This window comes from Miniopterus natalensis, chromosome 11 (genome assembly GCF_054644295.1).
Source record: "Miniopterus natalensis isolate mMinNat1 chromosome 11, mMinNat1.hap1, whole genome shotgun sequence".
Lineage (NCBI taxonomy): Eukaryota > Metazoa > Chordata > Mammalia > Chiroptera > Miniopteridae > Miniopterus > Miniopterus natalensis.
In genome coordinates this window covers 27,130,457-27,202,545 of record NC_142091.1, presented here as the reverse complement: position 1 = coordinate 27,202,545, position 72,089 = coordinate 27,130,457, and positions in this window count along the sequence as shown.

Genomic DNA, 72,089 nt, shown 5'->3' with positions numbered 1-72,089 from the left:
ACATAAAAGCCATTTCCCCCACTCCGTGATACCAAGTGATGTCTTTAATCTTACCCATATTAAGTCCCACGGACAGAAGAAGGCCAATTAATAATGGTGAAGAAAGCCCCTTTCCCATGGACATTTCAATAATCTGAACCAAAGTGAGATTATTTGACTTTTTATATCCATATAATGATTGAGTGTTTAGAGTATAAAAACCTGTGGAATAAGCACCATGGTTTTTTTTGGGGAAAAAAAAAAATTGTCACATTTTAACTGTATGTTTATTCTATAATTAGTCTGTACTTCATCTAAAAGACTTTATCAGACTTTAGACAGTTAAATAAATTCAAATACTAAGCATTACTTTAATTTTGTTTATTTTCTCAGAGTAGATCCACATCAATAGCCAAAATGCCTTGGTTTCCTTTTTTAGTCCTCAGAGGCAGACAATGTGTCAATGATATAATGTTCTCAGTCTGCTAAATTTTATAACAAAAGGAATTAATTTTTCTAGTGTAAGGGGTATTAAAATGGATACACTAGGATTAAATATTTTATGGCTTTTGCCATCTTAGAGTGACAAAAATCTTCATTCCATATTTCCAGTTACTGAAGAGTCCTAGTGTCCAAGCCATATATTTCATCTATAAGGAATTAGTTGTTTTCCCCCAATCGTTCTATTAGGATTTTGAAACCAGGTCTAACAAATAAACAAAGTATGAAATAAAATTCCATTATTTAGGGGAAAATTAGTATGAAAAGACTGGAATTTACAGATGGGCAAGATATCTGATTGAATTTATAAGCAATGCAAATTGGCTGCAGATGGTGAGGAAACTGGTCCAGAACTTGGAGTTCATAACATTTTTTATTTTAGTTTTATGTCTTAAAGTCCATCTCCCAAGTTCTTAGATGAATTGGACTTCAGGACTTTTGTTTGCATTTTACAATTTTATAAAATGCATTTTTTTGTGCGTTTATTTTTTAATTCACAGAAAGTCTACTGTGTACATTATCGTCTCCTGGTGATTTGATGTAAGGCCGGTCTAGTGGTAATTAACTCCCTAAACATTTATTTGTCTGGGATACTTTTTATCTATCCTACATTTATGAAGGATAGGTTTTTCCAGGTATAGTTTTCTTGGTTAGGAATTTTGGATAAAGAGCACATCTCAATAGATGAAGGAAACGCATTTGACAAAATTCGAGATCCTTTCATGATAAAACTATCAACAAACTAAGGCTTGAAAGAATGTAACTCAACATAATAAAGGTTATATATGAAAAGCCCACAGCAAAGATCAGACTTAGTGGTAAAAAAACAAAGCCTTTTCCTTGAAGATCAAGAGCAAGGATGTCTGCTGTCGCCACTTCTGTTCAATAGAATATTGGCAGTTCAAAGCAGAAAAATTGGGCGAAAAAAGGAACAAAAGGCATCCGAATTATAAAATAACTAAAATGTTCCTGTTTGCAGACATGATCTTATATATATAAAACTGTAAATACTCCATTAAAAAAACTGTTCAAACTAACTAATGAGTTCAGTAAAGGTGCAGGATACAAGATCAAATACAAAAAATATACACTAATGATGCACTATCTGAAAAAAACATTAGAAAAACAATCTTACTTATCATAGCACCAAAAAGAATAAAATACTTAGAAACAAGTTTAAGGAAGTGAAAGGCATGTATACCGAAAACTATTTTAACATTGATAAAAGAAATTAAAGAAGATACTAACCAATGGAAAGATGTCTTTTGTTCATGGATAAAAGACTTAATGTTAAATTGTCCATTCTACCCAAAATGGTCTACAGATTCAATGCATTCCCTACCAAATCCCAATATCATTTTCACATAGGTGAAATTAAGTTCCTAGAAGTGTGAGTCCAAGTTTGTTTTCCAAAATGGGCGTTTAGTTCCAACAACTTGCACATTCGTCATAAAACACTTGGGAGTAATATTTGAAAATATTAATGAACTCCCATGATCACTTTTCCTCTGTTTCTCACAGATGAACCCAAAGACAGGAAGAAAACATTTCTCTTTCCATCACAAAAATGTTACAATATCCCTTGAATGTGTTCATTTGTTCCCACCTCCATGAAGAGAACATACTCACTTTCAGCAACTTGAAAAAAAATTCCTTAGGGCAGGACAGGTTGGGGAGGGGACAGGAAGGCTGCAATGGGAGTGTGTCTGCAGAGAGAAAACCAAAACAAAAATGGTAGTGAGAGCAAAACGGTGCTTGCTGATCACAGCTTTCAACAGCTTCATTTCAAAACCATTAGGGAAGACCGAGGATCGGATTGCTAAACACGTAAGGGACCCAACAGGCCTGTACAGCAAATGGAAACATCACGTTCCTTTTACTTTCTCTTTCACCATTTATTTTGGTGAAAGTCATTTTCTCCCTAGTGCAGTTTTCAATGGGAAACTCTTTGAAATTTCTGTCACAGCACAGCTTTGGATATAAATGACACAACCAGGAGATCCCCATTAATTTCTATCACATATTAGCCTCTGTGATTCAAGATAATTTAATTTTCCTTAGCAGTGGACTTAAAGAAGTATTCTTAATTTAAATGTTGCTTGAACGAAATAAAGTCACTTAAAATTTATTTCCACTCTTCCTAAAACAATTTCTGATGAATTTCTGTACCCCAAAAGGACAGCTAGGCAACTTGAATTTCTCAGTGATTTTTTATATATATTCAGAAGTAATCCCAGCATGGATGACATGGGGCCCAAAATGGCAATTAAAATATGCAAATGACAGTGTTACCTTGATTTTAATTCCCTGGGAAATTAAAGGGCCTTCCCACGCACGCAGCACTGTATTGTCGCTGCAACTGCTCGGAGCCTTAGCTTGTCTCACTCGTTGCCCACTGCTGCGTTTCCATTTTATTCCTTCAGTCGCCACACTCATGAACTCTGATTTCTCAGAAGCTCTGGTGAAAGTTCTACAAGTCCGTTCCCTTCTAATTTCCTCCTTTACTGCTCCCACCAAAGCCCACGAGCACTTTATCTAGAAAGCTTTCTACTCTCGTTCAGGTTCAACTCAGACTTTCAAAATGGTTAAATATTTTTGCTGACCAATCTCCCTACCACAATATATTCCTTTACCCCTTTTCCACAACTATTACTTTATAAACACCGTCTAAAGTAAAAATACATGTTTTATGCAAGTATATTTATTTCAAAATTCAATGAATCAAAAGAACACTGAGGCCAAAGTAGAAAACCTGGGTTTGAGGTTTGACTTTGCCACTCACTGAGGGCTTTGGATCTAATGATCAAAACCCTCTGAATTTCATCCTACCCACTGGAAGCCTAGAAATGATAATAACAGTGGTACGTATGTGAAAAGCATCCCACTGGTGTCAAATAAGGAGTATTTGATAGTGGTAGTGGGTGTGGAGGAGAAAAGTGGGAGAGAATCTCTTCTTATATCATTATATGAAATTAAAATAGTGAAATAATGGATTTTTGCATGTATATTTGTAAACTTTAAAATTAAAATTCTATCTGTCATCTATTCATCTACCTCCTACCTATTTATTCATCATCATCATCTATATATGTTTTTTAGGAGAATAATTATCAAGCATTTTCCCGTGAGCACTAGACTACTATTTAAATTTTACTCAATGCCACTTAACTTTCATCCAGTCTTCTTGTTCTCATTCCATGTTCATCAGGTGATTCTGTAGCTCATTTTGGCTTCTGAATGTCTTTATTTTAGACATAAATATTACAGGTTTTGTTGTGGTTGCATGATTCTGAGTAGCGTAGTAAGATCACATGCTGTGTTGCCTAGGACCTGACTCATCCTTGAGTCCAGCGTCTCCACGCTGTATATGCTCCAGCCCATTAGTCACCTTAGTTTCCAGCTCAGATATCAGCTCTACTGTCTCAGTATCTCAGTGCTTGTGTTCAAGTCACCCTCATTTTATTTAATAATGGTGTAAATATTTAATAATGGAGTAAATTTTATTTACTCAGCACAAGAGTATTGATGCTGAAAACTCTGAAATTTTATGCACTAGAAGGCTAGCAATTAGAAAACAAAAGGAAGAGTAGTGTGAACAATAAAAGTAAACTCCCAAGTAAACATGCACTTGACAAACTGTCTCATCACTTTCAGGGTTGAGCACTGGACAGTTATAGGGGGACAATGGGCTTCCAGAATGGCTAGATTTGGTTGGATGTCAGGAAAGAAAAGACAATGGAAACATGGTTGGATGTCAGGAAAGAAAAGACAATGGAAACATGCTCTCTCCTCTGGGTGGAAATAAGATCACTGGGTAATGGGCTCAGGATAAACACAATAATGTTTTCTTTTACATATTATCATGATAAACTCATGCTAATGGAAAAATGCCTATTTAGGGAATCAGTTTATGGTGGTGGATTGGAGGAACAGTGGACTAGGAGCAGAAGCTTGTTTATATTACTTGTGCGTTTGTGTTGGCGGGCATCTACATATCATACCAGAGCTGATTGTTGAGAACAACTTCGGATATCACATCAGCTACACAAGTGACGCGCGGTCAATGTGGCACCACACAGTTAAACAGTGTGTAACTAGGAACCGTGGGTCAAAGATATTTTGAGTTCAGATTCTGCTACTAAATGACATACGGCTTTACACAAATAAATCCCTCATGGATTTTCCACGTGGAAATGCCACACACATCACAACAATTGAATCTAGAAGAAGCACCTGTCTCTTTCAGAAGCCGTTACAGGAGGTGCCGTAAGGAACTCCAAAAAAGAAACCCTAACAAAACAAGGGAACAAAAATGGTCTTAATTCTGAAATTTTATAATTGTGAAAACTCAGCTAGTAGAAGATGTGCAGAGGGGGAGCTATACATGTGTGCGCCTGTGCATATGTGCATGTGTGTATGCATGCATGGAGCTCTACCGCAATGAGGGGAGCTATACATGTGTGCGCCTGTGCATATGTGCATGTGTGTATGCATGCATGGAGCTCTACCGCAATGAGGGGAGCTATACATGTGTGCGCCTGTGCATATGTGCATGTATATGCATGCATGGAGCTCTACCACAATGAGGGGAGCTATACATGTGTGCGCCTGTGCATATGTGCATGTGTGTATGCATGCATGGAGCTCTACCGCAATGAGGGGAGCTATACATGTGTGCGCCTGTGCATATGTGCATGTGTGTATGCATGCATGGAGCTCTACCGCAATGAGGGGAGCTATACATGTGTGCGCCTGTGCATATGTGCGTGTATATGCATGCATGGAGCTCTACCACAATGAGGGGAGCTATACATGTGTGCGCCTGTGCATATGTGCATGTGTGTATGCATGCATGGAGCTCTACCGCAATGAGGGGAGCTATACATGTGTGCGCCTGTGCATATGTGCATGTGTGTATGCATGCATGGAGCTCTACCGCAATGAATGTGGGATGGATAGTGTCTGAGAGACAAAGATTTAGGAGTCACCTGTGTAGCTTTTCCTTTCAACTGTACTTAGTTTAACCCAAGTTCAACAGTGATTTTGTTTTTTTTTAATTTTGTTGCCATGACATTATTATTTACATAACAGTGGCATTAGTATTTTCAAGAAAGTGGAGTGAGCGGCCAGTGCGGAGTGCAGCGTATTTGTTTTCAGAAGGCGGAGCACTTTTAGTGAGTCCAGAGAACAGACGCCCAGCGCCTCAGTTTTAACCGCGTCTGCCGCCTGTCCTCCGGAGCATAGGCCAGGCCCTGTTAAGTCCAGCACCAAACTGCAAGCAAGGATTATGTCACGAACTTTCAAAACGTAATAGGCACTGTGATGCAGTTTTCACTTGCGAACAGGTTCCTTTGAAAAGTAAAGGAGGCATGAAGACCCTTGCTGTTTAAGGTGTACTTCACATGTTTGCATGTTTAACCTGCAGCGTCTCTTCACACTGGAATACAGCTCTCACTTTACTACGGAGGCACGATTTTACAGAAAGGACCCACAAAGCCGACTATTGCCGTATCGGGTCTGCTTTGTCCTGCTGTTTGACATTCAGTCTTTTTCTCAATGAGCCACATTTATGAATTTTTATATTAATAAATCTGCCTCGGGTCGGTTGTGAGAATTAGGTGACAGGATGCAGGTAAGTGACCTGGAATGACGCGGCCCCGAGCAGGCACTCCTCGAACGCTGGCCTCTGCCGTTCACCTGGACCTCTCTGAACTTTCCAGAAGGTAGCACAAACCTTCTACTGTGGTCTTCCTAGAGGAAAGCACACAGTTCCTGGCCTTGCCTATGAAACATCATTAATAAACCCATTATTTTCTATTGGATTCATGTGGCAGTGTGCAAGCAGGTGGCAATAAAACATCCTCTGAAGAAGCACAAGGGACAGCAACGCTTTGGATTCAGCTCTGAAGTTTTGTTCCAGCAGGCCTTCTGAAAATAAGTGACAACAAAGCTCTTTTGAGTCAAACACAGGCTTTGAGAAGAGTAGAATCTGTAAGAATATTAGAGGAGAAAACTTGAGCTACAGCTTAAGTAGGAAAAAAAAGGGGGAAATAAAACTGCTTTACTTAAAGATATTTGACATCTGTTCCTCATGTCCTAAAAATTCACAGATGGAAGCAGAGCAGAATGATGGATGCCCAGGGCTGTGGGTGGGAAAAATAGGGAAATGTTGGCCAAAGGGTACAAATTTCCAGTTGTAAGATTAGTAAGTTTTGGGGATATAATATAGAGTATGGTGACTAGTTAAAAATATTGTATTATACCCTTAAGAGTTACTAAGAGAATAGATCTTAAATGTCTTATCACACCAAAAAAAGAAAAGGCAGTTATGTGACATCATGGAGGTGTTAGCTAAGCTTGTTGCGATCACTTCACAATATATATGTATATCAAATCATCGTCTTGTACACTTTAAACTTACACAATGTTGCATGTCAATTATATCTCAATAAAGCCATTAAAAAAGAAATTCACAGTTGGATTAGTTCTTATTAAATTATTCAAATTAGAAATACTTAGATATTTTATCGATGTGATGTCCAGGAATTTTGTGAGATGCAAAACTTATGAAATTCTTTACAACATACCTGTCTGTAATATTGTTTTATCAAATATCATGGACACTTAAAAATTCCCGGATGATTGTGTAAAGTACCTGGACACAATATGTGAGGATGGGAGAAAGAAGAGACAATCTTGATACCTAATATATATGGAAGTTAAGAGAAACAATCAGACTTACAATATCACCATGTATCTCTTAATTTTCAAAATTCCTATGTAAGTAGGTCTTATTATTACTCCCATTTATTGGATGAGGCCCTTGAGGCTCAGATAATTTCAATATTTTTATTAGGCCACATATATAAGTAGTGAAGCCTGGAATTGAAATAGTGTTTTCATTTTACTATCTTTGAACTTAGTCCATTAACAAAAGGTTAAATATTTTTAAAAGTTAACTTTATCACTCAGTGTCCTCTGTGATAGCTCCATTATCAACTTCGTGTTTGCAAAGAATCCTACAATTCCTCATGCAGAGAGGAAGAGACTAAAGCTATCCTCCGAGGTCTAAGCCTAGACTGACCATGGAAGATCTGGGCTGTATTTTTAAAAATATTTTATTTAATTTATTGGGGTGATATTTGTTAAGAAAATTATACAGGTTTCTGGTATACCATTCTACACTACATCATCTGTATATTGTGTCATGTGTTCACCACCCCAAGTCAAGTCACCTTCCATCACCATTTATCCCCCCATACCCTCTTCTACCTCCCACAACCCCCTTCCCTCTGGCAATCAGGGCTGTGTTTTTAAAGATGCAAAGGAGAAAAGGTGAGAAAGCATAACAGTTTCCCCTGTTGAAACCTTGACTCATAAGCTTTTGCATCCTTTATACCAGCTGTTATATCCAAAAAATTTTCATGTACTTTAGTGCTTATGTGATGGTTTTCCTGTATTTATCATATTCCATTTTCTGTTAAAGGAGCTTCTAATTAACTTCTAGTAACTAAACTGCCATCATTTTCTGTGGAGTCAGCCCTGTTTCTCCTGGACTATTTTTTAGAGCTAAGTCCTGCTTTGACATACAAGAATTTTACCATATCTTTATTATAGTATTTTTACATTATAATCTAGTTTCTTATATGTTTACATGTCTGCTTTTCTACTGTCTTCAGATCAACTTGAGAAATAATTCTGCAACACATACTACTTCTAAGGTACCATTTCATTGATATGAGAAAATAGTCATGACATGTTATATAAAACATACATAATTTAGAGAGGAAATAGTCTATAAAAATAAGCAAAATATTTTCAATTGTAAACCACTGAGTAGTGGAATTTGGGTGATGTTTTTCTTTTTGTTTATCTGTTTCTCTAAATTTTCATCACTGATCATTTTACTTGAATACTAACAGTGAGAGATAGTTGAGATGCTTAATAATTTTAGTCACTGATCAAATCTGTATGAAAAACCACATCTCATTAATTCAAAGCATAAGAAATAAACAGAAGCTTTGCTATATGTTAGAACAGTGGAGAATAGGACTGATATCTAGGCAAGAAAAAATTAGGCCTTGCAAAAAGTTTAAAGACTAACAGGTTATTAAATCACTGAGATTAAATAACAGATTATTCAATTAGAGAAAAATTACTATTTACTAATTATATAAAAGATGGAGACATAATTTATGATGACTAGCTGTTCTGCATCCCTATGAAGGATAGAACTTTAAAAAGGAAGAAAGGAAGGAAAGAAGGGAGGGAGGGAGGGAGGGAGGGAGGGTGAAATTTAAACAGAGGGGATTGAAATAATATTCAAGGGAGCTTTTCTGACAGTGAATACTAAGTACTATACCAGACTACTAATGAAATGGGGAAATATTTATTAGGGCCTTATAAAACTAGCCTGAAATAATTTTCAAATCCGCATGTGTGCAGACAGGGGGATGCCTAGGCTGACTTTTAAAGGTCCTTTGCAATGCTTTGCTTTTATAATATGATGGATTTTGTAGGACTAACACCTATTTCTCATATGACACTAAGTGACTCATTCAAGACTTTCCAGAAGCCAGAAAACCCTATCTCCAGTCCTCTACTGACATACAGGTTTTATTTTCTAAATCTCCAAGGTGGAAAATAGATTTCTTAAATGTAGGCACTGGGATTTTAGCAATCCCTTAAAGATCCTACAGTTTGAATTCCCAACTCAGATCAAATTCATTTTATGCTCTACTAAATGCATACCATCTCGGACAAGCAATTTTTCCTGTTTAAAACCTAACCTTACCTCTTTCTGTCTTCCACATTGACTCCCCTACTGGCAAGCTCAGTTTTAGCCAAAGATGTATTTTAGCCCCTAGTTTCTTATTAACCTAGAACTTGACAATGAATGCACTGTCATTCATGGAAAAGAAAACTGAGATGAGTAATTAGACAGTTAGGATAATCTTTTTAATCTCAAATTCCCTTCACACTATCTATATATTGTTTGTTATTTTCTTGTGATGAAGTGATAACCAAGATTGAATTGTTGGTACTATTTCCCTCAGTTTTATTAACATTGTCTTGACTCACTAATGTACAATTTTGTTTTTTCTTATAATATGATTTCCCCTCTAACACAACATATTGCAAAAGGCTTAAGAGCCCTTACTCTTCCTGGCTCAATAATAACATTCTTTTGTTAACTGCCTCTGTTGTTTCAGGATCCTGTGAATGTAAAATGCATGGAAAAAAATCATTTTTTAAATGGGGTAAAGGGAACATTATAACATTTGTTTAGGGGGAAAAAATGCTTTGAATCTCTTTTCTCCATCTATCCAAACTTAGAGACAGCTATCTGTACCCCCTTGGTAGCTTACATCATTAAAAGAAAGTACTTTGCCACTTTTTTTCAAGGTGAGGTAGAAAAAGAGACAGAGGGACTATTTTCTTGAAAGCTAATTCAGAAATTCAAAAGTCCCTATTTTAATGAAAAACATTCCTTCGTATCCTTTATTCATTTAAGAACTAATCTATTAGGTGTCATTGTGCCTCTCTCATACCTAATTATTTCCTATATTCACAAAGCTTAGGCAGGAAATCATTTGACTAGACTAGCTGTCGTCAGAGCACTGATATTTCTGGAATAGAAAGGATTAAAAACATGTCAGGCACTGTGTTAGGCAATGAGGACACACCAGTGGGAAAACTCAAGGAGGCGTGAGTGAGATAATACAGAGAAGGAAATAGGAAACTATAATATAACGTGATAAGATTGGGGTACAATATAACTCTATGGACCATCTGAGAGAGATGAAAAAAACCTATATATAAGAAATGTTCTTAGAGGAGATAAAAGTATACTGAGACCTAAAAATGAGTAAGAGCCAATGATGCAAAAAAGGCACAAGGAAGGGGGAGGTGAGAGTGGACCTCCAGGAGCACAAGAGCGTGAAGGAAGGCTGCAGACGGTCAGGTGAGAGGCCTCAGAGCTGGCCTGGGCCAGCGGCACAGGTATTCCTGGGAACAGTGTGTTGGTGTGCAAATCCTCCAGCCCAGGTCTAATGAATCAGAAACCCTCCAGGGGAAGGCCAGCGATCTGTGTGGTCACAAGCCCTCCACGTGATTCTAATGCCAGCAAAAGGGTGAGCAGCCCTTTGTAAGAGGAACTGAAATGCAATTGGTAAAATGATACAGAATGCTCAGAAGTGGGTAAAGACTAGCCTTACAAAATGAGAGAGAATAACCAGAAAAACCATGGCCTTATCTAGCGCATGAGGACAGCGATGACCCATAGAACAGGGAGAAGGGGGGGAGTGACAGCCAGTCTCCTGGAGGGGCTTTCCCTGATCACCTGATCTAACGCAGCCCATTGGCCACTTTTTGTCACAAGTTTTGTTTGCATCACAGCACTTATCACTACCTGTACTTTCTTATTTGTTTGTCAGGGTCTGTTATCTTTCACCTAAATAGAAGGTCCTCGGAGCCAGAGTGCCTTGTTCTATATTGAATTTCCAGTGCTCAGATTTTATTAAAACAGGGGAGGGGCACCTTTTTTCTGCCAAAGACTATTAGCATATTTATAACATCGTTTGCAGGCCATACAAAATTACTAACCTAAAAATTAGCTATGAATAAAGCTCTTAGATTTGTTGAATTCAAGCCCCACCTGCGGTTGCGTTGACGGGGCCAGACCAAATGATTTTGGCCCTGCAGACCCGAAGTTCCCTGCCCCTGGTAGAACATGGCTTTGTATATAGTAGACACTCAATAAATATTTGTTGAATGAATGAATCAATGCATAAGTCACTAGGGATGTAGAGGTAAGAAAGAAAGACCCAGGTCCTGATTTCATGGAGCTATCTTTCTGGTTTACATGAGTAAATTTGCATTTAGATAGCATTTAGATTGCTGCAGGGTGACCTGGAAAACTGGAGGCAGGAAAACTAATTTGGATGCTGTTGTCATCAATGTCAGAGGTAATGGTGACCTCTAACAGAGAAATGCCAACGGGAGTGAAAAGAAACAGATAAATGTAAAACACATTTAGAGATCCAATCAGATTTCTGTGATTGATAAAATGTAAGGGGAAGGAGTCAAGGTGTGAAGGATTCAATTCTGGGGTAAGCCACTGAGAGACAGAGACACTGGAGAGAGACGGAGCAGAGGAGAGGGGCAGGCAGGTTGCAAATATTGTATGGGACATACTTATATTAAATCTGAAATTCAAATTTAACACGTCCTGTATTTTTATTTGATATTTACATATAGCACAAAATTAAATAGAAGCTTGTTTGTGAAATGATATATAAGAACACAAACTCCTTAATGGACAAATCTAAATGATAAACTGAATGCTGAAAACATTAAATTCAGATTACTCAATGATTTCATTCACTAACAAAAACATGTATTACTCAGTATTTAAAAGCAATTGCTTCCATGTACATGGAAGGTAGATGAAGAGAAATTGAGAGATTTTGCCAAGTACTCTATTGTCTCAGTGTAGAGAGTGCTAGAATTCTTGGCTTAAATATCCTCCTTCAAAAAACAGATTTTTGTTAAAGTGTGATCCTTAAGAGGAACAAAGTTGAGGCAGAGGAAATAGATTGATGCTATTGTGACTGTGGTGTTACAAAGCCTTATATTCCAATCATAATTCACAGCTCAAAAAAACCTATTTTCATTCATTTGACTTTATTTATTTTCATTTGAACAAATGAGGGACATAAAATTCTTTGAGATCACATTTTCAAAAAGTGGAAGAGATAACACTCATCCAGTGCTTCTACCAGCAAGATCAGAATTCAATTTCAAGGTAAGGTTTAAGGGAAAACAGTATCATCAATGTAATAATATGTGTGCACACAAAAGTGTGCTTTCCCCGTGAAACTAGATGGGTATTTGAATGCAATCACTGAAACAGCTGTACAGCAAGGCAGCTGTGGTTAAAAGGATTCACAGGCCCTGCCATCGTGGCTCAGTGGTTGAGCATCGACCTATGATCCAGGAGATCCCTGTTTAATTCCCTGTCGGTACATGCCCGAGTTGTGGGCTGGATCCTCAGTAGGGGGCCTGCAGGAGGCAGCCGATCAATGACTCTCTCATCATTGATGTCTCTCTCTCTCCCTCTCCCTTCCTCTCTCTGAAATCAATAAAGATATAGTTTAAAAAAAATAAAAAATGCTTCACAGAATTGCTTCTAAGAAAGACACCGAAGGGGGGGTACTCAGGGTAGAATAATTTTTTTTCTCCAGCTGCTCAGCGGTGGTGGGACACCATAAACCTACCAGAGAAGGAAGCAGTAGCTGTGAACTTGAACATCTGAAGCAAAGTTAATGCCAGTAGAAGCTGCCATTGCTGAAAGCTGCCAGGGACAGAGCAGTTGCTGGAAATGATCATAAGAGGCATCCTCACAGGCTGGAGAAGCTGAGGAAAACTGGTGGAGAACCTCCTCTGCAGCAGAAGGCACCCACGAGAGCAGGCGGGGCTGCGGGCAGAGGACGCCAAGCTGCCTACCGTCTCTGCCGTATCATCAGCCTGCTGAGAGCGTCAGCTTTGAGGAGAAAGAATGGTCCTCTCTGACTGTCAGAGTAAATGCGGAGCTCACCATGAACGAATGAGAGTAACTACTACCCACAGTGGGATGAAGGAAATTTGAGGACTTGTATTTCCAGCAGAGGGTTCCAGAAAGTTCAGAACGCAGGGCCTCAGGAAACAGGGACGGAGCCTTACATCGTGTAGGCCCCCGAAGCACACCTCTGCAGGCCCTGAGAACTTGGGCTCTCTTTTCTCCAGTAATAAATGAACAGGTAGGTGAGACTAGCTTGCTTCCAAACATTCTGAAAAGCCTTAAAGATTCTCCAAGTGCCCCAGGAGTCAGTCTCCAGGCGGGAACGGAGGGGAGAACACACAGGTCAAAGCCTGCCCCATCTTCTGAAGTCAGATCAGCCTTTCCATAGCCATGTGGGGATTCTGCATATGCATTTGTTTGAAGTTTATTTCCTGAGGCTATAACATTTGAAAATATCAAGACTGGGTCACCTCAGACTTTTTTCCTTGAAAATCTGCGATCACCAGCAGGAATGTTACTCTGCTCTGTTTCTAAAATGCTCCAAGCTCAGAATGCCAGTCCATTCTACCGTATTTCATCTCTCCCTCTCTTCGCTGCTCCCCCCACCCCTTGCTTTCCTTCCCTCTCTCTTTCTTTCTTCCTGCTCGCCTCCCATTATTTCTCCATTTTGCATTTGCTTGGCATTTGTCTGTCATTCCCAAATCCACCTCAGGTTTGTAGGGAAGGCTCCAGCTGGAAAAATGAGCTTCCTGTTCAGGCCCGTCCTGTTTCTAATCTGCTGCTGTTGTAAGAAAATTCCCATCAGGGATTTCTTTACTTCCTATTGCTTTGCCTTTTTCTGCTATAAACCCCACAAATATTAATCTCTCCTGGTCCCCATTTTCCCTTACTGCCTAACTTTTCTTTTTTTTTTTTGGTCTAAAATGCCTGCCAGTACTTTTCACACTTCATCATGTCTCCGGGAGAACTGGCCCTAGGTCAAAGCCAGAGGCTGCAACTTGACAAAATGTGCTGCAAGGTGGTTTTCCCTCCACACTGTCTGCAGCTGTCATCTTCTCTCAGGTCCCCAAGCTGCAAATTAGCTGGAGTCAGCATGGGGTCATGGAATTTTGTAATGCCCAGTCATTAAAGAAAATGAAGGCTGCGGCTTTTTTTTCTTTTTTCTTAACTCCATATCTAGGAAAATAATTAAGTCATAAATCTATATTCTTTATTGGTTTCTTTTGTTAGGATTTGATTCATAAAATCAGAAATTACAATTGAGAAGAGGAGTTGGAAAGTCCCTTTCCTGAAGGAAAATAATTACAAATAATGCTTTAGCTATAAGAATTGTATATTGTCTTTTAAAGGAAAAGTTATTTGCTGTACCAGTATTGTTTAATATTTCAATTTTCCTTTGGGAAACTGTGGTGGCTCCAGGGCAGAGAGAAATATGAACTCTCTTTATTTAGAGGAAAAGCAATCTAAGTTTTTCTAACCTACTTTTAGCTAAAATAGATAAATAAAAACACATTTTTTTCTATTCTAGACACTATGTTCTATTAGCATCCAATATGGAATCAATGCAGAGACCAAAAATATTGAGGAACTGCACTTGGTTTTACAGAATTATGTGGAATAAACTTTAGAAACTGCTGGGATTATAATATAATTGGCATCCCATTTCCTTTTTGAGTAAAAATGGAAATGCTGTTTAGTTCAAAGTCTGTAACAGTCAAGGCTGTGTGGTTAAGTATTCTGTTTTATTGAACTTTGCCATAATTAGCTACCCTTGAGATAAGTTTGCCATATGTTTTTACAGTGGGACTTGAGTTTTACATATAGAAATATTGAAAGTTTACAAATATGTATTGAGTTGTTACTGTGAGCTAAGAAATGTACTAGGTACTTGGAATGTTATAGACAATAGAGATATCATCCAATACTCTAAAGTATTAAGATATTAAATGAGTAATTATAAAAATGTGCTCTAAGTTAAATCTTCTGAATTTTATATTTTTTGTAGTGCCTGAAAAAATAAAAAAATAAAATAAAATTGTGTTTATTAGCGTTTATCCATGGAAAAGTAAATACTTCTATAAGGTGTCCCCAAAAAATGTGTGCACAAGCTTTGAAAAATTATAAAGGCAGTGTTTATTAAAATGCATTTCATTTTCAAAATTGAGCCATCAGCTGTTAAAGTGTGTATACATTTTTGTGGCACCCTATCTATTCTGAATGATGACCTAGACCATATCTAAAATAGAACAAATATCTAGGTCTTCAAATCCTAAAAATTATATGTAAAATCTAGTCTTACATATCATAAAAAGCATGAACAGTTAAACATCTTCTTGCATATTATTTTTGCTTTTATCTAGCCATCATTCAGGATGAGACTAGTAATGAAAGTCTCTTACAATGTAAAATTCAGTCAAAAATTGGATACTTCCCTCATTTCTGCTTATACATAGAAAAAATGTGTGTGACCTTCACTGAAAGCCACATGGCCGAAGGAAAATTACATGAAAGTTTTGCGCAGGGAAATGGATAGATGATAGATAGGTAGGTAGGTAGATGGATGGATATATAGGTGCACAGATAGGTAAAATACGAATGGACGAAAGAAAATGCACTTAGTGTGCTTTGTGCACTGAAAATACACTCTGTAGCTGTATAATCTTGGGAGTCAGACTAGGGCCTGTGTCCTTGGCTCTGTCTAGTAAGCTGACTGATGGTCAACCTATTAACATCTTTTGGTTTAATGCTACTCATCAGCAACATGGAAATAATAATATTATTTCTCGTAATGTTGTTATAAAGATTAAGTGTAAATGTATATTTGAAAGGAATGTTTAAAATATAAACTGTAATAAAAATACTTTGATACTTTTGCCCTCTTTATAGAGTCAGATTGCCATCAGGATTCCATGGTCTAAAAATTATCCAGCCAGTACTGAGACTAGTACAAGGCAAGAGCAAGTGGACAAGTGCCCTTATGTTACTATCCTTCATCTTACATAACTCTCATTATGTTAAGTGATAATCATCATTGACCACTACTTTCTGAGGTAGGTGACATATGACTTTGGAACACTGTAGGAATTTCAAAATCAAGTCAGGCTTGGAAAAACCTGTGGTCACTTAATAAATGAGGAGTAAGTGAATGAAGCATCTCTATGTCCACCCACTGCTTTGAGGAACTTTGAATATACAGCCAGTTGATTCTTCCGGTTAGACTCTTTTTAGGGAGAGAGAAGAGAGAGTTGTATTATAAAACTGTCCAAAGCATTCTAAATAAAAAGCAGAATGGTTTGGACATTGAAAGAAAGGCTGAAACACTATCAACTTAACCCACTGTGTCTAAGCTTGTCCAGGACACTGCTGAGATCACACCTGGTCCTTAGATCTTAGTAATAAAAAAAAAAAAATACAGCATCTGGTTTCATGAGTCTGAAAACAGAAGAGATTTATGGAGATATATAATTTTTACAATATCATATTTGTGAAAACTGGATTTCACTGTGTGTTTAACCCAATACTTTACTCTCCTGGGCTCTTCAGAGTAATGATAAGCATTGGATTACCAAACTTCCTTACCATTCTACAGCCTTTAAATTTCGTTTGATCTGTTTCATATAACAATGGGTAATATTTTATATACCTAGAATACTGGCACAAACATAAATTTTCAGGCTTATAAAATGAAATGTACATTAGGTCAGACAATGAGCTATCAGAAATAGTGCTTAGGCTTGACATCAAAAACATCTAGGAATGCAATGAAGACCCATACAGGGCTTAATTTGTGTTACAAGTGTAATCTTATGACAGAAATTGAGATTTGTTTACATATGCTTTATAGTACTTTTTTTCTCTTTATGTGTTTTCTTAAAACATTATCTCTTACAGGATAGAGGTCAGGTCTATGGTTTATAATGCTGGCATTAGGGAAGAAATAATTACCGAGCAGCAAATGCCAGCATGTGCATGCACTGCAATGTACATGCACAGATACACATGTAGATAGGTGACAAGAATAGTTTAAATGATGAAGCAGTAAAGAGTGAGCTATGAAAGTGTTAACAAAGTAAGAAAGACACATAGGAAAGTATGTTACTGTATCTATTGAGGATTTCAAGTCAGAAAAAAGCAGAATTTTAAAGGATAAATTTTTAAAATGTATAAAAATAAACATTATAAAATGACTTTAAATTCCAAAGTTAATTCTGCAATTGGATGTTAAGCTTCATATAGCAAGAAATCAAACATCTCTCATGAGGAAAATGTTTGCCTCTATGTGTCCAGAGACCCATTCAGTTATATATTTATTGAACACTTACTTTGTCCGAGTATGGTTCTAGAGGATACAACAGTAAATAAATTGAAGCTAAAGTTCTAGAACAAAAAATAGAGTCCCCACAATGTAAGCAATAAAATAAATTTTAAAAACACACAAAATTTTCAGATAAAAGATAAAGTATTTGAAATAAAATGGATGCTGTGGTACAATATTAAGAAGTTGAGGGTTAGAAACGGATTACAAGGGGGACAGAGAAGTTACTTGAGGAAGTGATATTTACCTGAGACCTGACTGATCAGAAACAATCAGCAATGATAAAGCCTGGGAGAAGGGCAAAGGTAAAAAACAAGATCAAAGACACTGAAGCAAAATAAATTGACATTTTTTAGGAAAACCAGAATGACCAATGTTGATAAAGTACAGAGAGCAAGTGAGTGGTCCAAGGTGATCCTGAAGATGGAAGGAGAGACTAGGTCTCACAGTGCCTGAGAAGACTCTGGCAAGGGCTTTAGATTTTGATTCTAACCCATCCAAAACATTACAGAGTTTCAGGCTAATAACATGATTTCATAGATTTTTTAATAAAATCATTTTAGTAACTGGACTGTAGAAGGGAGTGGAAGGAAGGAGGAGGCCTATTAGGGAGATGTTGGTGAGGAGATTAGTAATCTGGGCAGAGTTACTAATGATACGGACAAGGGTAGAATGACACAGATGGATGAATGAAAAACATATTTTGCAGACAGCAGTGACAGGCCAGCTGCTAAAGGGAGAGGGACTGGAGAAAAGAGAAACCAAGGATCATTTCCTGGTTTCGGTTGAGCACCTGGGTGGATGGCAGTGGGATTTGCTGATATGAGCACTAGGGGGAGGGAAAGAGTGATCAAGAGTTCTGTTTGAGGTATGTTAACTAAAAGACTCTCTGTTTCAAAATAGATGTTAGAAAAAATATGAGTAAAATACATCTTAAAAGATATATTTATATGGTAAGAACAGGGACTTACTTATTCGTCATATCTTATTTGGAAAATATGAAGTAATTTTCATATAATATTCATTTTTATACTTTTTTTTGTTTAGATGCTGATATTCATCTAGATTCCGAATCTACATGAATGGAGGAAATTCTTTACCTCAGACTTAGATTTCATGAGAACAAAATGAGCTTTTTCTAAGTCATCTTCTACTACTACATCTTCTGCTTCTACTACCACAACCAGGCAACTTAAAATCAGATATGAGTAAATCAAGTGCAATACTTAACTTTTTTGTGAATGGCAATAAGCATTATTTTTGGAGCATAATAGCATAGTGGGTAAGCAAATAATTTCTCATCTATGGCAACCTAAGCACACATTTTATGAGGTGTTCTTTTTTTTATTTGCTTAATCCCTTCATTTTTTTTACCCAGCCCAACAACCCCCTCCCCTCAGACAGTTATTAGTCTGTTCTTTTATCTATGAGCTTATTTCTCTTTTGTTTGTTAGTTTATTTTGTTCATTACATTCCACATATAAGTGAATTCATATGGTATCTGTCTTTCTCTGACTGGCTTATTTTGCTTAGCATAATGCTCTCCAGGTCCATCCACGCTGTCCCAAATGGTAAAAAATCCTTCATTTTTACCACCAAGTAATGTTCCATTGTGTAAATGTATCACGGCCTTTTTATCCCCTCATCTACTAAGGGGCACTTGGGCTGCTTCCAAAGCTTGGCTACTGTAAATAACGCTGCAGTGAACATAGGGGTGCGTAGATTCTTTGAATCAGTGTTTTGGGTTTCTTCAGATATATTCCCAGAAGTGGGATCACTGGGTCACAAGTCATTTCCATTTTTAATTTTTCGAGGAACCTCCATACTGCTCTCCACAGTGGCTGCACCAGTCTGCATTCCCACCAGCAGTGCAGGAGGGTCCCCTTTCTCCACACCCTCACCAGCCAACACTTTTTTGTTGATTTGTTGATGGCAGCCAGTCTGACAAGTGGAAAGTGTTATCTCCTGTGGTTTGTATTTGCATCTCTCTGATGATTAGTGACCTTGAGCATCTTTTCATTGTCTCTGGGCCGTCTGTATGTCCTCTTTGGAGAAGTGTCTATTCAGGTCCTTTGCCCATTTCTTAATTGGGTTGCTTTTTTTGGTGTTGAGTTATATAAGTTCTTTATAAATTTTGGATATTAACCCCTTATCAGATGTATCACTGGCAATGTATTCTCCCATTCAGAAGTAGGTATATATTTTAGACTTAAGAATAAGATTTCCTAAAATATAAATTGTACTTGGCATAAAGTTTCCTTATTTGAAATGTTGAGCAAACTTTTATGAAGAGCAGTTCATAAATATTTTAAAATGCCTATTCACAGTGAGTGCTTTTCATAATATTTTCACATTCAATGATTCAACTTCAAAAATGCGCTTGTTGTTAAATGGTTGCATGAAAATGATGCATTTTAACAGAATTTCTTATTTCACATGACAGATTTTTGTCAAGTGTTATTTTCCCTTTATTAAATTATTTTTCTTTCTGATTATATCCTCATGGGAAAATGCTAAGTAAATGCCTTTTTATCAGTTTGATACTTTCATATTTTCGAATCCAAAATCATAGAATCATTTTCAGCTCCTGCTTAATTCTGGAAATATATATGGCTAGATCTCACTCAGCCCACAGTGACACACAGTTTCACCTGCACTACAAAGACCCCTAAAGTTATAAAATCAGGAGCGAAGGTGACACTTTGATTCTTCCACTGATCTCAATACACTTTATTAAGTGTAATAGAAATACCAAGTCCCAATGGTTGAAAACAGCAGGCTTATAAAGGAAACATAAAGTAGCTATTTTTTTAAATAAGAGAATCCTCCTGGCTTAACGATCTTTACAAAATGTGTTATAGGTGAACACACACAACTTGCACTGTATATCTTAACTTTTTATGCGTAAGTTCAGGAAACTATTGCCCTCCTGAATAAGCAGTTGTATTGGAAAGTTAAATATAAACTATTTAATAAATTCAAACAAGTTATTTTCAGTGCTATTTTACTCTGAGTCTGTTTTGTGAAGGTAAATGAATCAGCACTACTACACTTAAAAGACTATGTCCTTCAACAGCGTGGTGACTGCTGGAGGGTGGGAGGGGGTGGAGTTGGAAGAGGGCTTGGGGATAAATGATGGTGGAAAAAATTAAATAATATAAAGAGTATGCCCTTACTTTATGAGTAGTAAATAGTTTTTCAAGATCCAGAAACTAATACATAATACATTCCATTATAACCTCTGGCTAATTTTTTTTCTCTCATGAAGATTTTAAATTTAGCTACCAATATTATTTTTCCTCAATCATAGATAATCAACATACTGTATGCCTATATCTATCAATCACTATATAGATGTTGATACAAAGTTAAAAATAAATAAAAATTTCAAACATGCCTGCAAGTTAAAATAAGAAAAATTCAATGTTACTATTTTAACTTAGATCCCTTCTGGTGGTTTCCTCACTGCAAGAAGTCTAACCCTGCTTTTGTTTAAGCTATTTCTTACCAAATTCTCATTTTGCAGACCACAACAACCACATAATGAGTTATCAAAACTTACATATGTGTCCATTCAATTTCAAGTATAATAACAAACAACTTCTAGCAAGCGGACAAAAATTAATTTGCTATGTTGGTTTTAAAAATATTTTCTAATAAGTAAGTGCCTTGAACACTGATAATTTTTCAAAATAAGCAAAGTAAGACTATATGGAAAATTTAGATAATCTCAGCATATAGAGATAATCACTATTAATATTACTCCTTTGTTGCATTACTCCTTAGTACAAATTAGATCAAAGTACAAATTCTGCTTTGTAACATACTCGTACTTATAACACTTACTGTAAAGTTTTTCATGTCATTAAATATTAACCTATAATAAATTGATTGGTTATAGTCTATTCCGTTTTATGGAAGAATAAGCCTTTAAATGCTATTCTAATGTTAGATACGTAGATTGCGTCTATATTTCAGTCTTTACACACTGCTGGAATGACTAGCCTTGTATGTACATCGTTGCCCATAATCCTGATTATTCCCCATCATTAATCTTAAAAGGTGGCCATAGGCTGTCAAACACTTAAGACTTTAAAAAAAAATTTTTTTTAATCCTCACCAGAGGATATTTTTTCCATTGCTTTTCAGAGAGAGCGGAAAGGAGAGAGGAGAGAGAGAAACATCGATGTGCGAGAGACACATGGATTGGTTGCATCTCCCATGCGCCCTGACTGGGCCAGGGATTGAGCCTGCAGCCAAGGTACCTGCCCTTGACCGGAATCAAACCCAAGACCCTTCAGTCTGCAGGCCAACGCTCTAACCACTGAGCAAACCACTAGGGTAAACACTTAAGACTTTTGAAACAGACTGTCAAGAGTGTCATATGGAAAATTCACGCCAATTTACTGTCCTGTCAGAAATGTATGGACGTTTCTATTTTTATTTTATTGTATTTAATAAATTAAGAACACTCAGGCAAACTAAAACACAGAAAAATTCAGTCAAAATTAAACAAATTCTTGCCCGGATGGCGTGGCTCAGTGGTTGAGCATCAACCTATGAACCAGATCAAGGTTTGATTCCCAGTCAGGGCGTGGGTTGTGGGCCGATCCCCAGTAGGAGATGTGCAGGAGACAGCCGATCAATGCCTCTCTCATCATTGATGATTCTATCTCTCCCTCTCCCTTCTTCTCTCTCAAATCAACACAAATATATTTTTTTAAAAAATGAATCAAGTCCTCTTCTCTCAAAGTGGCATATATTTGTAGCTTCACAGAAATGCAGCTCATCATTTTCTCTTGTGTTTATGAAATCAGACTGTGACCCTTGCATAAGAAGCACATATACAAATAATATTTTAACCTATTTCTTTAAATCTAGTAGCCCATAAGGTTTATTTTTGTGGTGGGTAACATGTTCTCAGTTTTGCGTGTCAGCAGGAGATATCAGATGTTATCCTTAGCTTGGGGAAATCAATTTCTTTTCTCCAGGGAATAATACTTTATAATGTGTGTATTTGTGGTCATCTTGCTTTTGTTAGATATTCTCTGATTCCATTTCTTAAAGATCCACAGTAGTAGAGCTTGCCAAGTTTGGCAGTAGACTGGCTTTAGGCCTGGAGTATAATGCAACATCAGTATAAAATCAACAATTTCTGATTTAGCAATCTGAAGATAATTTCAGTCTTCATGTTCATTTGCTGAGAAAGCTTAGAATTTAACAATTAGAGCCCAGCCGGGCGTGGCTCAGCGGTCGAGCGTCGACCTAGGATCCAGGCGATCAGGGTTCGATTCCCGGTCAGGGCACATGCCCAGGTTGCGGGCTGCAGCCAATCAATGACTCTCTCATCATTGATGTTTCTATCTCTCTCTCTCCCTCTCCTTTCCTCTCTTTGAAATCAATAAAGATATAGTAAAAAAGAATTTAGCAATTAGAGAACCAAAGTTTTTCTTCCTTCATAAACTTGGTGGCTAGAATGATTTACATTTAATAAAACATAAAAGCTGTAAGCAATTCTCGGGGTCATCTTCTCTAGTCTCTGGACAAATACAGACACCTTTTCAATATGTAGTCATCTGATTGATTGATTGTTTTGTTTGATTTATAGTAAAATAGCCCATTTCACTCTTAGGTAACACAGTTAAAAATTTCTTCCTTGCATTGTACCTAAACTTTCTTCCTTTTAATATCCACCCATGTCTTCCACATGACAGCATTTCAGACATTTGAAAGTACCTATATTATATTCTCTTTAGTCTTTCTTTTTAAACATACTATCTTAATTTTTCTCTATACCCTCTCACATGATATGTGTCCTCAGTTTTTTGTTTTTTTGTTTTACTATATCCCCTTCCTGTGAAAATGCCATATTTACTCACTGAGGCGTAGTTAATAGAGGTATAGGGATGAGATAACAGGATAACTGGACCTGTTGTGTTTTATGTTGAGTGGAGACTGTCTGGAGTTTGTCCTCAAACCCAAATATGGCAATTCAAACTAAAATGTATTCAATAGAGAGGTATGCACAATAATCCTGAATAAATAACCTGGATTCTCAGCATTGCCAATTAGTCAATTTGGGCCTTTGTAGCCTACATGGGTTGCTATGAAATACATACAGAAATAGCGAACATGATATTTAGACCATATCTCTATATAATTTAGAAATATTTGTCTCATGTTCCACAAGAGAAGATGATTAAACCCAGTTAGTAGGACTTCAGCAATCAATTCCTTCATTCAGTCTTAGCATTTCACTAAGGTAGGGAAGTAGATACCTAAGACATTAGGATCTCTAACCTGTGAACTGAAAAAGTTTAAAATTTACTGTCCTTTAAAAAAAGGGGGTGGTGGCGTACTTTTATCAGGGCAGTCACTTCTCATATCTATCCTGTTACCCTGATGCCAGGCAACACTTCCTAAAACCCTTCCCCAACCAGTGCATTTCTCCCTTGAAAGGGTACAATGGTCAATACCCACCATTTACTATTAGATGTTGGTGCAAATGATTGTCATGAATGGAATTAGGTAGCTACTCTTTTGACTTTAAAAACAGAGATTAACCTAGGTAGTCCTGGTGAGTTCAGTGTATTCACAAGGGTCCTTCATCGAGGAAGAGCGAGACAGAGGAGGAGAGTCAGTGAGAGGGAGATGTGGCTACTGAAGGAGTTCGGAGAGATACACATTGCTGGCTCTGAAGGGGCGGGAGGGACGGGCCACGGAATATGAGTGGCCTCTAGAAACTGGGAAAAGAAAATGAGTTCCTCTCTAGAGCCTCAACGAAAAATGCAAAAATGCAGGTACCGTGCTTTTATCCCAGGGACGCCGATGTCAGTCTTCCAAACTAGAAGACTAAAGGTAATACATTTGTGTTGCTTTAAGCCACCCAGTTTGAGATAATTTGATAAGGTAGTTGTATAAAACTAATACAGAGAAGAAAACTGATTAATTTTTTTAGTTACTGAATGAACCCAAAGGCTTTTCAACTTCTAATAATTACTCATATCAGACAGATTTTATTAAAATGCCTTGAACAAATTTATGTGTATATATATATGTGTGTGTGTATATACATGTATATATGCATGTATTATGTAAGTATATATGTGTATATGTAAATTATTCATAATCATCGCCTCCAGATACTCACATGGTGTCACATATACACATACATACATGAGAGCACACAAAAATATGTTGCTGAGGCTGCCTGAAGCTCCTGCAGGTGATCTTAAGTGGAAGTGGCATTTTAAGTTATATTGAAGTTTACCAAAGAAACTGAGTACTCCAGAAAAGCAAAGGGGGAAAGAACAAAGCCACAGAGGCATAAACCAGGAATTTCAGAGGTGAGGGAACTACTAAAACATATGTTGTAAGACATCAGGTATCAAGAGACAAAACTTGGAGAAAGATCGAGGCTAATCTGTGAACGGCCTATATTTCATACTAGAAAGCTGAAACGTAAACTTTGTTCCACAGACCATGACCTTTATTACTCAGGCTTGTAAACAGTTAGTGTCCTTATTGCAACAGAGGCATGCACTTTCCACACCATGGATTACGTGGCTTTGGACGCTCTGACTTTTGTCTTTTCCTAACCTTGACTACCATCCTCTAACCCTTAGTCATGGTTTCAGCCCCAGTGCTTAGTTTTTTGTTCCTCTGACAATGACAAGCTCTTTCCCACCAGGGGTCTTTGCATATACGGCTCCTTCTGCTCCAAATGTGCCGCAGCGCCACAGCCACCCCCTGCCTCTCGCGCGCGGTCCCGTGGCTGGCTCTTCCTCACGTTATTGGGCAGCTTTACCTGTCATTTCTTCTGAAAGGTATTCTCTGGCCACACCTGAGCTAATTTCCTATGTCCTTCTATTATTCTCAGTCTAAGCATATTTTTTCCCTTCACACATGCCATTTATTAACACTGATAATTTTATTATTTTTTTACTTGTTCAATTACGTTTTATATACTCCTCTTTCTCACAACCCCACAACAAAAATTAAATGAGAATAGGGGAAGTGGATATTTCCTTTCTTACTGTTGCAATCTCAACACCCTTAACAGTGCCTGGAAGATGTCAGTTAGTTAACAAATATCTATTGCATTAATTAATTAATCAGTCAATTATGGGTAATGAGATCAGATATTTAAGATAAATGCCGTGGTCAAGGTAAGAGGATTTAACATTTTTCTGGGCCAAATATGAAGGATTCAATGATGGCACTTGACTAGAGGAAAACAAAGGAAGGGCAGATTTGAGAAGGGACTAAGACTAGCATGACTGATAGATACAATGAAGGGGCCATGCGCAGAAAGAGCGCTACACTGAATGAGAGGATTCTACATCCTAAAATGAAATGTGATGTGTAGTGAGGCAGCAATACATTGGAGAAAAGATAATGTATTCAATTGTGTACATATTGAGGATTAAAATGTTTTTAGTCATCTAAGAAGTCAGTCAAACAGATATTTAGATTTACAAATCTGAAATTCGGGCCCAGGTCACAACTAAATAGTGGTTTGGAATTTTTCACCTCTAGGTGATTTGTTAAAATCATAAAAGTAGTTAAGAACCTTCCAGAAAGGAAATATGAGCTAAATATCAGAGTAAAGAGAAGTACTACAGTGCACATAGGGGGAGATAGAAAGAGAGTAACCTAAAAAGAAACATGAAAAGTTATGATTAGTAAAATACTGCTCTAAAGGTCAAGGGAGATGAGTGCTGAAAGAGGGAGAGAGTAGTCAACTATTAAATAAAAGCCAGATGGCTGGAAAGTTATCTGGAATACCCCTTTCCTTGAAAACCAAAGCAACCATATATTTTGTCTCCACCTATTCTTGGTTTAGATAGAGTCCTGCTGTTCAGTAACTATTTTCTTTCTTGGGGGTGGGGGACTGGGGTGAGGGGTAGGTTGGAGGCTGGGGCACAGAGACACAGGCTTAGTGGAAGGATGGAGACAAGCATTAGAATACTTGTTTTCTCTCGTGACCCTTACCAGGTTAGCTTAGCAGTGTTAAGTTGTAGGTAATATTATCATGATAGATATATGATAGGAATATGATAAAATATTTTATTATGTAAAATGATATCATGGCCAGTAATTCTGATGATTGCATACAGACATGAGATTCCTAAACATTTCTAATCTTGTAATTTTATGCAAATTTTAAGATCACTGAAGAGTAGCTTTTGCCATGTGCTTTGCTTCCTTGCCCTGTCTGACTGACCTCTGGCATTTTCTGTTTGGTGCCTTATTTGCATGCTTGGAGGTCAGTAGCTTCTCTCTAGTGCACGGCTTTGGTCTTACTGAGATAAATCTTGCCGATCTGCCAATGAAATAAACATTGCTCCCCGAAGATTTATAAATCAAGAAAAATATGTGAAAACAAAATAAACAAAACAAACTCTGCCACTATAACTAAAAATAAAGGGGGGAAAATCCTCCACTCTTTCCTCTTAATAGCCTAACCCCTTATATAGCTTTTGGGTAGGACACATGAGAAAATCTGAAGCACTTAATATATATTTTTAGTCTGATTGCTTAAAATAGACAAGTGCCTTAAGAGGGAGCTAGGGAACATTTTCTTTAGAATTCAAATGCCAAGCCTCAATTTCAGATTTTGCAATAACTGAAATGCTCTGATTGATATTAATTACCTGTACAGGGCAGCAGGTGAGTGGCATCAGCTGGGTTCAAGCTTTGACTGAGCTGCAGAAGTCCAATCCGTTATCCCAAGATAACAGATAGGCCCTTTCAAAGAACAAATTGACCCCTGGCCTGACGCTATCTCCTGGCCTGACTCATTCCTTACAGATTCGTGTTGCTGGAGTCATTATGAGTGACATATCACAGTCCAGGTCAAGAGGCTTTTGTCCAGTAACTCTCTTGGAAATTACTTAGGCGTTCTACTATTCCCAATTCACATATAAGCAGTTCATTTAGTATTATGTCAGAGCTTTCAGCTCCCTTTCCTTGGCTGACGATTATCATTATGTTTAACCTTAATCAGTATTTTAAATAACAACGCGACCTAGTGTACTTTTAAAAGGCATTTCCGAGAGTTTCTTTCTCCCTTTCCTTTGTACCGTTCCAGCACCTTGAGGGTTCATACACGGCCGTCTCTTCTCTAGCTGCCATTGCTTGAGCCTAGGTCTGGACTGCCACCCGGACTGGTGCCAGGGGCACTCTCCTCTGCACTGACACTGCCCCAGCACAGGCAAGGATTATTACCACGGCATCCTCACTGACTCCGAGGATTCCAGCCCTCGTCTCCAACCCATCCGACCAGTCACTTCTGTCCACCCTCCTCAAGGTACAGATTCCTTGGCAGCACTGCCTCCCTTAATGAAGAATTCCTAGTGCCACGCAGTACCTAGCGCGGTGGCTCATACACAGGGGACTCTCAAGCGCTGCTAGGTTCCACTGCTAATGATTAATGAATGATTGAAATAAAAATATCTAAATATATTGTAACATTAAAGTAGTTCGTCTTTACAATGCTGAAGTCTGGCTCCTGCAGATCTATTTTAACCATTTCAAGGCACAGAGTATCTCTATAAGAAATGTTGAGTATTATCTAATTTCTGCCAAAGTATAACAATTTTTATTACTTCATTGTCAAATGTTTGATGAGTGTTGGGGAAAACCACCCCATGGACAACGCAAAACCTCACCCACACCCTCTTTCCCCAAAAGCAGGAAATTTGCATTTCTTATATTTCTGTTGCTCGGTTCCCCATTAAATGTTTTCCTCAAAATGTGGAAATGTAAGCATATATCTCTAACGGAAAGCCAAATTTCTAAGAACCACCAAAGGAAAATTCCTTAGCTTTCACAAAGCCCATAGTAGGGGGAGAAAGGACCTTTAAAATTATGCCTCTGTAGAAAATTAAAGAAAAGTTCCTCATCTATAGGAAAAATCAATATTGTGATAGAGATACAGCACAGGATCCTACATGCAGACACGTAAATATGATAAATACAGATGTGACTTGGTGAATAATTTCATTTCTGCTCTAGACAACTACCCAATAAATATATTTTATATTAATATTTAAAAAAATCAAGATATTCAGTATTTCCCCAGATTCTTTGAACATCTTAGAGTTAGTACTGCTCCCCAGAATCATCCTAAATTATGCTTAATGAGTTATAAATGGGGAAGAGATAGAATTGAGTAGTTCCTAGATGCCTGGCTAAGTGCCTTACATAATTTAGTATTTTAATTCTTATGGAACTTTTCTGATTGGGCTATTATTGTCATCTTTATGATATCTGCAAGGAAACAGAGCCTAAGCAAGTTTGGTAGATTGCTAGAGGCTTCTCAAGCTAATAAGTGATGGTGCTAGGAATTAGAAAGTAGACCTAAGCAATTATGCTCACGTGGTCTAGAGTTTGTGCTTTATTAATTAATTAGTCAGGTACACTACCTGTTTAATCCTGAGGAATCAGGCCTGGTTGGCTAAATGAAATTAATAGAGGAGGACACTGTCAGAAAAACAATGAATATCTTTTAGAATAAATACATCCCTCGCAATATTTGATAGTTATATTTTTAAATTATTTACTGCTCATCCTGTATTTTACCTGGCAATTGTATATCAAAATGAATATGCCTGATAAATAGTTGGACATGAGCTCCAATGACTTGGGAAGAATTAAAATGGGAAATATAAAGTTGGGAGTCATGAATTGTTACTAAGTTTTACACGTGCATAGAGCTCCTGCTGTGGCCAGGCTGTTAGGTGCTATGGAAAAGTGATAGTTGAAATCCATGAACATATAAAATCCGTGAAACAAAACATATAATGAAAGCAAGAAGGCAGTTAGAGAAATACTGATTTTTGGAAAACATTTTTATTGGGTGAGACAGGATCACAGATTCAGAATGAGAGACATAAGGCTCAAAGTATAACCAGAGCTGATGCCATACAAAATCTAGGGAGCATGTTGGTAAAAGCCAAATGCCACATACAACTAATAAGAAAGAAAACCAAGAGAAGGTCATTACATTTGGAGTTTGTCTAGTAAGTAGACTGTTGCCTGACAACAGTAACTCATTACACAGCTGTGACCAAAATATTCCAACAACCTTAAGCACACTTATAACAACACTAAGTACTTTTTTTCTGTCCATAAATAAAACAACCATGGCATCCTCTCTCTAATTATACAGGTGGAGACCTATAAAAATCAAGGACACAGATCGAGTGATTTAAAAAATAATTATCCTGGGAACAAATATTTAAATTAAGATTTTTTTTTCTTTGTCTTTAATGCAGAAAAACAGACACTAAAAAGCCTTAGTAAAAGTTAAGGAAGGCATAGTGACTGTGAAGTGAAGAAACCTAAATCTGTGTTAGTGTTGTATTAACGCATTACAAGTTACCACAAACGGAGAGGGTTAAAACAACTCCCATTTATTATCTCATAGTTTCTGCAACTTATCACAAGACCTGTATAGCTGAACTCAGTTCTCTGCTCAGGGTCTCACAAGAAAGGAATCTGCCACCTGGGCCTTTTTCTGGAAGAATCTAATTGGAGCTCATTCAGGTTGTTGGCATAATTCGGTTCCTTGTGGTTATGGGACTGAGGTCCTCATTTCCTGACTGTTGGCAGGAGCTGCTCTCAGCTCCCACAGGTGTCTAACAATTCCTCACCAGGGGTCTTTTCAAAAAACTGCAGCCAACAACGCTGAATTGTCAGTCAAATCCCCTTCATGCTTTAATTTCCTTTGACTTCCTCTTCTGCTACCAACTAGTTAAAACTCTCTGTAAGGTCAACTGACTTGGGACTTGACTTATATCTGCAAAGTCCCTTCACAGCAGTACCGGGATCAATGTCTGATTGACTGACCAGGAAATGAGCTCTCTGGGGAGTGAGGGGATCTTTAGAATTTGCCTACCACGTTATCCATCCACATTTAATTATCTAAAATTAAAAGGCACCTTGCAACTGAAAGGGAAAGACTGCCAAGCACTCTGTTAGTACCTGAAAAGCATTATTTTGTGTAACTCTTATAATATCTCTAAGAGACAATTATCAGTGTTTTCAAATTTTAAAAAATCTGGCTCAAAATGATTCTATAATTTACTCACATCATATAGTTGTTCAGCGCTTTGACCACCCAAACCTTTGAGAGTTCCATAATACTACACATTCATAAAAATGCCAGTAGTTCTGAATTTACTTTCAAATTTCGAATTCTGAAACCATGACTAATAATAATGATATGGGAAGCAAATTATAGTCAAACTCAATTTTGAGATTCTTTATTCCTTTACACAGTGGTAACACTGGATAATACATAATACTGAGTTCCTATTATGCTAATTTTAACTTTAACTTCTCTGTTCTCAAGCAGAATATTAATTCCATGAACACAGGGGCTTCGTAATACAACACAGCCAGGTTAGACTCAGCTAGAAGATTCAAGGGTGGGGTGGGGTGTTAGTAATATGTTGTGAAAGGGGAGAGGATTTACCTTCTCTTCAGGAAAGTCATAGAGCTGTCATGAGAGATTAAAAAAACAAAACAAAAACATAAACCCCGAATCTGTATATTAATGAACCATGCATATTAAGTAAGTTAATTTCAGTATTCTTGTTTCCTGAGAAATTTATTTTAAGTGCAATAGTGGCTGACATGACTCACTAAGTAATATCTGGTTACACCAAACTTGAGACCCTCTCCAACCACAGAATGGAAAAAGACTGCATAATGTATCTACTGATACATGGTCTGTGATATAAATCAAGGAATGTAGGGAATAGTTGAAAAAGTAATCATTGCTCTTTTGAGTTATAAAAATATATATATAGTCTTGGATCTTTACTGGATTGGTTGTCACATAAATTCAGATCTTGGTAAATATGTTATATTTCCAGGAGATGGTTTTACCATTTTAATAAAATGCATAAAAACTATAACCTGTAATATACATGAACTGGTCCTTAATTAAATTATTATACAGTCATTATTTGTCTCAAGAATAAAGTCCAAAAGAAGATGCATTAAGAATCGCAATGTGCATTCTATGCCAATAAAAGTAAAAGAGTAATCCTTGTTATCATTAATACAGTAGCTAATAACTATGATTATGTACAATGTACCAGACACAAGACTAAAAATATCTATGTGTGTGTGTCTGTCTGTATCATATAAACCTCATGTCACCTTATGAGATCAGTGCTGTTCCCATTTTAAAGCTGAGGGAACTGAAGCTAAGAATATTTAAATAATTTGTTCAAGTTACATAGCTAGTAAACAGTGGGGATAATTTTAAACCCACAACTGATTTCTGTTAAAAAATGTCTAGTATTCCATCCTTTGCATAGCAAATGGTGCCCTTTCACAATTATTGTTCTTAGCGATAATTATAGCTCAGAAAAGAGAGTTTGAAAAACATACATACATGTGTACTCACATTACGCAGGGATGGGTATATTTCTGCATTTTTCTATTTTGTTTATTGCCTATATAAGACACTCTGTACTTATTTTAAGGTATGGAAAGTAGCTCTGCTATACAATAATTATTCTACTAGTAGTATAAATAAGAAATGTTGTTCAGTGAATTGGTATAAATAAGTCAGAGATGTGAAAGCAGTAACATTCTTCACAAACTGCTAAATGTAACATTAATAGCAGAATGTTCACTATTTACAAGGAGGAATATACTGATTCACTATTTAGCTCACCTCAGCAAACATTTATTGAGCACTTGCAGTGTCTTAGGCCCTGTGGAGGTACTCAAAGCTCAGTGGAATTATCTAGGAGGAGGTCAGAAATATTCATAAATTACTTTGCATACTTGGGAAAAGTAAAATAGAGGACTGAAGGAGCACTGGCTCCAGTTGAGTTTACTGGATGAGGCACAGCAAGGTGATGATTTGTAGGCTGATCTTGAAGGATTTCGAGAGTTGACAAAGACCATTTCAGGCAGAGGGCAAAGTCCACGCAAAGATGCAGAAGTGAGTTAAAAACAAGATGTTTATGGAACAATAAATAATTTAGTTTCCTTCTTTTATATGCAAGTCTGAGAGACACGATAAAGCTAAAAGAATCAGATGAGCGAACATTGGGGCTATCCTCAATATCAGAGTTTGACGGTTCTGCATATTCTTCTATACAATGGGAACACAGAAAACCCTTGCCCCGTGGGAAAGTTCGGTAATCAAGTTAACGTTTCACCAAGTTAAATCCAGATGTTATGTGGAGAGCAAATTGAAGAGAAATTGAGTATAAGATTAGGCAGGAGGTATTGAAAGTATCTTTTTTATTCACATGATCCACACATCTATCCATTTTCCCATTTGCACATGAGGAGATGCTTAAAGAGTTTATGTGAATACTTTTAAAAGCCACATGCTTGCATAACTAAGCAGTAGCACGTGTCAAATATTTAACAAAAAATGTATTATTGAGAACATTTTATCAGTTAAAACATTACAAAATTTATTATTTGCTAAATGTGGAACATGACCATTGTTGGGTTGGTGTGGAAAAATAGTAAAAATCTACTCAATAAAAATCAGTGTCCTACAAGGAAACACCATGAGAGACTTTGTTGTAAAACCTTCCATGTATGTAGTACATACAGCAGAAAGGATGTGTGTTATCTAGAATTGACTGAATTTTATCAAGGGTCTTGACCTGATTATTGTAACTTTTGAGTTTCTAACATTAACAGCAATTTGCTAAGCACCATCCATGTGTCTCAGTTGCATTAGTTCGTTGAGAAAACAGAAGCATAAAACACTTCACTGGATAGTAGCAAAGAGAAATTGACCTGTGAAATCTCATCCTAAAGCTATTGGACTCAGTCAAAAAAAAAGCTTGGGCTAACTGATTCTTAAATGCACAAGAACGTGGGCATTTTCCTTTATATTGCAAAACCCTTCAGTCCACTTGTGTTACATTCTAGCCATCAAAGGAAATCTTGAGACTTTCAACCCAAGAGTCATCGAAATCAGGTAAGAAAATGCATCTGTTGTTCTATCACCAGCCAGTCTTATGTAACTCATGGTCATAGGAATAACTTTGTGACTGGGAAATCTTCCAAAATTTCAGACTCCTCTTTGCCATTTCTTACTATGAACATTTACGAATATTCCAAAACTAGAAAACATTGCTTCACTGGGACTAAACAACAGAATTTTGGGATCTGTAAATTGTCTGATAAGAACACTTAGGAATGGGATATTTAAATACAATATAGTTTCTCTATTTCAATTATGATAATCTTTATATCCAAGGTAAGAGTCTATATCCAAGGTAAGAGTTCTTGTGTTTTCCTTAAGAAAGAGTGACCTCTTCATTTTACTTACAAGATACCTATACCTGCATACTTCAGGAGGATGATAGGAATACAGCCAAAAATATAGGCTTTAGAGATGCAACTCCTTCATTTACGCGTGAGTTTGATGTCTCTGCTTCCTCGAGTATGTTTTACATTCATTTATTTTGTTCCTTTGAATAGGGCAAACTTTCCTGTTTCATTAAATGCTTTGTGATTGTTGTTGTTGTTGTTGTTAAAACTGGGTATTTGAATCTTATAATGTGGTAACTATAGAAATCAGATTCTTGCCCTTCCCCAGGTTTTGCTGTTTATTATTATTGTTGCTGCTGCTGTTGTTATAGGGTGTATTTGAGCCAGGAATCAGTCTCAAGTTGAAGGTGAAGATGCCAGGTCTTTCTTGAGCCTGTCTCTTTCCCTGGACATGTGTGGTGTCCTTCTAAATTCCTCTCTATATATAATTGTGGGGTTTTTTTTTTTGTTGTTGTTAGTTTATTTTGTTCATTAGATTCCACATGGCACTTGTCTTTCTCTGACTGGCTTATTTCACTTAGCATAATATCCGCCAGATCCATCCATGCTGTCCCAAAAGGTAAGATTTACTTATTTTAATCGCCAAAATGTTCCATGGCTCTTTTATTCACTCAGCTGTTGATGGGCACTTGCACTACTTCCAAATCTTGACTATTGTAAATAACACTGTAATGAGCATAGGAGTGAATATATCCTGTGGAATCAGTGTTCCAGGTTTCCTCAGCTATATTTCCAGAAGTGGAATCACTGGGTCATAAAGCAGTTCCATTTTAAAATTTTTGAGGAACCTCCATACTGCTTTCCACAGTGGCTGCACAAGTCTGCATTCCCAACAGCAGGGCACGAGGGTTCCCTTTCTCCACACCCTCGCCAGCACATGTTGTTTGTTGATTTATTGATGACAGCCGTCCTAACAGTTGTGAGGTGGTATCTCGTTGTGGTTTTAATTTGTATTTCTCTCATGATTACTGACCTTGAGCATCTTTTCCTATGTCTATTGACCATCTGTACGTCTTCTTTGGATAAGTGTCTATTCAGGTCCTTTGCCCATTTTGTTTGATTTTTTGTGTTGAGTTGTTAAAATAAAATTTGGATATTAACCCCTTATCAGATGTATCATTGACGAATATGTTCTCTGATTCAGTAGGTTGTCTTTTCATTCTGCGGATGGCTTTCTGTGCTGTGCAAAAACTTTTTAGTTTGATGTAGTGCCATTTGTTTTATCTTTTCCTTTGTTTCCCTTCCTGTGGAGATAAGTCAGAAAAAATATTGGTACAAGAGATGTTCAAGATTTTACTGCCTATGTTTTCTTCTAGGATTTTTATGGTTTTGAGTCTAACATTTAATCCATTTTGAGTTTATTCTTGTGTATGGTATAAGAAAGTGGTCTAATTTCATTTTTTTGCACATATCTGTCCAATTTTCCCAACACCATTTATTGAACAGGCTATCATTATCCCATTGTATATTCTTGCCTCCTTTGTCAAATATTTTTAAATGCTTCCCCCATGAAAAAGTGAAGTTGCATTCAATCTTGTGGACACTGCCACAGCCAGTGGGGGCTGAAACCATGTGACCAGGCTGCATGCTAGCATCTTAGCAATCAGAAGCAGCAATCCACAGTCAGAACACAGGCTCCTGACCTTTGGAAGACAAATCTTCATTGTTCACCCCGGCTTCAACAAGCCATGCCAGGAACATGGTTGTCATCCCCACAGTTGCCTGCCGTGGGGCTGACGGTGGAGCACAGGCAGACACCATTGTACTAACAGATGAAATGGACTGAAATTAACAGCAAATTACCAGCTAAGCTTTCCTATGGAAGCTCCAGTTGCTCAGATAAACTCCAGAGTTTCAAAACAGTCACTTCAGACTATTCCTGCCAGGACAACTGTTGTCCAGGTGGGGAGATGGGTTCTTGGTGCCGCCTCCCCCACCATCTTCACTAACGTCACTTTCTGTATAAGTGTTTTTAATGTATTTTACTGTCTTCTGGTTGTTGTTGTTTTAAATTGAATATTCTTGTGGAGGTATCTGGAGCCAGCCTACTCTTCATTCTTGTATTACTCTTTGGCCAGGTTTTGTCTATACCCAAAAGAATAATTATTAATTGTTAAAATTAATTTTATGAGGAGATGTTGCAGCGTTACTATTCATGGGGCGATTCTCCTCGTAAAGTAGCATTCCCATTCAGTTATTTAAGCTTCTTTAATCGCATGATTTTAAAAATAACTATATTTTCAAAATTTGTCCTGTTTGTTTATTTTTTTTGGTCTTCTTGGGGTACTCCAATCTTGCATATTGGCTATCCAATGCCTATTTTTGTATTGTTTTTCTCTCTAATCATTTTTATTTTGCTTTATATAATTCTATTTCCCTTTGTTTATCTCATATGAAATCTCTATCTCCCTTCCACACTTTCTGTGATGTGTATTTTTCCTTGACATCCTTATATTTCATTTTTATTTCTAAGAGAGTTTTTTCCCCCTTTTCTTTCCTATGTAAGTGTCATCAGCTCCTGATTCACTTTCTCTTAGTCAGGCCATCACATCCAGGATGTCTGGTCTTCTTTTCACTTAAATTCTTATATTTACTTTTGTGTTATCCTTTTAGAGCTGCAATTGACAATTTACATTTATTGTCACTGATGTATATTTTCCTTCTCTTTATAGTAACATTTTGGTAAGTACTCTATATACAAAGGAAAGTATAAATATATCCATATGTGTGAAAGGTGCTGTTATTTCGCACGTTTTCTCTTCTCGGGATTTCTTTTTCGATGCTCTGGTCACAGACTAATTACTTACTAGGAACTGCGGCTCCCCTTCCCTGGGAAACTCGCCTGGCCCCGGAGGCTTTCTGCCTCTTGCCTGGAGCTCTGCTGGCCCCATCAGAGCCTGTATCTCCCATTTCCCAAGATGCCCCCAGCAATTTCTAAAGGGCTGTTTTTGTCTCTGCTTTGGGCACATAACAAATTTTCACATATTTTCTTTTCTTTACCTGCTCTCTCCCTTCCCACAATTGCACCCAGTCTGTCAATAGCCCTATTTAGAGTTTTCTTTTTTCTTGTAACACCCTGGGTCTCTTCTATTTCTCCTTCCCCATTTGGCGACAAGATTCACTGGCTCCTCTATTCTTCAGAACAATTACTCTGTGTCCCAAATCAGCTTCCCTAGTCCTCTAGGTGTTCAAGAAATCTCAAATTTCTGTCGCTAACAGAACCCTCCATATTACAAGGCGCTCAATGACATTTGGCATTACGCTGGCACACAGTACCCTAGTTCTGGGCAGTTAATGAGGTTTTGAAATGGACATGCATTTCCCTCCATAGGAGGAAAGATTTTTGTAGATATTAAGCATTTTATATTTTCTCCATATCTTTGTATTTTTAATCACAAGGTGGTAAAACAAAAATATAATTAGAATAAAAAAATTGATAGATTTGATAACAAAGATTTTTTTTTTAATCTTTAAAATACTGCAAACAGACTTCAAGAAACAGATCTACATAGGTACCTAAATACAGGGCTTTTTTAAAAGCAGACGACTTTTAACTAAACATTAGTTACAGTATAAAAAATTAAAAAGCAACCTGAAAATTCTGGAAGACTATTTCATGACATAGGGAAGAGCTTATGATACACTGTAACAAAAACACAAAAACAGTACTCTCATAATTTTATTAAATGTACACATATCTCCAGTTATGCATCAAAATTTTAATAGGGAAAATGAGCTGGGAATACACATGCTTTTTATTTTTCTTTATACTTTACTTTCTAAAAATTTTATAATAGAAATCTATTACTCTTAAAAATGCAAAAATAATATTAAGTTAAAAAAACTAAAATATAGCAACTAATTTTTTAAAATACTGTCCTTATATGCACTACTAAAAAATGACTGATATTGTGGGTAGAGTAAGAATACAAAGGCTATTTGGAGTCACTCTTTAACCTATTATTTAAAAGCATAAAAGGCTAGAGAAGAAACACTAATTTTCATATCCTGTGTATGTCTCATGCATAGTGAACATACATGTAGAAATATTTATAGAGATATGGAAATCATTATAGAGCATGCCTTTCTTTTATACCTGAGGCAGATACATGTTTCTCTTCCCGTTCTTGATACATTTGTATTTCCTTTCATTTATGTAATATCTTAGGATAGAACTAAATTGGGAGTTAGTTATTGCCCAAAGTCATATGCACCCATAGGTGTTGTAAAGAGAGACAGAGCAGGCATCCAATTGCAGATGCAAAGCAAAGCTACATAAAAGAGCAAAGCATCCGATTATGGTGTTCTCTGCAAAAGACTGAAGAGTAGATTCCGCCTGAACAAAGGCAACCTAAAGATGGTATAGAAAGAGCAATCTCATGAGTTCCACTGACTGCATTTTAAGGCTTTAAAGGGGAAGGTTACACAAGAACTTAACCAATTTAAGTTTAGAATCAAATAAAATGAGGGCGGTGTGTTACATTTTCTAAAGGGCTTGATGAACACTATTTTTCTCTTTATTTATGTGAAAGAAAATTTTAAACTCCAAACAGCACTTTCAGCATCTCTACAGGAGACTACTACACTTAGGAGCAGTGTTAAAGATGCTCATTGTAAAAACAAATTATAATCAATGCGAAAAGCTCAATAGAGTAAAAAATAAATAGGCGAAAAATATTTTAAAAATATTTTTAGATGATTTTTTTTAAGGAATCAGATTTCAGTAGAAATTTCTCAGTATGGACACTAAGCAAGCTTTTAATGGTCGTTGTGATAGGCAACAGTGATCCTAACTAAACAGGCTATGAAGATAAACCCCTCATCCCATAAAAAGTGCAAATTTCCTTGCACTATAACTATGACAGTGATTTTCAAGCTTTTTCATTTTGTGGCACATATAAACTAATTACTAAAATTCTGCAGCACACACACAATATATGTTTTGTTGATCTGACAAAAAAGTAGGTACAATTTTGATTGATTTACAAAAATAGTAATAATAATAATAGTAATTACCTACCCTTTTTGATCCAAAGGTGCTTTTTAAAAAACCAGGTGCCTACACTTGTACATAAAGATTTCTGGTACCAAGAATTAACCAATCAGACGCAACCTTACCATGTGACATGACCAATAAGATACAATTATTTATGGTTCGAGACAGAGCATTCACACTGGAGGGCTATTGTTGTGATGGCTCTTGTCATTTTTTCATTTGACAATCTAAGGGGAAAGAGGTCAGTACCCCTGACTAAACAGTAAGCTACTGCATGTTTTAAAAATTCTTGCAACACACCGGTTGAAAATCTCTGACTTATGATATACGGTACAGGCCGGCTTCCATGTACAGAGGTCAGTAGATTGAATATGAATGTAATTGCGATTATTAAGGAATGTAACGGCCGTTCCAAAGGAATATATTTCAAACAATACTATGGATGTTGCCTGTAGTGTATTCAGGTCAATTTCCTGCTGGTTTCTAGTTTCAGGACAATTTCCTAGAGGCTTCACATTTTTAGCACTTTCCAGACACCATTTCTTTAGGCAAGAAGAGAAATGGAAGGGGAAAATGGTACTTATTACAAGAGCAATCACAAATGCTCAGCTGCAATTGAAAGACCTAGCATGAAACGCGACTCTGTGATTGCATCAAAGTACAGTAAGATTTATGTGTTGTTGAGGCTTTTGGTTAAGTACTGGATGCAATAGCATGACATATTTTACTGTCTTATAAATTACATGATTTACCACGTGAGCTTTCTGTCAGCACAATACTCATTTATTGACTACAATGTCAGAAATGTCACATGAGGCAAAATGTCATCCACAATGAATAATGATTACATTTTTCTAAACTGTTACAAACATTAGCTTTTGGTTGAATAGTGATACTGCTGCTTCTCATAGCAGTTTCTGTCTTCACTTTCTAAATAGATAAATAAGGCCAATTTCATTTTTTCCCCTCTCTGCTGCAGCAGCTAAAATAATTGCTTTTTCACTCTTTCTACTTCTCAGGTGTTAACAAGAGGTTTCTATCTACTTTTAATGCATGTGGATTAGATTACTTTATACCCCTCATATATTGTAAGTGTTACTTACCAGCCAGAGAAGCTGGTGTGCTGGCCTCTTATCTTTATTACACTGAGAAAAGGCAGCATTTCATTAAAAAGGGGACACTGGGCTAATGAACAGGCAATCAGGGTTTTCCAGCCACTATTCCCAGTAACACTCTGCGCGTCCCTGACAAATGTCTGACTTTCCTCATACCTCATTTTTCTGTTCTGTGAAGTGAGTGCATTTAATAAACCAGCTCTAAGGCCCCCAACTGTCCTAAAATCTTTGATTCTAATTCAAATTTATTTGATTCTACTGCTTATCAATGGAGCAGATGAGGGAATATTAGGTTTTTGACTTTAGCTTGTCCTACAAGAATATTTTTATTGTCCAAAGTAAGTTTTCCTTTATGAGCAAAATCAAAGCCCTGATACATCCCTCTAGCCTTTCTGATCTCAGCTCCTAATCCACAAAGCAACAACAGCCACACAACCTAAGTATTTACCCAGCGTCACATCCTCGAACCAAGCGACTTATTCCCAAACTTGGCTATATATCAGTATCATCTAGAGGGCACTTAAAATAAGTTGATGTTAACCCAAGATGCAATGTCCAAGCCAACTTCCAGGCCTTGCCCTTACAGTTCTCTACCTGGGAAAGCCACATGACTTCGTTACTTCCTTCAGGTTTGATCACGTATCACCTTCTCAATGAGGCCTCCCGTTACTACAGTTTTTATTTTTTTATTACTTATTTATTTATTTTAAATTTATCTTTATTGTTGAAAGTATTACAGATGTCCCTTTTCCCCCCATTGGCCTCTTCTACCCTGCACCCACCCCGCCCAGGCCTTCACCACACTATTGTCAGTGTCCCTGGGTTATGCATATACATTCTTTGGTTAATCTCTCCCCACCGACCCGCCCAACTCTGCCCTGCCTCTGAAATTCATCAGTGTGTTCCATGCTTCTATGTCACTGGATCTATTGTGTTCATCAATTTATTTTGTTCTTTAGATTCCACTTATGAGTGAGATCACATGATCCTGAAACACCAATCAGAGAGAATATATGCACCCCTATGTCCACAGCAGCACAATTTGCAATAGCTAAGATCTGGAAACAGCCCAAGTGCCCATTGGTAGGTGAGTGGATGAAAAAGCTGTGGGACATTCACACCGTGGAATACTACGCAGCTGTGAAGAAGAAGGATCTCGTACCCTTTGGGACAGCATGGAGGGACCTGGAGACTATTATGCTAAGCGAAATAAGCCAGGCAGAGAAAGACAAACATCACATGAGCTCACTAGTTTTTAAAATTGACCTTCTACATGCACATCACCCCCCATCGCAATGTCTTGCTTTATATTTCTCTGTAGTACAGTGGTCCCTCGGTTTTTGAATGTGATCCATTCCGGGAGACCTTCTGAGTTGTGAAACCCTGGAAAACCGAGGGATCCACAGCTGACAGCTGGGCCTCAGGATCCTGCCCTCAGCGGGAGCCGCGGGGTGTGTTCCACTCCCGAGGAGGGTTCGAGAACTGAAGCACTTCCTTCTGGGTTTACGGCCTTCGTAAACGGAGTTCATCAACGGGGACGTTCGAAAACCGAGGCACCACTGTATTTATCACAATGCAGCCTACCAAGTATTTTCTTTTTGCCTGTGTCCAGCTATAGTAGATGATGTCGGAGCCTTGCCCATACGTCCTCAGCGTCACCCGCTCCCGCCATGCCTACAGAATCCTACCGCAGGCACCTGCAGCTAATGCCCCAAGGTTTCCTTTCAGCCCCATGGGGCCAGCAGTACTGGAGAATAAGTACCCCAGCAACTTTGGGTGGGATGACACTGAATCATAATCTATACTGTCTTCTAGAGTTCCAACATGGAACTGAGCCTCAGCTTCCCTCAGACACCCACACCAGGCTTCCTTACAATCCCCCCTCACCCCCCAATTCTCCTACAGAAGCCTCCTGAGATTATCTCCCAAATAACCTACTTTACCCAAGTCATTGTCTCTGGGTCTGCCTTCTGGGGAAAGCCAACCCAGGATACATCCAAAGAGCCCCTGCTCCTTTCAAGGAGGAGGGTTTTTTGGTCTGTTTTATTTTACTGCTCTATCTGCAATGACTGGAAAAGAGCTTGGCTCATAGTAGAGACTATATAGATATTTTTTAGATCAATGAACCCCTGTTATAAAACACCCCTTGACTCTACTTTGAGCACAGTCAAGGCATGATTTTGTATTCACCTAATTTACATATAATCTTCTCATACTAAAAACATTTCCTATCTTGTTTCAACTACCTGGTATGTTAAATTTTTAAAATGTTGAAATTATGCAGAATCAATAGATTGGGGGAAAAAGAGAAATGTATTTAAAAAAATACACAGATTACTTACTAAAGGGATTTCCAAACTTGACTGCAGATTAGAGTCACCTAATTTTAGTTTACAAATTTCTGATTTCTAGACTTCATGCTCCCTGAGTCTGGATTTAGTTGATCTGGAGTAGGGCCCATTAATATATTTTAAATGTTCTCTTAATTATCCTAAGGCACAACCAAGTTTGGTAAGCACTTGCTTACCTAGAGGATGCAACATAATCAAGTATTTACACAGTATGCTACTTCAGAAGAGAAATATAAGCTCCTTAAATATTTCCAATTGTACTTAAGCAAGAACCAATAGCATCACTTTTTAAAATGCTCTGGAAGTAACTTTTTCATCATATGAAGTATTCATTATATTTCTACCAAGCTCCAGTCACCTTTACTCTGGAAGAGGGAGGAGAAAGAGGAAATAATAAATATATGTATGAAAGGAAACTGTTAGCGTGCATATAATTTAACATGCAGCTTGATCGTCCATACAAATACAAAAAAGGCCACCACTAGACATTTTTGGAGGAATCCTAGAGCTGGGATTATAGAGTCCAGAGTTTCTAGTATATACCTGCCAAATATAAAGAAAAAAATCAAGTATACATTTTATATATCACAAACGAATCACACAATCGTTGCACATTTTAACACTATTAATTGCTATCGTAGGGTTAATGTACTTGCATCTTGCTGGTCTGAATAAGAAAATAAAAACAGGAAAAAAACTTAATTTTTTCATGGTATTTTCAGTGTATTATCTGCATTCTAAAACAAAGGGAAGTAGATTAGAGAATCATCTGTCATTGGTAGCAAATTAATGCTCTTACAGGAGCCACATAGTCCTTACTCCTTTCCAGTCACCCCCTGTCACATTAAAAACAAATCTGATCCAAGTAAAAGCAATGCCCAGCCAGCACAGTAGTGACCCTTGGGGAAAGCTATGTTTTCAATCCTAATTATAAAAAAATCATCAATAAACTGATCTGGCTAGTTTCTCTAATGAGGTACACAGGTCATTCTTTAGTATCAAAGGGCAGTTGTTTTCTAGCAGAAAATATATTTCAGGTCTTCTGAAGAGTATGTTTCTTACTCAATAGAGTTTCAACTGTACAAAAAGATATAAGATTACACTAGTTAAAGGAGGAAACTTCTGAGATATATATGTGTGTGTATGTGTATATATATATATATATATATATATATATATATATATATATGTAGCTGGGCAAAGTAGGCTTATAGTTGCTTGTTTGGAAAATAATACAATAATTAACAAATAATTACACAAGAATAAACTCATATACTCACAACTGTAAACCTGCAGGGTGGGGCATGGTGAAAAAATATGCCACACAATTTCTTACTGCTCTTAATGTGACCCTTTCTTGATTGGGTGCTTCCTTGGCTGCTGCAGATCCCTGACTGATTTCTAGACCTTCTACAAAGTTATATTAGCCAGTCTACAGTTATTTATTTGATGTTTTCATGGGAGAAGGACAGCCTGGGCTTCTTAATCTTCTATCTTACTCCAAATTCTCCCATTAGTGGTTTAATATTTGCATCCACAATGTCCAGGACCATAAGAGAACAAATAATAAATAATTGTCAGATAGGAAGGTAAAGAATTTAGGGTGTGTAGTATCAAAACTAATCCATTAAGTCTTTGTTTCCCAGTAGACTCATATTGCCCAAGTTCTATAATAAAGTCTTGTTTAATACCAGTTACTGTGATTTTTACCAAGAATGTAATTCAAATGATGATAAATGATTGCTAATGATGACATTGTCCATAAAGTTTCCAAAGTCTGGCATAGTCAGACGAGAGATTTATTTTCTTTTGAAATTTTAATAGATACAGTCTTGGTCACCTAACAGAAAATTCAGGTTTTGTGGCCAAATGGAGAGATATGTATGTAGGTATTTTTAGCCCTTGCCCTAATTATACTAATATAGGTAGCTACCTATTTCACTGTGGACCAATCTATTCTTGGAAACTGGAGAGAGCTAGATACAGAGATTTATTCAGAGTATACATGGAAATGAAAGGCTCAGGACATGTAAGGATGCTTTATTGTGTCCCTGTTCTCCCAGAATCAGGGAACATGCTGCCTTACGTGTCATCAGTGATGCACTTTACTGTCTACAGCAGAAAGCTGTGGTTACTAATGGCAGATGTCCATTACTTGTGTGACTAACTTGATAAAATCATTCCGAAAATGGGCAGATATAGCTTTGCATTGAAAGGGTGTTGTTCAGGGACCACTACTACTTGCAAGAGTTACAATCTTCATATTCCTCCACAAAGCTCACAATGCAATGGTGATTTTTATTTTGGTTGAGTGGAGCCAACAGAAGCAATTAGAAAACTAATTGGATCAGTGCAAATAGTCAACACTGTAAAATTCACCCAAAGAGAAAAAGAAAAATAGAATCCCTATCTACATTATGAATTGACAATGATGAGTTATATATATATAATGAGTAAGGGTGATATTCAAATTGTTTAACAATCAGTCTGCTAGGCATATAGGCATATAGGCATATAGCAATTAGAATGGACACTATCATTGCATTGGAGAGGGGTTATGGAGAATCCCTGCTGACTAATTGCTACTCCTTCGGGAATGTTAAGGAGAAAGCAGGCACACATAAGTGACTTGGGGACAGTCACATGTAAACATTTTAATATTTCATAAACAAGCATACCAAACTGGGTATTGATTCAATGTGTAGACTTGTATTACACACCATTCCTGTTGACACTATAGCAAATATGGCAAAAAAAATCCCAGATATCAATATAGAGTATTAGACTGCATATTTTGTAACAGTTTGCTAAGCTGGCAAATAGGGCTTATGATCTTAATGTTAGAGAAACTGAGACTCAGCGAGGTGAAAGTTTGCTCGAGGTAAAATGTTTAAATACTTTGTATTGTCATGCTTGGCCACAGTTATAGGGAGCAGCCTTCCCATAGATGCATTATGAGAAAGTCTGTTAACCTATTCCTTGGTTAACCTGGCCAAACCTCAGAGGTGACTTAATTTAGTAAAATTATCATGACTAGAAATCAGGAAATCTGAGCTCTCTGCACTCCAGCCTTCACCTATGTCATACGCAATATCTGCCTTTACCATGATTAAGTCTTTTAACTTCTTTGACACTCAGCTTCAGCGTTTACCAGGGTGAATGTATTAGATATTGTCACATTGGGTTCCTTACTATTTGGGGAGGAATTCCAAGACAGGCAAAGCTTTATCTCCTACAGAAGTCAACTGAGGAGAATAACACTTTTCCCCAATGTCTGGACATAAAAACACAAGGCCACCTGGATGTCCCCTCCAAGATTTTAAAACTTGAGAACTTGACACAAAGGCAGAGGGTTGCACAAGACATTACGTTTAATGAAATCAATGGTACAACTGAAAACTCAATGACGTGGTGGTCTGTGCTGAGATTCAACAGGGTCTAGGACCATCGGACTAAATGCCCAGGCTGAAAGCTGGAGATAGTGGTATGGTGGCATCCTAAGATGAATGTTCACATGGCAAGCCTGAACCAATTCTCAGACTTCTAATTAGTTCCATGTACTTGGTACTATTTCACACAACTATTTTCTGTTTAAGTTACAGACAGATATTCTATATTATAAGCTACCAAGAATGAGTACCAATAAAAATTGGTGTCAGTACCAGGAGTCATTAGAGGTGCCCCAAATGAGAAGAATGGTAAAATCTGTGGTTGGGTATCTGGTCTACTTAGGATGAAGGCAGTGAAAATTAACCTAGCTCTAAATGAGTCTGGCCTTAAGGTGCAATGTCAAAATAGCCGCTAAAATGATCAGTTGTGGACACCAGCATGAAGTATCCAATGAACTCATAGCTTTGGAGAACAGGCCTCAAAGGCTGTGGAAAAATAAGAACTATAGTGTACTCTAGTGGCGGTCGGTAGGTCTACTTCCAGCGGTGTTTAGACGGGTTAGAAGGCACAGCAAACTCATACTCTTAGACACACAGCACATAAAATTGATGCTTATGGACTTTTGGCCACTGTACTCACACATGGCATATACCACAGTGACATGGTTAAGATAGCTATAAAACAAATGCAAAGTTTGACCTTGCATGTGGAGAACTTAAATTTCCCTTAAATTTACAGGACATTTAAAAGGAAAAAATGAAATATCCTTCTCAATAATTGAAATGAAAAGATTAGAGAAATTTGGAAGATTCTAAATATTGCCAAAACCTTTGGGGCCTCATCACCTAACCCTTCCACGGCAGCTGAATAAGGCTGTTTGGGCCATTTTGAAGACTATAGATCATCTTTCTGAGAGATTTACTATGTAAAGAGAGACCATTAAACCCATCCATATCTCTCTTCATTGACCACAGACATGTACCTAGAGTGGGATTTTAGTGAGTACTAGAGACCAAATATAAAATAAAACTGGGGGGGGGGGGAGTTTTATATGACACCACAAAAATTAATACTTTATTTATTTATATCTATTTAAATCTGGAGATTCTATTTGGGAAATGACTGTCACGTTTTAGAACAACAAGGAAAACTATAAATTCAGATTGTGCTAAAATTATTGATATGTATGCACCTAAAAAGTTTCAGGGGATGGTGTCAGAGCTTAAGACGAGGGATGGTTTTCAATGATTTGTTCCTTGGTTGGTTCCCTGAAGCCTGTTCAAAGCCGGTCCATGTTAAATGAATTTGAATGCCAGATGTCTCTTCATAAAATTTATCTTAAGGAACTCATTAAGCATATATTTATTAAATGTCTACTCTGTGCCCAAACCTCTCCTAGGTGCTGGCAAAACTGCAGTGACTCAAACAATGATCCCTGCCTTCAATTAGCTTGGAATTTTGTAGGTAGAGACAAACAATAAATAGACTCAAAATAAAACACTGAGTAATGATAAACTCCAAAGAGTAAAGTTAAAAACTGGAAAGGGGATAGGGCAGCGACTATCAACAAGTGTGCTGCAAGAATTTTTAAAACATGTAGTACCTATTTGTAAGTCAGGGGCACTAACCTCTCTTCCCTTAGATGGTCAAATAAAAAAATGACAAGTCAACACAATAGCCAGCCAGTGTGAATGAATCAAAATTATACCTATTTTTTTGTCAGATCAGAAGAATATATATTTTTTGGTGTGCTGCAGAATTTTAGTAGTTTATGTGCACCATGAGATGAGAAAGGTTGAAAATCGCTGATTTGTGAGTTCTTGTGGAAAGATTAACTTTATTCTATTCCATCTTAGAAAGAGTAATGCGGAAGTCCCTAAAGCTCTCTCCCCCACTGAAATAACAAAAAAGCAATAACATTTTATATTATTAAAATAGTAGCCCTAGCAGGATTGCTCAGTGGTTAGAGCATCACCCAGCAGACTGAAAGGTCCTGGGTTCCATTCCAGCCAAGGGCACGTACCTCGGTTGCAGACTTGAGGAGCATGCAGAAGGCAAACAATCAATGTGTCTCTCTCACATTGATGTTTCTCTCTCTCTCTCTCTCTCTCTTTCTCTCTCTCTCTCTCTCTCTCTCTCTCTTCCCCTTCTACTCTCTCTGAAAAGCAATGGAAAAAAAATCTCCTCTGAGGATTAAAAAGAAATAGTAAAAGCAATGCCACATTTTTGAGAGAATCACAGAAATCATTGTCACCAAAAGTATCTGAAAGATTTAGGAATTATGATCAGAGCAGGAGATAGGTGGGGCATGGAGCACAGCAGGCAGTGATTTAAACTTAAGTGGTATTTATAATAATGACTGCTATTCCATACACGGCTTCTGAGGAAATGAGAGAAATCTCTGACACATGTTATGCCACATTTTGGGGGGTATTTTTCCCCTCCACAATAACAAAGAACACTAAGCACGTTCACTTGACAGAATACACAGCCCTTTGATGTTCTGTCATGATTTTCTCTAGACTTTATCAAGAGCTCTTGACCGCTTCACCATTCAGGAAGCACTGCTGTCTAGAATGACACTGATTTATAATGTATTCTGGAAAGCAGAAAGTAGAATGCTAAATGTCTGAGTAAAACTGATATACCTGGAGGGTAAGAATAAGCTACATGTTCATACACATATATAAGGAGTGGTCTGAGTGTGTTTTCCGGGAGTACAATGAACTGGGTCAATGGAGTGGAGGCTGCCGGTGGTCCAGCCAGATCCCCATCAGCAGTTAGGTGTCCCGATTCCCAGTGGCTGTGTGGGCTGACTGCTAACAGCTTCTAGGTGTGCCCTACTCCTGAGAAGCTCCCTCATCAGGTGTCAGTCTCCTTAGCATGAGCTGTCACTGGGGTAGCTGAGAACTGCCCTTGATTTGTGCCCAACCCTGGGGGTGGCCCACAACAGCCACTGCCTGCCTAACATGGAGATACACAAGGTGAGCCTCCATGCCTCAGAGGGACACAGGTTTGTGGTGCCATTTACGCTCCAGTCTGAGACTAAACCTCAACTGAAGGCACTCCTTCATTGATCCTGCTTTCCACACTCAATAAATCACTCAAATGAGAATCCTTATCTGAAGCACTATTTTCAGGAAACCACAGGTAAGATAGACAGTCTCCTGGAAATTTTGCCTGCAAAGTAAATAACAACTGCCAATCTTCAACTGCAATTTATGTTGACAGCACTCTATTCGCTAATCCATGACTGCTGGTAAGTATGCTTTAGAAAAACTTTCCCTAAGGTGGCGTGGTTAAAAACACTTTCCAGCTAGCACCTTATTTGACCCTCACAGTATCCCTGAAAAGATGGGAAGGTGAATATTATTGCTTTCACTTTTTGGATGAGGGAATTAAGAGATTGAGGTCCTGAAAGTCTACGTGTCCTGTCTAAGACCACATACAAGGTCAGTGTCAGAATCACGACTAACTTACAGGTTTTCAGTTTCCTAAGCCAAGTATCTTTCGTTCTATATCTGGTTGTCTTCCAGGTTATCATTTACTGCATGAAATCTAACCAGAATACTTTAGTGTACACATCTAAGCACACACATGCACGCACACACACACTGCTGGAGCAGGTCTGCTTATTCACACGGCTAGCCTGCAGGTGAATGTCCTGACTACACAACGATGAACGCCGCAGCTCTGCATGCATTCATATTATAACACCAGCGCTGCCATTCATTTTCTGAATGAGTAACTGAAAACAGTTTCATGTCGCTGCAGTTATCAGCTATCCTGAAAATGTGTGTCTATCTTGAAAAATTTCTCTTGCCAAAGCTTCTTTATTAGGAGTGAAAGTACATGCAATTCTAATCTTCATGGTGATGCTTTAGTGAAAATGCTCATAAATTCAAGTTTTCACAGATGGTTATGTAATTAATTACCTAAGATAGGAAGAGGTGGATAAATCCTTCATTGGTTTGTCTTATATTCCTGAGACTTTTAAGCTAAACTCCTTAGTTTAAATCAATGGAAATGAGAATGCGTCCTCTGGAAGATGTCATTCTAAAGTGGAAAGAAGGAAAAGCACATTTCTTCATCCATTTTCAACTAGTTGGGGGCTTTCCATGTTCAAGAAACCAAGCTATTTTATTTATGATAAATATATGGTTCTTCTCCCAATTATTGAGCCAATAATTGGCTTTCCTTTTGATAAGCCTAAACAAAGTTACTGTGTTTATTGAATATATTTTCAAAAATATTTTCTGAAGAATATGATATATCCACCCAACATCCTACTGCACTATTAGCCTTTCAGGATATGGATGATATAGAACATTCTTCATTTAATCTTTTGAGGCCTATATAAAATTGGCAAACACATGAGGGAACCAGATGTAAGGGTGCTGAGGAATTTTTACTGGGCAGCATGGTTTCTCTAGCAGGCGCAGTATGTAGCCTTCTGCTGCCCATCACTGTACGTTTAGTGGTGCTCTCCGTAGGGCAGCACCCAAAAAGTCATTAAAGTGGTTGTCAACTTTACCTGGCTGTATTTGCCACAGAGGAGTGACAGGCCACATCAAGTCAGCAGAAGTTCGGCATTCATTTCTAAAGATCTGGGCTGAGATCAACATTTTCGATCACTTGTGTGAGTTCCAACTTTGCCTCAGGAGGCTAGACATAGAGTCTATTCTAACATAAATAAGGTACAAATCTCAGTGTTCTCTTTAAAAATATTAAGATCAAGAATACAGAGTCAGCAATAGCCGGAACCATACCTGGTAAAGGAAAGCTGTTTCATTTCATTGTTTCTAGATTTCAAGTTGCCAAGGAATTAAAAACAAGAGAGAATATACGTGTAAGAGAGAGATCTTAGATGTATGTGCACAGTTAGAAATGCATCAAACACTGTCCTGCCTACTTCATCTGTCTCTTATCATTTATTTGGTCAAATTGAAGGTACCAATCATAAATCAAAGTAATTAGTAGCTGTAATATTGTTTCCACAATATAGTGCATATTTTAAAATGCAGAATAGGAGCATTATTTGTCAATAAAATACTGATATTTCAACCACCAATCAGGAATGGAGCTCAAGTGATCAAATCCTTTCAAAGAGGTCAGGTGTGTCTTGGGTGCGTCACCTGAAAATAGAGTTTGCACCATGGTTGCCACTGCTCTTTAGGGAGGGGATGCAAGGAAAACTCACATTTGACCCAGGCACCCATAAGGGCTCTTCCCGGCTAAAACATCACTTCCATTGTCCTCCGCATGTGGAAAGCCACCAACTCCGGGCAGAGCCATGATACTGGGAAGTGATGAGAAGTTCAGCTCACTAGTTGCAGAGACCCTTGGTGTGGGATCCCATAAAGAGAAGAGCCAGGTGACCAGGGGCCCTGAGGAAAGGCGACGGGAACTATTCTCTGACCTCAGGGTAAAGGCTTTTCTCCCTATTAAAGGCCAGACGAGGCTGGGCAGTGTGAGTGAGCTGGCACCAGCTGCAGGCAGCCCTCCAGGCCCTACCCGGGCGAACCTGGCAAAACCAGGCGGAGCGGCCCGAGAGCATCTCTGTGCTGAACACAGGCCGAGCCTGCCAGGGTCGCCTGAGCTGGTGACTTCTCCGCAAACCGCTTGGAGACTCCAGTCTTTCCATCTTTCTACCCTACACCCCTTCGCTTAAAAGCAGCCTGAAACTAGGAGGGAAGAAAAACCAAAACTCACCTACCCTTGCTATGTCTTCTGCTCCAGTGCTTCACGATACTTGCCTTCTAAAATTCTATCCTAGGAAGGCTCATTATTTTCATATGGAGCCAGAGGAAAATATTTAAAGTTAGTGGATAGCTCAAATGACCAGACTGAGGTAAAATTAGGAATAACTTTTTCCAGCTGCTGAAAAATTTACCCAAAATGTGTTCATGTCTCAGCTCTAAAATAATTATGCTTTGTTAAGAAGGATTTAATAGTGATACTCCATTTCGACTTTGTATGATTAAATGTTCCTGATTTTTGTGTCTGCTATTTTTTTAAAATAGCTTTGTTAGTTCTGTGTGCTAATATTTTTTTAACATATGTCTTTATATTATAAATTGAGTTTTATGTGATTTTTGTTTATAAATTATGTATTTTAAATCTGTTGAGTTTCAAATTCACTTGAGTCAGTAAACTATAAATACAATTTAAAGGAAAATAATGCGGTATAGGGGTCTTTCAGGAGCACAGAAAATAAATGCTAAAATATCAATATTATCCTTGTGCTACAGTATTATAGTCTCTTCTCCCCCTCTCCTTCCCTCTCCTTCTTTTAAGTATATAAAGCAAGGAATTGTATTTGAAAAGCTCAGCAGAATGCACAGTGTCCAATAATAGGTAGCTATTTTTATTAAATTCTATTACCCCATGAAGACCCAGAAATTGAACCTAGGAAGGAAGGAAATAACAATTACTGAGAGAATACTAATACAGATACTTCACTTGTTACTTAATTTAATCCCCACAACAGCTCTGCAATAGATGTAATTACTAATTATATAAATGAGAAAACCCAGGTCAGAGAGATTAAATAACTCATCCATTGAGTGTCTTTCACTTGAAAACTCAATATTTTTCCTGCAATTATATCATGCTGAGCTGTTCCTATACACCGTCCAGCTTTGTGCATAGTACATAAAAAGGTTGATATTACAGGCATGTCGACTTGTCCACTGTGAAGAACATTTGGATTATATAGGCTCCCCAGTATCCATTCCCCTTGCTAATAACAACCTTTATTTCCTTTTGAGAAGCTCTCTGTCTCATTAGTGTTAGAAAAAATATATATAATTCCAAAATCAACTTCTCGTTATGGAAGAAAACGAGACGAAACCTCCTCTGCCAGAACCTCTCGGACCCACATAGCCTAAGCTCAGACAATTCTGGGACTTTGAATCTTTAGCTGGGGTTCAAGTTCAGAGTTAAAAGTTGGTTAATCTTCTTGCAGGCAGTGGCTATGAAGCAATTACTCTGATCCCTACTTTCTTATTTTGAACCTCCAGATTTCTTCAGCACTCTCAGCCTCCTATTGATTCCATGTTCACTTTCTCACAACCTACACTCTTAGGCAATCTCTTTATCTTGCTTGCAATTAAGATTCCTAACGAATGTACCTATACTACTGTCACTTGTCAACTTCTATCCCTGTCTCTATTCCTTGAGCGTCAGTACAGTATAATGTCTAACGGCACAAAACTTGGGGACAAACTCCACAGGTTCAAATCCCACCTCTGCTGATTACTAATTTCCTCATTTGAATCTACCTCATAGGGTTGTTTTGAAAATGAAAGCAATTATTTGTAAGGTTCTTAGAACAGAATCTGGCACATATTACACCATATACATGTTGGCTATTATACTTCATTTGTGTTCCTATTGTGAAAAACTTTTAATATTAGTATTTTGAATCCTAAGAAATACTTTTATTATGTTTCTACCTCCCATTTGTCTCCTCCAAAAAGCCTGACACTTCCCAGTTGATGAAAAGACAGGTAAAGGCTAAGCATCTGTCTTGTTGAATAATTTTGACAAATCTCAGAGGGGAGGGGGGTGGGGGTGGGAAGAGATTAACCAAAGAATTTATGCACATATATGCATAATTCTTGGACACAGACAATAATGCAGTACAGGCCTGGTGGGGAGAGAGAGGGGTGGGAGAGGAGGGGTGAGGTGGAGGGGGTCAATGGGGGGAAAAGGGGATATCTGTAATCTGTAATACTTTCAACAATAAAGATAATTTTTTAAAAATGAAAAAAAGAAAGAAAAGAAAGGCAATGCACAAATCTCACAAATGCTGAATTATTTTTTAGCAGTGACCCAGTCCCACCTTCTAATTACTGAGCTGGAATAACATGAATTTGGTGCTCCTCCCACCCCATTAGAATAACGTGTACTTTGTAGGGTCTATTTGGTAACAGTTGTAGGAGATTTTGCTTTCATGAGCAAACCAGCCTGATGTCTGTAATTTCTGCTTCGTAGAGCTTCTACCAGATCATCTTTATCACAGGTGGACTGAACATTCAGTGGATTCCACAGCTATGAACAAATTAAGTCTGTTCCCTGCTCTCTGCACTGGCTGACAGGAAAAAGAACAATCTGACTTTACCATGACCTTCTTGGTTTTTAAAGTTCCCAGGCAGAGTTAGTCAGTACTATATTTGTGACTTTAGCCTTGGGCCTGACATGCTGTGCCCTCTCAGGTGGGCATTGTTGTGTCTTGGGTCAGCAGGCAGCTGTAGCATTAACTCTTAAGAACTACAGAGCATAAATCCTATGTTCTTCCATTTCTATTCTTTTATATCTCGGCTTCTACCCACCACCTCCTCATTGTAAATAGCGATTTCCCTTTTTGTTCCTTCTTCCACTTACCTATGTGTACAGCCTGGATTAGTTTCCCTTTGCATCTGACTTTCCCTTCCCTGCTTTGTTGCTGGTTTATTATTTATTGCCATAAGTGTTCTGTTCATAGGAGCATTGCAGGTTAGGATATATAACATATATAATATTAGGGAAAGAAGCATACTCTAGTCTTCCTTTCCAGTAATCAAGATCGTTTTTCTATAAGGCTCTACTTTAAAACTTTCATAACATATCTTTGGTGTTATTAAGCTACATATTAAATGCCCGTGAATAGGGAAACAGAACTGAGATGGATACAGTTCTTGATTCAGCCCAGCTGAGCTGAGTCAACAGTAAAGCACCTGACAAAGGGCTCCCGCAGCACACAAAGCGTTTCTGTAAATATTTCTTGAAAGAAACAATGGCTAAGGCTTGTCGTTCCTTCTTAGAAACACACGGGCAGGTGGACTATCCAAAGAAGTCGCTAAGCCATTCTAGTGTTTTTTCTCCTAAATTGTATGTTTAACATATTATGTTACCATTGCCAGTAATAATGGACACACAAGATGAGTTGCTAATTGCATGAGAATAACCACTGAGACTGAACAAAGCAAATGGTAGATGTTTACAATATTTATGAACGACAGCCTCTACCTTCATGCTGGAATAACATTTAAAAGGAGAGGGAAACTGCAAGGTGAAGTATCATTTGGCTGCAAGGAAGTAATTTATCATTTTAGTTAAGAATTTAGACTGTCAAACTCGATAAATGAAATGGTCCATTGATAGAACTCCAATCACTGATGCATAGCTTCAATATATAATGCCTAATTAAGTGTACTTGATTGAACTATTTCTATGTAAAGTGTTTGTGTTTTTTATAGAATGCACAGTGAAATTTTTGAAGCGTCTCTAGATTATTTCTGATTACTCATGGAGTTTTTGCTGCAACCACATTTTCCAAAGGAAAAATCATTAAACATTAAATACTTCAGCAAAGTGAACTTTGCCCTTTGAAAGACGGTGTTATGTATGCTATAAATCTTACAGAGATATTGCATCTAAGAGCTTTTCGGGAGATAACAAAGAAGGTATACCTTGGGATACAACATTTATTCCTTTTTGAGCAGTGACCTTTATAGTGCATTTTAAGCATGACCGTTGCCTTTTAAAACTGCTCAGTGTTGCAGACACTTTTCCCGGCCCCGTGTACTGAGCAGGGAGGTAAAAGGAATATTCAGTGTTAACTCATAAACATGGACCATATGGTTTAACTCCTAATGGAATAAATTAGCAGTGATTATAAGCATTTTTATTTTTGAAGAGGTTTTGTATGGTTTTGTTAGGCTCCTTCATGCAAATCCAAGTGTCACAGGCAAGACTGGTTTATCTTTGAATAACCTGACTTATATTTTAAATAGTGTCCTTTTTTATATATGGATTTCTACTCACAAACCTCAGACAAACTGTTCTGACACCCAAGTAGGCCACCCAAGGAAAAAAGACTTTGTGAAAAGAATACCAGGAAAAAAAAACTATGCCATTTATTTTCATTTGCTGTATAACATGAATTCAATTTTATATCCTTAAGGAAGTTCATATAAGGCATGGGTACACTCAGAATAAAAAATTCTGTTAGTGAACCTAATGAGGCTGTCATTGTCCAACCTATGAACAAAATCCCAATAAAGGCTAACATAACTTTGTTATTATTTAGGTATATATCATTCATATCTAATGAAAGTAAGGTCAAAGTTCAAATCCCAGTCATTATACAAATAGTATGTCAAGCCAAATTATTTATATGGTGACATATGGTTCAACTTGAACTTCAACTGTTGCTGAGGATTTCCGAGCCAAATGAGCATTCAGAAGTGCAAATTATATATAAGGCATTTGATTTCACACCTATATAACCTTTGATATAATATCTTATTGATCAAATATATTATAGACTTTTTAGATTTGCTCAAATATAGTATGGGATTTGTAAAACACAATTATAATATTAAATCATTGTGATTTAGATTCTATATATTATGAGGAAAAAGATAAATTAATGTGCAAAAATAAACATGACATTTCACTATATAGGCACTCAGTGTGGAATCAAGGGGTGAACAGGAAAAAGTCAAAATGTCCAAATTAAATCTAGTTGCTACTTATTAGCTTCCTTGTTGTCCACTGGTCATTTATTCTGAGCCCTAGGTCAGATAAAAGTAAAAATAAAAAGCATAATGTTACCTACCACAAAGTGCAGTTAAGATTAAATAGGACAATATATATGAAGTAAGAATGTTTGACATATAGCAGTTTCTCAAATATTTATTTTACTTAAATTATTTTGGAATTATCCTTCTTATATGAAGTTCAAGTGATTGTTTCCATAAGGTAGGATATCCACAGCTTTTTTTTTTTTTGTCACTAGAAATGTGAGGTCTCTTTGCCCTGTATGCCAACCAAATAAGCTTATCCAAATAAATTCAATTCTCTTAGATTAAAAAAAAATCTTTTTTAACAGAAAGCAATATATTCTCATACCTGTGATCCAGTATATTAAAGTTCCAGCTAAATAATGTTATAAGGCAGTGTGTGTTTTTTTTCCACTTGAAAAATGTCTTGCTATGTACAGATCTCAAACTCAGGCAAATAATAGTCTTTGCAATGTGGAACACAAAATATTAGCAAGTCACTGCAAGGAAGTACACAGAGCAGTCTGAATGAGAAGGCAAGAAAAATCAATGAAGTCTAGCTCCTGGAGGTAATGCTATAAGCTATCATACTTAACCACTTTAATATTTCTTTATTGACTCATTGGATTGGGTTTGTTCTGCACTATATTTCTGGCAGAAAGTCACATTTTTTCAGACCACCAATAATTATTCTAAAATGCTTAAATATGGAGAAGGACTTCCAGAGTAGAACCCTGGTGCCCCCAATTCGACCTCTCCCAAGAACCAAGCCACAGCAACCTGAATGTGCCATTCCTTTGCACATTCTCTGGATCAGTTTCTCCTCCTGACAGCTGTGATTTTCTAAAATTTGTCCCAGGGGACCATTGCTGCCTGTTCCTGCAGTCTATCCCCTGAAGAGCTGTCTCAGGTGTACTCTCCTGTGCACCCAGCATAAGGTTCAGAGGCGCTCAAAGACCTGTGTCATCCTGTTTCCCTCCATTTGATTCCCAGGGTGGAGGACTCTAAAGATGACAGTAGAGTAGGTGAATTTTACATGGAAATATAACTAAATTAAAGAACAATCACCCTGAATAACCAAGTAAAGACTAGCTGAAGAGGAGGCTTAAAACAAAGGATTTATAGGAGAAGCCACATAGAGATTGCACCAGAACAGCAGTTCTCATGCTGTGGTCTGGGTTGAGCCTCACAGTCAGCCAGCCTGTTCGATCCTATGCACAAACAAGCCAACAGCAATCAAGACTCAATTACAACAGGAGGGCCCACATAAACCACATAAGGAACATTCCTAGAACACCCAACTCAGGAGATAGGGAGACTGTGTGACTGGGTCCCACAAGACACCTACTACATAAGGCCACCACCCAAAGACTGGGAGTCATAGCAGATCTATTGAATACATGGGAACAAATACAAAGAGGTAGCCAAAATAGGGAGAAAAAGAAACAGTCTCCAAATGAAAGAACAGGAGGAAAATCCAGGAAAAAAAAATAAATGAAATGAAGACAAGCAATTTATCAGATAGAGAATTCAAAGTAATGGTTATAAGGATGCTCAAGCAACTTAGGGAGAACTACAACAGCATAAAAAGCGACATAGAAACCATAAAAAAGAACCAGTCAGAAATGAAGGACACCATATCTGATATCAAGAATACACTGGAAGAAATAAAAAGTAGGTTTGATGAAGCAGAGGATCAAATCTGTGATTTTGAAGACAAGATAGAAAAGAAACACCCAACTAGAGCAGCAAAAAGAAAACAGAATTTTAAAAAATGAGGATAGTTTAAAGGAACTTTGGGGCAACATGAAGTGCAACAACATCTGCATCATAGTGGTACCAGAAGGAAAAGAGAGTAAGGAATTGAGAACCTATTTGAAGAAGTAATGACAGAAAATTTCCCTAAACTGGCAAAGGGAAAAGACACTCAAGCCCAGTAAGTGCACAGAGCCTCAAACAAGGTGAATCCAAAGAGGCCTATATCAAGACACATCATAATTAAAATGTCAAAAATTAAAGACAAAGAGAGAATCTTAAAAGCAGCAAGATAAAAGCAATTAATTACCTACAAGGGAGTTCCCATAAGATTGTCAGCTGATTTCTCAATAGAAGCATTTCAGGCCAGAAGGCACTGGCATGAAATATTCAAAGTGGTGAAAAGCAAGTACCTACAAGCCAAACTACTTTACTAGCAAGGCTGTCATTTAAAATTGAAGGAGAAATAAAGAGCTCCCCAGACAAGAAAAAGCTAAAGGAGTTTGTAGCCACCAAACCAGTAGTACAAGAAATGTTAAAGGGCCTGCTTTAAGGAGTAGAGGAAGAAAAAACAAACAAATGAACGAATGAACAAAAACAATTCTATAATAAAAAGAAAGAAACAGAAGAGCAGAGTTAAAAGAATAAAATGGCAATAAATATGTACCTACTAATTATCACAGCTAACATTGTACTCAATGGGAAAAAGCTAAAAATGTTTCCCTTAAGATGAGGAACATGACAGGGATGTCTATTTTCACCACTCTTATTCAAAGTAGTCCTGGAAGTCCTGGCCAGAGCAATCACACAAGAAGAAGAAATAAAAGGCATCCAAATTGAAAAGAAGGAAGTGAAACTTATTATTTGCTGATGACATGATATTTTACATAGAAAACCCTAAAGACTCCTACAAAAAGCTACTAGATCTAATAAACAAATTCAGCAAAGTAGCAGGATAGAGAATTAATGTTCAGAAATCAGTAGAATTTCTATACACCAGTAATGAACTGTCAGAAAGAGAAATTAAGGAAACAATCCCATTTACTATTGCAATAACATAAAATAAGGTAAGTAGGAAAGAATTTAACCAAGGAGGTAAAAGATCTGTACTCAGAAAACTATGAAGAAAGAAATTGAGGAAGATGCAAAGAAGTGAAAGCATACACCATGTTCATGGATAGGAATAATTAACATCATTAAAATGCCCATACTACTCAAAGCAATCCATAGATTCAACACAATTCCTAGCAAGATGCCAATGGCATATTTCACAGAACTAGAACAAATATTCCAAAAAATGTATATGGAACCAAAAAGACCCTGTATCGCCACAGCAATCTTGAGAAAGAAGAACAAAGTTGGAGGGATGACAATATCTGATATCAAACTATACTACAGGCATATAGATCAATAGAACAGAACAGAGAGCCTAGAAATCAACCCACGGCTATATAGTCAATTGATATTTGGAAAAGAAGGCAAGATCATACAATGGAGTACAGACAGTTTCTTCAATGAATGGTGTTTGGAAAATTAGACAGGTACATGCAAAAAATGATACTAGAGCACCAACTTACACCATACACAAGAATAAACTCAAAAAGGATAAAATACTTAAATGTAAATTGCAAAGCCATAAAATTTCTAGAAGAAAACAGGCAGTAAAATCTTAGCCATCTCTTGTAGCACTATTTTTGCCTATATTCTCCTAGGACAAGGGAAACACACACACACACACACACACACACACAAATAACCAAAGAGAACTACATCAAAATAAAAAGCTTCTGCACAGCAAAAGAAACCATCGACAAAATGCAAAGGAAACCCTCTGTATGGGAGAACATATTTGCCAATGATACATCTGATAAGAGGTTCATTTTCAAAAAATATAAAGAACTTACACAACTCAACAGCAGGAAGACAGACAATCCAATTAAAAAATGGGCAAAGGACCTGAATAGATACTTCTCCAAAGAGGACATACAGATGGCCAATAGACATTAAAAAATGCTCAAGGTCACTAATCATCAGAGAGATGCAAATTAAAACCACAATGAGGTATCACCTCACACCTGCTAGAATGGCTACTACCATCAATAAGTCAACAAACAACAGTTTCTGGTGATGACGTGGAGAAAAGGGAATCTTGGTACACTGTTGGTGTGAATGGAGACTAATGTAGCCACTGTTTTTAAAAAAAAAACCATATGGAGTGACCTCAAAAAAAAATTTTTTTTTTGAACTATCTTTGACCCAGTGATCCCACTTCTAGGAATATATCCTAAGAATCCCAAAATACCAATTCAAAAGACTACATATGTTCATAGCAGCATTATTTACAATAGCCAAGATCTGGAAACAGCACAAGTTCCCATTAGTAGATGAGTGTATAAAAAAGCTGTGGGACATTTACACAATAGAATACCAGGAGGCTGTGTAAAAGAAGGATCTCTTACCTTTTCTGACAGCATGACCTTTTCTGACCTGATGATTATTATGTTAAGTGAAATAGGCCAGTCAGAGAAAGACAAATACCATGTGATCTCACTTATATGTGGAATGCAATAAACAAAACAAACTGAAGAACAAAATAAAAACAGAGGCATTGATAGATGGAACAGACGGAGAGCTGTCGGAGGGGAGAGAGGTGTGGGGGACTGGATAGAAGAAGGTGAAGACATTAGTCAAAGAACATGCATGCATAAGCCACAGACACAGACAACAGTGTGGTGATGGACAGCGGGAAGGGGTGCCCGGCCTTGATGGAGGTGGGCAAAAGGTGGGGGAAAGGGACATTTTATAGTATTAACAATAAAAACAAAGAAAATAAATAAATAAAATAACATGTTTAGATATGAAGAGCTCTTGTCTTGAGCTATGTTAGAAATATACCTGAATCTCTTGTTATATCAAGTAGGACTCAACAAAGCCAAGAATGCTTTGCTCTGTGTGCAAGCCAAACCCACGGGCCATAATTCTTCTGCGCCTTAGGAAACAGGACAGCGCAACAGAACCAATCTAAATAAGGTTTAAGCAAGGAATGAGCACCAATTTCACTGATGTCATGAGGCCTGGTTTAGTCACTGGTGAGTTTCATAGAACTCCAGATATACTGTTATTTACATAGTCTATTTCCATCTTCAGAAGATATTTTAGGTAATATGGAGAGCATAAAACAAAGCCCGTTTTTAAGGAGTTTTAATCTAGTTATATAACGAACACATTTAGGAAAAGTGAAGCTAAAATTCAAAAAAAGAAAATGGGAAAAGTGACTTTGTAATCTAATGATTAATCATCTAAGAATGTTATTTATATATTCAACAAAAATATGAATGTCTACATTTTGCTAGGCAGTTTGCACAATAATAATAAAAAAACCCAGCAGACTGTTTTACTGATTTTTGCTAGAGACTAGAAATAATTTCTCCACTATATTTAGATGCTAAAACTGTATCTAAATAGGATCTATACACTTAAAAATATGTAAGAAGGGAAGGTGTGTTGTGGACAAATAAATTAATGAAATGGAACAGAGATTTATGAATAAATGGCAATGGTAATTTATACTAGCTTCAGTGTGTGGAATGATTATACTGAGGGCTAACACTTACCAAGTACTATGTCTCAGGCATTCACCTGGGTGCTTTACCATGAATTAATTTATTCCACATAATAATTCACTGAGGTAGGTGCTATTTTCCCTTGTTTTTACCATTGAGGAAACAGATACAAACATGTGAAATAACTTCCTTAGGTTAAACACTTTATAAATACCATAGTTGGGATTTTCAATTCAGGGAACTGGGCATCAGAGCTGAGTCATAGCCACCAGGTATATGAATTTCCTCTCCAAGAAATACAGTGTTTCAGAAGAGGTTTCTACTTCATTGAATTCAATATACTTTTAAACTATAAGAGAAAAATACTGCTTCATTTGGTTTATTGTCTAGTACGCTTTGATGATTAATTCACTCGATACTCTCTTTCATGTTCCCACACCAGTAACCACAGTACACACCTCAAATTAGATGTGGCACACAGAGCTAAAGCTTGTATTAGTTCAGATCATCTGTCTTCATAAAACATTATCACAGTAAAAGTGGAGGAAATTGAGTGAGCGATGCAGCTGCTGGGGAATGTGGAGGAGGGGAGGGGAATGAATAAAAGCACAGAAAAAGAGACAAAACAATTTGAGCTGTGAAATGGCCAGAGCATAATTAGTGCTAGAATCTTTAAAAAAGGTTAACAGCAAGAACTTTATCTACCTTCTTTAAACTTTCTATCAATAACTCTGACCTATGCAAATATATAAAAATATTGTTCTAGGCACATATACATATATATGTACTTTTTATTGTAAATTTAAACAGTTTTTTCTACCCACTCTATTTTCTTCTGTAGTATCATGAGAGAAGGCAGGCATGATAGAGTCATAGACACCTTTAGTGATAATACATCCCAGGGAAGAACTCCAAGTCAACAGAAATATACAGGCCATCCATCATCAGAGCACTGGGAGGCTTAGGGTCCACTTAATCTGTGAAGATTCCAGATAGACCTGGTTAAGGGTCTAGTCTCTTTTTAGCCATATTGGTCCAGATTATGCCAGGGGATTATCACCGGTACTTCTGAAACTGCTGTAATTAACTCGTTATTAATAGCAGGAAAGGAGCAAAGGGAAGGCCAGACATTATAGGCATGTTCCCTGCAAAACACTAGGGGAGGGAACCACATAGGGAAGATAGACGCATGCCCAGTAAAGTTGAGGTGACATAGGGAAGGTACTTGTATGTCCATCACACCTGGAGACACAGATGGTTGTCCAGAATGGGCGTGGCCAGAGCAAGGGTGTAAAGATTTGCCTTGTGCAGTTCTTGTGCTCTTGGGGACTCTTGCTGCTCCTTTGGTTCTCTTGCATTCTCCTGTGTGGTCCACGCCATGCAGAGCCCACACGCAATGGACTAATGGACTGCAGCTACCCGGCTGCTGAACTGGGCCCAGCTCCAACATGGAAAGGAAACTCTGGACACTGGCTCTGATTTTAGCTCTACTGAAACGCCAGCTACACTTCTTCTATGACTGGACTGGACTAAGGGAAATGGGACTTTGGAAACCCAGGGGTATAATTCCACAGAAATAAAGCTTCTGCCATAACTCATCCTCCCAAGCAAGTCTCAGAAAATCCTTTTTCTCAGGATATCCTAAGAACCCCACCCCAGCAGCAGCCAGGGGAGATGAGGCCCGGTCTCTTCTGTTAACACTTCTAGACATTGCCTTGTCACGAAACATTGCTTTCAAATGCCCCTCCAGTGCTTATAAAGGCCTTCTGTTCACCCTTCCTTCTTCCCTATCACTGAATAGGACATAGGGGGAAGGCAGGTAGAGAGGATTACTATTTTTCTTTTTTTATTAACAATATATTTTTCTTTAAAGCTCTGTATGCATTAGTGTAAACTGAAATGCCTGCTGGAAGAAAATGAGTAACTACAGCCCACCTCCAATTTGCTCAGAAGCCCTCTGTAACCAGTGCCTTGAGGGTGGGAGCGGAGCGGTTAGTGGCATCTGTGCGTGAAGCAGCAACGCGGCGGCGCTTTGCAGTTCCACAGATGGAGGGACATGTGTGTGGGGGATGAATCAAAGTTCACAATAACGCCTCCACCACATTTTTACAGAGGCACTGAAAAAGAGAGCAGGCACACTGCAAAATATATTTGCCATAAGCATATGTGAGGATGGGACGACAGGCAACGGGAGTGTTTGCTTTTATACGTGACAAACAAGAAACAAGCGCTAGGAGAGATCCAGTTCTGACGTGACAGCGTCAGGAATGCCACAGGCCCACTCCCAGCTACATCGGTGAAAACTGTTTAAAAAACAACTTGGTAAAGTCTTTGGAAATGCCAGTGTGGTTTTATAGGAAGTGAATAAATATTTATTCAAGTAAATCTACTGAAAGTTGGTAAGAACTGCCAGAATCTGCGACATTTAAACTAAGACCCATACCCTTCTCCCCCCTTCCCAGAGAGCAAGACAAAAACTCCTCTTGGACTGGTAAAGCCAGGAATTCAGGGTTGGATTCCTCATCGCCAAGATGCCATCTGGAAGGCTACCTTCCCAGGACGACAGGGGGTCAGCATTTCTCAGCCTGCTTGCAGCTGTGACTGAGGCTGTGCTCTGACTGTACGGCTGAAAGATGAAGACTACCTTCTCCCACTCAAACCACCCCCCACTTGTTAGACGGATGCTCACCAAAGGCAGGACGCTGCGGAGAATCCTGGGGACCCAAACATCCCTGCTCCATCTAGTGGGGGAGCATTTCGAAACCAAGAGAGGCAAGTTGAGAAGACCTGAAGCCCATGTATCCACCAAGGCTCAGCTCCTAGAGAGGGGACACCACTCAGGGAAAAGCACGGGGCTGTCCATATCCCCAACTCCAGAAACGTGGCTCGGAGGTTTTAGTCTAGGAGAAAAGTAGGATGTAGAACAGAGAGCTCTACCCAGAAGACTTGACTTCATTTACCATGTGGTGTAAAATTCAAGCCTAAGACATTTTCCATAATATGGAAGTTGTGATGAAAGCAGCAGGGAGGCAAATGGAGAGATCCTTTGTAGTAGAGGTTAAGCTAATTTTCCAGAGGTGGGGAGGGGGACACCTCCGGGACTATTCTTTAAAGGAGATGAACTTATGCTGATTACTCTGAAGCAATTTGTGCTCCAGGGCATTGCTGAAACCAGTAGAGTAATAGCCTGCAATTAGTTTAACAGCTGCGTGGGGTTAGGAAAATACAAACTCAGAGAAAGCCCCACCAAACCCACCTCAATCCAAGGGTCACTGGAAATACCCAGGGCTATGCCCTATGAGAAGCACTATCAGAAGCTGCTTAACAATATTGAACCTGCTCAATATCCCATTACAGCTCTCCTGTTATTTAGGTCTTCTTTAGTTTCTCTCAGCATGGCTTAACATGATTTTTATTTTTAAAACTTCAGTAAGGCTGTATTAGATAATAATACTAAGTACACACATTCGTTGTACACTGAATCTTGAGCACATAGCAAAGTGTTTTGCTCATATTAGCCAAATAATATATATTTGTTGGCTGATCTAAGTACTAACAGATATTGAGTGCTTACCGAGTGCCTCAAACGGGACACTGCATTACCACATTTAATCCTCAGGAATATAATATTTTGTAGGTAATTATTGTATTGAAGGTATAAATAATACACTATTTGGCATGAAATAGGTCTCACTCTGCTCTTTCCTTTCCATAAAAGTGAACAAAATATGTGCCTCTGTTTGAAGGGGTTTTCAGAAATACCTATTTGACAGGAAATGTATTCACTGAGCATGAAGAAGGAAATGGGTGGGAATTCTTGTTTGTTCTCAGCGGCTTTTCTGAAGAAAACCACTCTTCATATCTGTTTGATACTAAAAATTGAAAATGCTGTAGAGATAAATGTCATTTTTGATGTAAAGTTTATGGTTATCATTCTTTTATAGTCTGAATACTTATATTGAAATAGCAAAATCTGACAGAATAATCCTTAAAGTTTAACAAATTGTAGCTCCATTTTTCAGGAAAAAAATATTTAAAGTAAAATCAATTAGTACACTTGCCTTTATAGCTTAAGGAAGCTCCATTTTTAAATGTAATATACTAAACATGTTAGTGGTAGCAACAAAATATTTTGTACATAATTCATGTTTATATTAAACTTCAGTTTGCTGACTAAAGTTATATAACAAGCCCTTTAAAAATAGCTTTAAAATATCATTAATTTCCAATTTTTGAAAATATTCTCAAATAACATTTTCTTCCCTGACTGAAAAATGTACTTTTCTTTTTTGTTCTTTTCTTTCCATTCATCTATTAATTGAGACAAAGAAATTAACACTGTTTAATGACACTACAGAAATATGAAAAGGACCCTGTTTTTTAAACCAGACTATTTGGTTTTAAATCGCAGCTGTGCAAATTTTTAGCTATTTGGACTTTGTGGGGTATTTGAACATTAATACTAACTTGTAGTTTGTTGTGAAAACAAAAGATAAAAGTGAATTCATTTAGTGAATGTTCAGGAAAATGTATCTGCTATTATTCTAAGAATAATTCCAAAATACACTCTCTTGCATTTTTTATGTTTCTAGAAACAAAGATGTTTTTCCTACAGACAGTGTGTGCAGGGCACTTAGGAATAAAATAGTATGAATTATCACTATTATACATTAAAACAGAGTTCTTAGACATATCACTTTTCTAATTTTTCCTATATGCCAGCTTACTCTATGCATTTCTAAACGATACTTCTCCTTTCCCTTTGGTCGATTATTCCACCAACGTCCATCTTTTACTTCCTTTTTGTCATTCAAACTATTCCTAAAAATCTACAACCTGCACAGGATACACAGAAGAAAAGGAAGCTATCTGTTAATGCATTTCCCACCTCCTTTGTAAAGAAAATCACTCAGATCCAGATTTGACAGTTATGTTCTTCCTTGCAGTTTGATTTGATCTTTTAGAGTATCTCTAAGGGTATCATTTGATAAAATAATATTATGAGAAGCTAGAAGCTCATTCTGCTTTTAACCTTTGAGATTGTAAATTTGGAGGAGGCTATGTAGTTCTGTGGTGTCAACTATACTCGTAATCAATTTCATCATGGAGAGCACTACTTTGTACTTAGTCTGGGGAAAAACCTCAATTGTTACCATCAAGGAATTCACTTTGACATAGTAAAAAATTAACATAATTTAGGATGCATGCCACTACTTGATAACACACTGTGGGCTAGGGAAGAATGAAGTGATGTTCCAAAAAAACCCACCTTTTACCAATGTTCTCCATAATACTTTCTATCCGTACCTTTCTGTTTGATTCTTTGAAATCCTGAATCCATTGTTCCTTCAAACAGAAGTTCATCAATATAGTGTTAACTATTTACTCTTTTTACGTTATTCTGAGATGTGGTAGAGTCTACTTACTAAAGATGATGATAATGATGATCTTGTGATGATATTTTAATTAATCACTATTAAGCTTAGTCCATTTTTATTATTTGAGAATAAAACAACACATTTCTATAAAAAATAATCATATTTAACAAATGTTAAACCACAGCATGCTAAGGACATCAGAACATTCCATTCAAAGCCAGGTGCCCTGAGCACTAGAGGATATGAAATGGACAATTTAGTTCTTAAAACAAGAACTTTTATAAATATAATAATTAATGAGAACACTACCTATAAAAACCAAAATTAAGTTAGCATATCAAAATTTTGAAATGTATTCCAAAAAACTTTTCAGCATTTTTTTCCTTTAAAGACATGCATCAAAACATTTGCCGAACCCAGCCGGGCGTGGCTCAGCGGTTGAGCATCAACCTAGGATCCAGGCGATCAGGGTTCAATTCCCGGTCAGGGCACATGCCCGGGTTGTGGGCTCGATCAATGACTCTCCTCTCATCATTGATGTTTCTATCTCTTTCTCTCCCTCTCCCTTCCTCTCTTTGAAATCAATAAAGATATATTTAAAAAAAAAACAAGGAAAAAAAACACATTTGCCGACAATACGATGGATAATATATCATAATATAGAGAAAAGCAAAAGAAATATATATATAAACAGTAAAAGATCACATACTAGAAGAAATGTACACAGAGCCAATTCTGAGTCTATATATCAGGTAACTGCAGGGACAGCTGAATGCAGCTGTGACAGATCTCAGCATTCTGAAGAGGAACATTGCTCAAAGGTAATAATGAAACAAGAAAGGGTCGAGTAAATAAGAGAGATTCTTATTTTAGTCAAAAACCCTCTCCTGTCAGCATTTCATTTGAGGGTCTGGGCTATTTTAATAAAACTTTGTTAGTGTTAACGACTTGGCCCTCTGATAACATTTTTTGTGGAATCTCTTAGGCCTGGATAAAATTTTAAAAAACTGTCAGCCCTATATCAAGGTTATTTGCGGTGGGTTATAGTCTCCTAAATGGCTGGGAAATGCTCTTTCACTGATTGTATAAATCCCAAGTCAGACATTTCAAACAAATAACATTTAAGGACCCTCAGAGGCTTTGAGCCTAACTTGAACATTAATTTTTTCCTTAACAAAGAGATATGTAGGGCAACATTAACAAGTGGTGTTGTCTTAACAAATCTATTTAATTAAAATCATTGTGTTAGGGCACAGTTACATAAAAATCTGTTCAGCTCTTCTGGAGACATATACTGAACAAAGAAAAGAGTGATAAAATTCCCTTTATAAAATACATAGAGTACCTTAAAGACATTATTGAGCTCAGATTTGACAAATTTTGTTCTAGCTTTCAAATGTTTTAAGATAAAAAATAATAGCTCAGTGAATTTAATGCAACCTCTCAGTCTAAGACATAACAGTGAATGATTGTAAGTGTATGTTTGTTGGTATGCATGTCTGTGTGAATTTTCATGATTGAATATGCTCTTAAATTTTCTACACATGATTTTGATTATAGGGCAACTAGTTACGTAAGTTATTCAATGTCTTAGATAATCTGTTGAGTGTATACAATTCCGTTTATGATTTTGTGTAGGTTAATCATTCTTCCCAAGTATCATTTGTCCTGTAAGTCTGAATAACTGTAGTAAACTTACCAACACATAAAATACTAATGGTACTCATGAATATTAACACCCATTTTTATTTATTTATGAGCAAAATGATTTGTATTAAAGCAAACCTAACTAAAATAAGTGATAAAACTTTGCAATAGGGATATAACTAGTACCCTGACTTAAGATTGTTATCATCGCACTCCCTGAGTGAACTCTGGATGGAACTTAGGATGCAGTTTACAACCTTTGTTTTTCTCTCTGAAATGATCTGTCAGAAGGAGAGAAAAGATGTGTCAGACGTTAAGAGGCACACAATCAAATTACCCAAGGTAGTGATAACTGGTTATAAAAATAGACATGAAATAAAGCCACAAAAGAACCCATGTCAGCAGTCACACAGCTCGGTCTTAAATAGAACAGGAGGGTGCATCCTGCCTTTCAATCTATAACAGGAAAGGCCAGGAATCCCACGGAAGTGTCAACCTGTCACCCATAAGAAAAAACACCTGCTTTCCCTTATTCTAGAGACTGGCATTCTCAGGACTGATGTTCCAGTACTTTGCTATTCTATCTACTTTAATTTTCTTAATTTTTCTTTTCTGCATCTTCTTCTACAATGACTACTATCCTTTTAAAATGATCTCTGTCTCTCTTAAAAAATTAGAACTCTTACCCAAGTAAGAAAGTTATTAGCTCAATCAATCACCATTCAGTATAGGACTCAGTAGAGAAGTATGTAAGACACAGCATTCACTGAATTCAGGGTCATCTCAAATATTAGAAACTTTCATTTTTTTCTAACCTCAAGGTGCACGCCTTTTGTTAGAGTGATCCATTGGCCCGTAAGCTGAGGCTAGGGACGCATAATCACATGACACAAAATGAAATAATTTTTCTTAGGTGTCAATACCTGCAGCCACTTTCATCAAAAGGAAATTAGGAGAACAGCAGATATTTAAGAGCCTCTTCAGCTTCTCCCTGGACACTGCCAACACTCACCTATACTTGTTCCTTTCCACGCCTGCATCACTTCTTGTATACTCATTCGACAAAAATGTACTGAGAGCTGTTTCTGTGCCTCCTTACCCTCATTAAGCTTACGTTTTAGGGGAAGGACTGATCTACAACTAATAAAACAGTAAATTGTTCACCTACCATTATGCTACATTTTATAAAAATATATATAATGTTAGGATAGTGTACAAAAGGAAGAGGAAATATTATTCTGTGTAAGAGGTTTTTAAGGTGAGTTCTGAAGAGTTAGTAGGGGTTAGGTAGTTAAATTTTCAAGTGGGGCCAGATAGCAGCAAGGGCCCTAAACTAGAAAGAAGAGTTGAAATATCAAAATTATTGAGGAAAAATAAGAAAGACAACAATGAAAGAGATAGAGTGCACATGAGGCATGACTGTGTGCTTGGAGTTGTGGACAAGGTACTCATATGAAAGAGACTAGGTCGTCATAAACCATTTAGATCATGTAAATGATTCTGGAATATTTTAAACCAACAGTAAGCCTTACAAGAATTTCAAATAAGAGTATAAACAGAAGTATACTTAAAAAAAATCAAAATGAAGAAATTTAGTATTGATGAAATACTTCTATTTAATCTACAATTCATATTCAAACAATCCCAATAATATTCTTTAGAAATTATTTTTCTAAATCCAGTGTCTAATCAAAGCTCAAACATTACATTTAGCTGAAATATTTTTTTTATTCCCCCTCAATTTGGCACAGTTCCTTATCTTTTCTTTTATTATTTTTGTTTTTGTTTTTTGACCTTGATATTTTTGAGAAGCACAGACTAGTTATTCTGCAGAATGTACCTCAGTTTGGGTATATCTGATGTTTGCTCTTGCTTAGATTTTTAAAAGAAAAAATATATCTCTATTAATTTCAGAGAGAAGAAGGAAAAGAGGGAGAGAGAGAGAGAAAAACATCCATGATGACAGAGTCATTGATCGGCTGCCTCCTGCACGTCCCCGACTGGGGATGGAGCCCGCAACCCGGGCACGTGCCCTGACCGTGAACTGAACCCCGATCCCCTGGGTCATGGGTCGATGCTCAACCTCTGAGCCACACCCGGCCAGGCTCCTGCTCAGATTTTTGGCAAAAATGCCACAGTAGTGATATTTCCTTCTCAATGTAGCATGCCAGAAGACCTATGGTATTAATAGAAACATTTCAAGTTTCTATTAATATTGGTGATATTAACTTTCATTATTGGGTTAAAGAAATTATGAGAAAAATATATATAAGTAAAATAAGAGAAATATTTTATATAGGCTTTTATGTTTACAACATATTTATAATTTTCAATCTTTTCTGTAGATATATTTTTCCACTTTAAGGAACTTTCTTATGTTTTTTTGTGTTTTTTTGTAGTACAGATCTGCTGGTGACTAATTCCCTTAGTTTTCCATCTTAAATGATTGCCTTTACCTTGCCTATATTTGTGAAGGGGGCTATCATTGGATATAAATTCTGTTTTGATAGGGGTTTTTTGTTTCTTTTCACATTTCAAAGACATTCTTAACTTATGTGCTGCTTCAATTGCTCTTGATAAGAAGTCAGCTCTCAGTTGTTCATTGTTTTTGTCCTATATGTATTATATTGCTTTTCTCTGGCTGTTTTCCAAATATTATTTTTTTCATTTTCAATAGTTTAACTATGAGATATGTAAGTTTGTTTTTTGTTGTATTTATCTTGTTTGAGATTTACTGAAACTCCTGAACTCTTAAATGAGTATGTGAATTAAATTCAGGAAACTTTTTTCCATTATTTCTTCAAATATTCTCACCTAATTCTTCTCTTTCCCTTCATTTATGCCTATGTTATACTGTTGGTTCTTTTCTCCAGTCCCTGAGACTCAATATTTTTTCAATAAATTTGTTTTTCTTACTGCATAATTTCTGTTCAAGGAAACTAGCTGGTTTTCTGTCATTTCAAATTTCCTGTAAAACCCAGCTAGTGATATTGTCTTTCTAGTTTCAATATCTGGGACATCTCAACTTTGATTTCTACTGGTTGTTTTTCTCTCTTAACTATGAGCTACATTTTCTGATTACTTTACATGACTACTATTGTATTATTTTATTCTGGACCATGTGGATGATACACTGTAGAGACTGGAATGTTTCATTTTCCTCCGAGGAGTGCTGTTGTTGTGTTCCCAGCAGGCAGCTACCTTCGCTGGACGGAAACTGCGCGTGGTCTGCCATAGGGGTTGCTTTCCTCCAGGCTCACTGGAGTGTTTCCATGAATGCAGAGTCTAGTGTTCTCCAAGTGTTTAGTTGGTCATGCACATAGCTATTGAGGTTTCTCACCCTATAGAGTCTTCTTTTTTGGCATTTCCCTTTTTTCTTTCTATCTGCTTCAGTAGTCCTGAGCCCTGTCATCTGACCCTCAAGCTGCAGTGACTGCAGCTTACTATCCGAGTTCCAGCACCCCCACTTGTCCTAGCACCCTCACATGTTCTACCACTTGAGCTCTAGCAAACCACTTGTTTGAGGGAGGGAGTGTTCCCAGGTAAAATGTCACATAAACAAAAATCTTAGCCAGTGTTGTACTTCTTTCAAGATTGACCTCTTCATCTTCCTGCTATTGGTATATCTATAGTTTCATAATTTAAAATATATATTGTG